General features: G+C 36.3%; 4 protein-coding genes across 12 annotated transcripts; 1 reads left to right on the forward strand and 3 right to left on the reverse strand.

Annotated features, from left to right (window-relative positions):
* Positions 1 to 3,348: 3,348 nt before the first annotated feature.
* On the forward strand, positions 3,349 to 9,755 carry LOC105032319 (uncharacterized). Of its 4 annotated transcripts, none has more exons than XM_073248209.1 (4): positions 3,370 to 3,779; positions 4,581 to 4,712; positions 6,359 to 7,877; positions 8,238 to 9,755. In XM_073248209.1, the coding sequence occupies exons 3-4, from the start codon at positions 6,420 to 6,422 to the stop codon at positions 8,262 to 8,264; spliced, it is 1,485 nt and encodes a 494-aa protein (XP_073104310.1). In that variant the 5' UTR covers positions 3,370 to 3,779; positions 4,581 to 4,712; positions 6,359 to 6,419; the 3' UTR covers positions 8,265 to 9,755. The 4 variants fall into 4 exon arrangements, with proteins under 4 accessions (XP_073104311.1, XP_073104310.1, XP_073104313.1 ...); XM_073248212.1 differs by having other exon boundaries at positions 3,376 to 3,779; positions 8,241 to 9,752; XM_073248210.1 differs by lacking the exon at positions 8,238 to 9,755 and having other exon boundaries at positions 3,349 to 3,779; positions 6,397 to 8,094.
* LOC105032318 (putative leucine-rich repeat receptor-like serine/threonine-protein kinase At2g24130) lies at positions 5,437 to 16,557 on the reverse strand. 6 transcript variants are annotated; one of them, XR_012136637.1, is made up of 4 exons: positions 13,803 to 16,557; positions 12,303 to 12,429; positions 12,015 to 12,232; positions 5,437 to 5,883 (listed from the first exon to the last, which is right to left on the reverse strand). XR_012136637.1 is itself a non-coding variant. In XM_010906731.4 (3 exons), coding segments are annotated over exons 1-3 (3,138 nt in total). In that variant the 5' UTR covers positions 16,525 to 16,557; the 3' UTR covers positions 5,440 to 5,882. The 6 variants fall into 6 exon arrangements, 5 of the variants coding, with proteins under 5 accessions (XP_010905033.4, XP_073104308.1, XP_073104307.1 ...); XM_010906731.4 differs by having other exon boundaries at positions 5,440 to 5,883; positions 12,015 to 12,429; XM_073248207.1 differs by lacking the exon at positions 5,437 to 5,883 and having other exon boundaries at positions 10,228 to 12,232.
* Positions 16,558 to 39,509: 22,952 nt separating this feature from the next.
* Positions 39,510 to 39,957, reverse strand: LOC140857179 (putative leucine-rich repeat receptor-like serine/threonine-protein kinase At2g24130). Its single transcript, XM_073255735.1, has 2 exons — positions 39,675 to 39,957; positions 39,510 to 39,532 (listed from the first exon to the last, which is right to left on the reverse strand). The coding sequence occupies exons 1-2, from the start codon at positions 39,955 to 39,957 to the stop codon at positions 39,510 to 39,512; spliced, it is 306 nt and encodes a 101-aa protein (XP_073111836.1).
* Positions 39,958 to 53,864: 13,907 nt separating this feature from the next.
* Positions 53,865 to 57,326, reverse strand: LOC105032334 (putative leucine-rich repeat receptor-like serine/threonine-protein kinase At2g24130). The gene is made up of 2 exons (XM_010906754.4): positions 54,700 to 57,326; positions 53,865 to 54,583 (listed from the first exon to the last, which is right to left on the reverse strand). The coding sequence occupies exons 1-2, from the start codon at positions 57,254 to 57,256 to the stop codon at positions 54,180 to 54,182; spliced, it is 2,961 nt and encodes a 986-aa protein (XP_010905056.3). The 5' UTR covers positions 57,257 to 57,326; the 3' UTR covers positions 53,865 to 54,179.
* Positions 57,327 to 61,555: the final 4,229 nt, after the last annotated feature.

Raw genomic sequence — 61,555 nt, forward strand, 5'->3', positions numbered from 1 at the left:
CTCATAATTAATTATGAAAAACACCATAAAGAGCAGAATGCCTTGCAAGGTGCACAGATGGTTTTCAATCTTCAATAAGTTTTACACTCTTCATTGTTTGCCCCAAAAAAAAAAAGAAGAGAGAGAGAGAGAGAGGTATTTCCCAATCAAAATGCTTCTGCTATCTCACAGATATCAGAGGCTTTAAAATCTAATACTTTCCCAGATTTTCTTTTGATATCTTACCTGCAAAATATGAAAAAGCAAAGAACCTATATAATTGTCAGCTTATACACTCTTTTTCTTACTTAAACTGGAGATTTTCCATCCTGCGTTTGTTGGATTGTTGGCATATTGGCTCTTCACAATTTTGTGTTACTTTCTGCATGTTGATGTTTATAGATTTACTCTGGTTTAAAAACTGCTTAAGTTGAAGATTATGTCTTGATACCAAGTTTTATTTATTTTTACTAGAAAGTTTTGACCCATGTCCTAGAAGAAGCAGGGCATGCAAAGAATTCCTCACTTTTCCTATCTGACTTCGTAAGTGTATTTATCTTTATCTAAAGCTCACATCTCCATCTGATTCTGTGTATGTTTGAGTTCATGAAATTCAAAATTTTGATTGAAAGATGTAATGAATGTTGCTTTGTACTAAAAGTTTTAAAAGTTCATCAGCAATATCTCTTGTTCAAATGTTGGAGTCTTTTAGTTCATCCATTTCTGTTGTTGCACTGGAGATTATATGCTATGGGTGTCTAGGAAGGATGACACTTATCAAGCTAAGATAAACTATTAATGTTTTTACATGCTGATACATGATGTTTGACGAAACCATTAGGGTTCGTTTGGTTGGGGGGAATCTGGCATGGAAAAATGAATCCTATGTTAGATTATCATATTTGGTATGAAAAATGGAAGAGGGAGATGGTAAAAAAATTAGTGGATCCCATGTTTATTTTTCAGAGAGAGAAGGTAAAACAAATACCGTGAGGGGTTTGGCATTTGGTAAATTTTTGAGTGGTGGTAATTCATACTTAACAAAAATATACTCAATAAAATTGCATATATAATCATTGAATTTGTTTTGATGTCTTTCCAAATTCATTCAGTAAAGAGCTTTTGTGTAAAAATTAAGATGAAGATGGCATTATGCAAAGGGTTATGTGATTATAGTCATTATATTAAAAATTGATGGAGATGACAATGCTATCTTGATATTAAAAAATTATTTTATATTGAAGGGCACATTTGTAAATTTTACCATATCCCCATATAGGACTATCTCCAACTAAACATGGTAATCTTTTTTCAGTATCATTTTTTGAAGTAATTTTTCCATCAACTAAATGTAGTAAAAATTATTTTTCTCTACAATTATTTTTTCAGATAAATGATTTTTAGGAATTGTTAGATTATTCTGTAATTTGACATACCCCAACCAAACGGGCCCTTAAGTTTTAAGAGATTTATGCGCAACACGACATCAATTTCCAAATGATAATATGGAGAATTGTTTAGATTTGACAATATGTTTTTGTTTTTCTATGCACTGTATCATCTCTCTTTGGGTGATTTAGGTAGACCGTAGACTACAAATCTCAACAGGAGTTAGGCAAATCAAGAGGAACCTTGTATGATTTATTGACCATATAGCATAGATTAAAATGACAAGTACCTATTTATGAGTTAAGAATATATGTTCTGTATATGTGGGCAAGAACTAGGAAATTAGGACTTGCCTATGTGTTCAGTGCTAACAGCAGTATGATCAAGAGGACATCACATGGTTGCCATTTTAAAATCCATTTATCTAAGAGAGCTGTGCTTAGGTGGTGGAGTGTTGTTTGATGCCTAAGGAGAAGACCCTTGACAACAGCACTAGGGGGTGAGGAATTTTTTCTCGCACAATTCTTAGAGGTTTGACTAAATTAACATGCCTATTGATATGTTGGGACTGATTGGTTTTGGTTGTGATTGCCTTAGTTGTGATTTCTTTCCCCCGCTTCTGGATGTTCATGCTGTTCTTTTGTTTTTCCTTTTGTTTTTTGTTTTGTTTTTAAGTTCTAAACGATCCCTTCTCTAGCCAGGGTTGCTTTAAGGAATCTTTTTTGCATACTCTCTTGTTCTTCCTGCTGTTAGTTAGAAAGAAACTTTTATGATGTTAATAGCTGAATAACTTCTCATGTTTCACACAGATCCCTGTCAACTCTGATTTGAAGATGGAGGTCGAAGTTCCCATTGATAAGCAAATGTCACTGGGATACAATTCTTTTATTCAATTATCACCTCATTTGGTTATATAATTAGGTGAGAAGGCCTACAATTGTGGAGTATCTTTTGTGTGATGACATGGAGTAGTGCTCTCTGAAACGAGTTGTCAATTCCATTATGGCTTTCTGAGGCCATTTTGATCTGTAAAGCTCATTTGAATGCTTTGTCCTATTTTACTTTGCGGTAGAATTTAAAAAATGCAGTGTACCGATGTGCAGTAACTGCTGCAACTTATATTTTCGCATGGAGCATGGCAATAGTTCAACTAATCTGATTGTGTTTAGGAGGAGAAAAATTAATTGCTGTTAGTCGTTAAATAATACTTTTTCTGTCAAACCAGATTTATGGGAGAAAATATGAACTTTAAATTGGACTTTCTCACTGCAAACAATCTGTGAAGCATATTATATGGAATGCCTGATTGGACGAGATACATAGGCATGTGCTGGGAAGCTTTTAGTGTTTCCTTCCAGAATTTATATTCTGGCGCATTTACTGTAAAACTTGATATTAGTTTTGTTTTGTGGTCCTCAAAAATTCAATAGCGCACAGGACCGAACGCTTCCTGCACTGGATTTTTGCAATGCTTTGATTCAACTTAAAAAACTGCTTGCAGCGTACTATTGCTCCAGCAATTGGAAGTAGCTCTCTTCCAACTCAGTGTCTCCAGGTCTCGGAGAGGTTTAGTGTTATATCCGGTGAATTAGGCCACTCTTTGCACGATAATTCTGTGGTGCCAGATGTCTTCCGGGCAGTCTTGGCATCTAATTCCATGGAGAGCAGATAGGTCTCACAAATGTAGCAACTCTGGGATACGCACGAACATTTGGTATCTTAAATATTCACACATAAGTTGGCATGCTCTGTTAGTGACATTTTGAAAGAAAATTTGGGATATTATTCGATTTGCAATGCTATAAAATTTTTATTTCAAGGTTAATTATTCATAAATTAATCATTTGCCAAATAATTCAGTGAATTATCTACAAAGAATTGCATCATTCACAAATAACTCTCTCAAAAACAATTCATGGATTGCTTATGAATTATTAGATAGCATTATTCTTATCATTTTTCATGCAATGATAATTGCCTGTACAGAAACATCTGGTGGTGTGGAGTTTGATTTTTCTTTAAGGAGACTAGTCCGACACACACACACCGTTAAAGCTTGTCACTTTCTTTGGCTGCAAAGTGGTTAATTAATATTATTATTATATTATTCTTATTATTTGATTATTGTTATTAATTTTTTGAGACTGATACGTAAGCACGAGCACCTTTACTAATCCAGCTAGTTGGCAACCTGAATGGGGCATTACGGCAGGTCTCGTCACGTGCGATGCATGCATGCGCCTGGCACGAACACTTGCACGCCTAAGTGATACCAAAACGAGGCGCCCTCACGTGCCGATCCCTCATCCTTGCTCCGAGCTCCTCGACGGCAATGATTCCTCACAAGTGCGGTAACCGCGTGCCGCTGGATCCAGCACGTGCGACGTCCGTCCTTCCGTTCCTCCTTCCAGGTAGTTTCTACCAGCCTTTTTTCTAGCCGTTGGTGCTTGAACCGGGCCTGAAAAAACGAAAAAACGAAAAAAAAGAAAAGAAAAAAAAAAGGGGAAAAAAGCGCGTCGAGGAACCGCAGAAAACAAGAAGCGGGGTGGGGGGTTGTAAATTAGAGATCGGGTTGTATCTTTCGCGGGAAAGAATGATTAATCTTTTCTCGCGACACCGACTGTCGGATCGCGCATTGCACGGCTCTCAAAGCGCTCTGACCTCTTCCTCTATCCGCCATCACATCTGTTGAAGCGGCCATTGCGCAATCCAACGGTTCACGTCGCGAAAGAAGGTGAATCATTCTTTCGTGCGAAGGATACAACCCAAACCCATAATTAGAAGAGAGGGAAACAAAACTCTGGCTCGAAACAAGAAGCGGGCTGGCGGGCGAGCGAGAAGAAAGCGCAAAAAGAGGACGGGAGGAATAAATATAGGGGAAGGCTCCAGGCTTGGATTCCAACCGGACGTTGGATTCCTTTCAACCCCGTTCCTGTTACCCTCCATCCGTTTGCAACTCTATTTATTGACTTGGTTCTTCTTCTTTTGTCGATTTCATTTGTTTAAAAGGAAAAAACAAGGCCATAAACAAACTCATGTTATATAGATGGGGACGCATTCTAATTCAGTGAAGGGGGTGAGTTCTCATTACTTTATTGGATGCAGATGCTCACCCTTCTTTTTTTTTTTTTTTTTTTTTTTTAAATACAGTTACAGGGTTTCTCATCTTTTGCTGCTTTATGTTCTTTTTTTTGGAAAAATGGGTAATGCAGGTGGTTGGTTTGATGGGTGCTGTGGGAATGCAAAAGAGGAAGAAGGGGTTTATGCGCTTGGCAATCTTGTGATTTGGGGGCACTGTCTAGGGTTCAATTTATAAGTTATAACATCTTGAAGCCGTTGATCAGGTGAGCTGGAGCCGTTTTTGTTTCTTTATCTTTTGATGCTGGTTGCTAGGCTTTCATTTCTTTATGATTATTTTCGGCACGTTGATCTGATTTTTGATTAGAAATCAATTTGCAGTTGCATGAACTTGGATTTTTGAGCTAAGCGTGTAAAGACAATCTTTTTTTGTTAATACATATTTTGTTTAATTCGAATAGGCTTCGATTACAATTTGGTTACCTCATTTCTGTTAAATCCAAGTCTAATCTTTCGATTTCTAGAATGATTTTTCTGATTACGCCTATCATGGTTGTCTATTAGTACTAGGTTAACTATGTTCTTTTGCATGAGAAAATTAAGAAAAAATGCCTTATATTTTTTGTTTGTACCCCATTTGTCCCGTGTATGTTAACTCCAACTGACCCCAGCATATATATATATATACATATATATATATATACATATATACATATATACATATATACATATATATATATATACATATATATATATATACATATATATATATATATACATATATATATATATATATACATATATATATATATATATATATATAGCATTTGTTATCTGCTTGGAAGATTGTTGAAGAAGATAGTGCTAACCTTGTTATTAATTTTAAAATATAGAATCTTGCTCTTGTTAGAACCGATGCATATACATGGTTAGTAAAAGTTGTTTCGAGTATACACCAGATGGTTGCACTTGTTAAATTTATCAAACTTGAATTCATCATAATCTTGAATCTACATGCCTGAATTGTAGCTATGCAAATGTCCTGTGAAATTATGACATACAACCCACAGCCAAAAATCTTTCTTTTTGTGGAGATAAGATTTCTAAATTCACTATATGTTTGCATGAAAATGACCAAATTTTATTTTTTTTCATATAAATCACATAGAATCTATTGCCTTTGGTGGTGCAAGAGACTCACATTCACTATGTGCCTCCTAACTTCAGATACATTCTCTCTGCTTGGGTACTCTGAAATTAGATTAGCAGGCCCCAAGTATATGTTGGCTTTTGATTTCCTCTTCTTCACCTTCAATTTTAGCAGATAACAATCAGCACAGATAATCTTTAGAAAAATAGGAATGTTTCTCTGCATTAGTGCTGCTTGTAGTCCAAGTGAATTACCAGATTGGCACTTGTTGCAATTACTCTACAATTCTGCATGAAAAACAAAAGGGGTCATAGAAAAAATTCATGAGGTCATCTTTCTGAATTTAAATTAGAAAATTTAAGCCTTGATAACTTGAATAAGAAATTCTTTTTAATACATATGTGTACATGACAAATATTAGAGCTAATACTGTAATTTTTCACAGAATCTTTATATGCCACCAGCTGTTATATAAATGATGTGAGGTTAATTTCTCCCACACTTTGTCTTGAACATATCAATATGCATGTGATTGTTGTTACATGGCAACTAGTTCTGCTATTCAGGGTTAATTTTAAAGATTCAACAAAGAACATGTGAATAATTAAAGAAATTCACAATATCCCATAGAATTACATATTCATAAGATGTTTAGTTGTTAAGAGACGTCAAATTGAGCTGTCGTCAATGAATAAAGTTTTGTGAGTTATAGTTTAACTATTGAAACTGAGATATATTTGCATTATATGGGTCATGATACAGGTTGAAGGACATTGTTGCTTTTGTTTGTGGGTTGGTAGGTGAATCCAAGCGAGTGCTGGCCATGGCTGATAACGAGGTTGCTGTTTTAAAAGAAGCCCTTTGCAACCAGTACATTATAATTAAAAAGCTTTACATGGAGCTAGAGGAGGAGAGAGAAGCTTCAGCAACCGCAGCAAGTGAATCTCTATCCATGATATTGAGACTTCAGAGAGAAAAGGCTGTCGAGAAGATGGAAGCACGCCAATACAAGAGAATGGCAGAGGAAAAGATGCATCATGCTGACGAGTGTTTGGCGATTCTCAAGGAAATTATGCAGCAGAAAGAAATGGAGATTTCAATCCTCAAGTACCAACTGCAGGCATATAAGCCCAAGTTGTTAACTGGTCTCAATAATGGAGAAATAGGAACTTCCGAAAGTTTATTTTCATGCGGAATTAATGACTCCTCGGACAATGCTAGCTTCCATGGTTTTTTTAGAAGGAATGTCTCTTTGCCTTGTCTACGATTGGATAAACTGTGTTCTGAGATGGACACCGTTAATGGATGCAGTCCATTGTTTCCTTCTGGGCAATCAGTCTGGAGGAAGATTGGTGAATACACTAGCCAGCTATCTGAAAGATATAAAGAAAGTGAAAGGCCAGACTTATGTGAGGTTTCTGTAAGTGAAGGTCACAATTCTGAAGAAGTAAATGTGAAGGCTAAAGCTGAGTCAAACTTGAGAAGCAATGAACATCAAAGAATCACAAGTGCTTGTCTTGCTAATTCAGGAGATGTGTCTACATCTTGTTCATGGTGTTCGATAGTAAGTGGTGAGACATCATATCATTCAACTGTAGGAGGCATAGAGTCAAATTTAGATGGTGAATGTGCTTTGTCTTCAGCTTCTCAAGCTGAAGACCTGCACAAGTTATCAGAGTGTGATGATCTTGGTAATTCATGTCTTCAAATTGAATCAAATCAAAGCACAGTCCATTCTGCCTATATCCATGACATATTTGAAATCCCAGAAAGTTGTAAGGGTTGCAATCCTAGTGAACCTCTCAAGCAAGTGTCAGACGAATTTACCCTGGAGACCAAGGACATGATTGGAATGCCCAACTTAACGCCACAAGAAGCAGCAGACTACCTTTTCAAAGATGATGATTGGTTAAGCAGGGCGTTCATGTATATGAACCATGGAAGCAGGTTATCCACACCAAAGCAAGGTGCTCCAGATTACCTTACAGACATGCCATCTATGCGAATAAAAGGGGCTTCGTTGAACTACCACAGGATGCTTGTGGATCCTCAAGTTGGTACATCTACACTCGAGACTGATTTTGAACAGATCAAAGAACGGTTACAGCATATTGACTATGATAACATTATGAAGCTGGATGATTCTGAGAAGGGCAAGGAACAGTTGAAGTTATTGAGAGAGATCTATGAGCTGCTCAACACAATAGAATCCCACATTAGAAGTTTTAAATGTCGGAAGTACCCTCCAGAGGATGACTCCCCATTAGTCTCTGTTATGGAGGTACACCGGCTAGTTTTCAAACCTTGAAATTTTCTTTAAAATCAGAAGGAAGATAATTGTAAATTTCCTGAGTCATTCTAAGTGGATGTCTCACAGCAGTTTCTTTAGTTGTTTGTTTTAAGATCACATCTTAAATGGATGCTGAGTTCATAGATTTATGTAAATGCAGGATAACGCATATCTTTACTCTTGTTACCTTATTAGATACAGAATTCAATTCCTTGTTGCCTTTTGAGTTTCCATTAATCTGCTTAAAAGATTTCTCTTTGGTTGTTTAGTATACTTTGATCACATAACTGCTCTGTTGTTTTGTCATGTCATTTCAGTTTGGTATTTTCCTAATACAGCTCATTTGATCAGCAGGCAGTACTTTCCTTCTCAATCTAGTCCTCTCAAATTCAAGCAATACCTGGCATGTTCTACTCAAAGAATGTGCTGCAATTCGTCCAGGTTGCATGGTTTTGTGGAGAGCTGGTATTGTTTCCTTATGATGGTTTGGAAGGAAGAAAATAATCATGTATTTGTTGATTGGACTACAAACTGTATATAAAGCATTTTATCGAACAGGATATGTTCAGATGCTCAGATCTGTATGTTCATGTCCTATTGGGAACTTGTCTTAATCTTATATGGTAAATCACTATTAGTTGCTTGCCTACCTTGTAAAACATGTCTGTTCATGAGAAATGCTTTTTGTGGGGAAAATATACCGATTATGCTGAACAAGCCCGCAATCAAGTTCATTCTCTTTTATTAATTTGCACAATTCTTCAATGCTTCTCTTAATTATCATGGTGTTGTTATTGAGTCATACCTTCAGGTATAACTTCTGGGCTCAGACATCTTCTAATCTTGGATTTAGCTCCACCTTGGATTCTCTATGCTAATGCTTTAGTCTTCCTGCTGGCTTCCACTTCCTAAATTTGCTCTCACTCTGCTCTGCACCATGTATGATGCTGATAACTTGGTTCCAGCTTCTGCTCCATGTGCATCAACCTTCTAACCTCTTTTGGTCTCTGGTTGGATCATAATTTCAAGATCATGCATCAAGACTCAGCCACTTCCTGTGTTTGATGTTCATATTCGTTCATCACTCATCTTCTTTCTGCACCTTGTTCCTAGGACTTAGTTCACTCTTTGTTGAGCTTCATACCACCTGGTATCTTGTCTCTGTTTATTAGTGCTGATTGGTAGATCTCTGGTAGTGTTTGCATGTGGTGTTAGATGGCATCTTCATGCATGTCTTTTTCGTTGCCAATTAACTTTAACAGGCCGCTTATTTCAGTCAGTACGTCCTGTCCCCAGTTTGGACTGTCAGCCCCTTATTATTCATTTCATGGTCGATCTATGACCATGGTGATCTAGCTTGATTTAGAGATTTTTAGGATTGCGACTTATGCTGCAAATATATTGCTAAACATATTTATTTCTATTATATTGCCTACTGATGTACGTTGATGTTTTTTTAATCATTATTATTTTTATGTCTTCAAATGACTTGGACCATTGAATCTTTGTGTACATGTTAATGTAATTGAGTGCTGTAAGTATATATAGTTAACCATGCATCACAATAAGATAGCAAATCTGCAAGATCGTTGCTCTTGAATTTGCTAACATGATTCATACTAGTCCTGGGCTCTAGATATAATGCTCTTATTCAGCTTCAGGACTCAACAATAATTTTTTCTAGAAGCTTTAAATATATTCAACATCTTTTCGTTAACCAAAATTTATTCATCCTTTAATGGTCTCTTGTTTTGCTCCCTAGATACCTGATTTCTGCACAATTTGATTATCTTGCTGATTTCACTTTGCAACCAGGTGTTCCACCATAACAAATTATCGCTGGACTTGATCAAAAGAATCTAAGTTGAGGTCAGCAATTTATTTTGAACTGGAACAAAAAAAAAAAAAAACTGTTTAGCACTTGTTTTAGGTGTAGATTGGTTGTGGATGAGCAGATGTGAACAAAAAGAAAAATAAAGAAAGAGATATGACTGCACAAAAAGGTCGAATAAGCTTGTAGTACAAAAAGAAGGATAAAACAAACCAGTTGCTCCACATCTTGGCTCCATTGACATTTCTGTGGCTCACATTACAAGATATTGGAATGAAAAATTTTTGCAGGAAAATATGATATAAACATAAAAGAGAGAAGAGAAGGGATTTTAGGAGTTGGCTAGGCCATATTGGAAGCCTATTTTAATATATTCTCACAAGATAATTGGATCTTCTTTTATTGATAGATTTCTTGGTTTACATTTTGATTCTACTGCACTCTATCGATAAACTTCCCAATAGAACTCAAACATCACCCTCAGAGTGAGGCATCTTTTTTGACTTATGAGGAATACAGGACTCTTTAAATAGACATTTTTACTTCCATAATTTGATTTAGACTGCTTACTAAGAGACATCTTGGATATCTAAATACCCAATTAATTAAAAATCATCTCTAATAGGTGGCATCTTCACATATGCTGTGATACTTTCTCAAACATTTGCTTTTCCTTTTATTTTTTCTATCTTTTCTAGCAATAGCATGTAAAGAGAAAATTAAGCTAGATTATAGTAGAAGTCCTAGTGTAAGTCATGCATGAAGCATATATTAAACTAGCATTTGGCATGTTGATGCAGTGGGTTATTAAGGAGAGGAGAGTGGATGCCCAGAATCCCACCAATCATGATTGCTTGCAATTGATTCGTTAAGTACATTCCCTTTATAAACTTATGTACTTCTTTCTCTTTGTCATTCTAGAGTTAACATGGAGGGGTTATATGAGTGCATTTCATATATAAAAAGAGTCCACATATACATGGGAAAATTTGAGGAGTTTTCAGTGTGGATGCCTGTGGAGCTAACTATGTGCAGGTGGAGACAAAAGAGTAAGGAATGGAGATGCATGATCGCCTACAGTTTCTATTATAACAGTAGCAATGGGGATAATCCTTCCATCCATCTTATGTAGCGAGTGCTATGCTAAGAAAATTACTTCTATCTTTTTATACCTTTTTTATTTCCTTCATACGAAACAACTAAAACAACTAGTCAGGTGTGACACCCCCTTAGAGCTGGAGTTGGGTGCATTACAAGAACCTAAAGCTGATTTTACCATTTGTTTCTGTGAGTAAGATTACTAGGATGCCTTGTGGGGAGCTCTTTTATGGGTGTCTAAACTATTGCTATTTCCTCATCTGGCTTCCTTTTAGGCATTAGAGCACGTAAAATTAAGAAACAAAGAAAAAACACTAACTGTGCCTGACATGAAATCTAACCTCATGCTCTGTCCATGAAACCTATTTCCATATGTGACGGAAATTTGTTTGAATGCTACTGCATGCCAGAAAAAATGATTTTTGCTTAATAGAACTTTTGTTCCAGAAAAATTATGCAGGATGATTTCTATGCTGAACCTTTATTGCCTGGCATTATTTTATGATTTAATAAATTTACAGCTACTACACTTTTTCCTTATTTCAATCCTGCTTTACGTTTTCTATGTTTTATTTATAATTGCTTAAAATACGGATAGTGAGTGCTTTCCTGAGTTTTCATTGTTAAATAGAACAAAAGTAAAATGCTAAGTAGGTATAAATAAAATTTGTGATTCACTGAAACTATTTTTGATGTGTATATGTAATAACCATGTGGCTCCCCAGTATCTATCACATTGTCATTTTGACAAATAAGGAGTTAGATGCATGCCCTTAAAAATTTGAGGCTCTCTTTTTTTTGTTGATAAATCTGAGGCTCTCTTTTGGCCAAGTTAATTTTAAAGTGAGCATAAGAAAGAAATACTTTTATGACTATCTAGGTTTTCTCTCTCCATCAAATGCTTTGCCAGCTATCTGCTTTACGATTTTCCAATCAGCAGAGTGCATTCTTAAGAATTGTTTTTCTAATTTGCTTCAGCTTTCAATACAAATTATGAATAGAACTGCTTTTTATTTGTATCACATCCATATCCTGCTTTTCCTACCTACAATTCTAGGATTTCATTGCTTTGTAAATGTTCATTATGTACAGCAGCAGCGGTGCTGATCTTGATGCAGTACCCAAGCTCATTTTCCTTAGTGCCCCTTTTGTCTAATGCATTTCATACTGACAAGTTGTGAGGACCTGGAAGAATTTACCAATAATCTCCGGTGATGGTAGATGATGATATGCCATGTGATGATGTAAAGGTTGCAGTTTTGTCGCATCCAAGATAGTGTTTTAGTCTGTCCAGATCATCAGCAACATCAAGCATGCTGGGTCTGGTTGAAGGGGTTTCTTGGGTGCAGATAAGCCCAAGCTCAAGCAGTTCCACAATGGCAACTTCCCACATGTCTCTAACGTCAGGGCTCTGGTCCTGCAGATCTTGCATTAGGAAGTAGTCAATAACATTTTCCAGTTGATCATGATAGTGGTTCTTCACCCACCTCTGCAAGCTTAGACCCTCGATAAACATGTCATCTGTGGGTCTCTTTCTGGTTACAATTTCTAACACAAGAATGCCAAAGCTGTAGACATCACCCTTTGTTGATGCACCTCTTCTGTATCCATACTCTGAATGAGAGAAGAAGAAAAGGAAGAATTGACTAAATGAGACTACTTATATTCCACAATTAGTGACTTTGAGTAGGCTAAAATTTTAGGCAGGTGAATTAGAAGGCAAGACCAGATTATGATCAAATAATGTGACATACTCTTCCGAGTTTGTATTTATTTATTCACATCATCACATGCATCCATGTGAGACTCAATGCTGGTGCCTTTATCAATTTTTTGGGATAAGGGCAGCCCTACGCATGAAGCTCCTATCCAACGTTTGTCATCTTGGTACCGAGCCCTATGTCGGTGCCAACTTGTTACTATGTCAGTATAGGGCCAATTCAGCATACCGAGTGTTGGTATGCCCCCCGTATCATGTATCGGTATTGTATGGTATGGTATGCTCCACATTGTCTGGTTCAGTATGGTATGGCATACGTTGCTCCCATCGTTGCAGGGTCGCAGGGTCTAGGGAGTTCAAATGTATGCAGTCTTACCCTACATATACAAAGGCTATTTTCATTTTTCATGCCATGATCTCTAGATTACGATGGAGCAACCTTACTGTTGTGCAAAGGTTCATCCTCTTAGTTCTGTTTATATGAGGGCAATTATATTAATTCTTTTAATATTTAGACCATATGACTTATTGAAAATATTTGCCAATTAAACCTTCCATGCATATTTCTAGTACACTTGTCACTGTTATCTCTGTTTCTATGTGTTAATAGCTAATCGATTGTGCTGATAAAAAATTAATTAAAAAAAAATTAATCTTAGTAGCTATAGGTGAACATGTTTTCATCTTGCATTTACTTCTCTCTAAATAAAAATTACAACAAATGCCAGCTAAAAGTATATTAATCCTAGAAAATTTTTGCTAAGCTAGTTGTATTAACTAAAAAGATATATATACAAATATGATTTAAAAAAAAAACTTTTTATATTTTACTTCAATCAAAATGGAAGTGTTGAAATATTAACTGTAATGACTTATCTCAAATGCTGGACAACTGGGGATGCTACAAGCTAGCTAATACTTGGGAAGCCATAGAGGGACTTGAAAGTTAAATTCTGAAATTTATGGTTTTAATACTACGAAGTAGAGTGGTAAGCATATAGATGTCAATATCTACACATCTTACACTTTGTTGTTTTGTTCCATTCAATCTAAAGTTAGTTTATTTGTCCATCATACCGTATCAAACATAAGTGGAGTATCTTCTCATTTCACTTGATATGGATAATAATTTGGTTATTTGCTTGTAGTTTACACACTCTTGTTAAATTCTTTGGCATTACCTGCCATATCACCATTTTCTGTCTAGATTCTTCTTCATGCATTCAGAATGAGTAATTACAGTTTCCTAGGAGGGAGAACATTTTACCTGGAGCAACATATCCAATTGATCCACAAAGAAGGTTAGCTGTTGAGTTGGTTGTAGTATCATATTGTATGTTTCCTTCTGCTACTTTCATGACCAGTCTAGCTATTCCAAAGTCGGATACGAGTGCAGTCATGTCATCATTAAGGAGAATGTTGCTTGGTTTCAAGTCACAGTGGATGATCTGCACTGGTGAGTGATGGTGCAAGTAAGCCAACCCCTCAGCAATGTCACTGCAAATGTTCACCCGTTCGATTAAGCTCAATTTTGAGGATGCAGATTGTTGTGCCTGCAGATAGAGATGGCTCTCCAGGCTCCCGTTTACCATGAAAGGAAGCACCAGAGCTTTGAAATCTGGAAGACTGCATGCTGTGATGATTCTCATCAGGTTCCTGTGTCGAATCCTCTTCAGAACTTGGCATTCTCTATTGAAACTTTTGGCAGAGTTGCTGCTTTGCAGCTGTAAAACTTTTATTGCAACTACACTGTCATCACTTAAGACCCCTCTGTAGACTTGTCCAAAGCTACCAGATCCAATCAATCTGCTCTGCTCAAACCCGGCTGTAGCCTCTACAATTTCTCTGTAAGTAATTCTAGGGTAACTTGTTGATAAGTCAAGAGAAAAGTTACTTGAGTCCACATCATCTCTTCGAAACATTGCATGTCTTAGATTCTTATAACCTATCACACATATTATTGTGAGAAGAAAACTTGACATGGAGACAATACTTACAAACAATATGAGGGATTTCTGAGAATGTATCATGCTTCTCTTCTTAGTTTGGCAACTTGGAAGGCCAATCTCTGATCCACAGAAATGATTTCCTTCAATCAATTTCGGTGTTAAAGAATTGAATAGACTGTTTTCTGGTAACGGTCCACTGAAGTTGTTGAATGAGAGGTCCAGTAACCTAAGGCTGGTGCACTTCTGAAGAGATGCAGGAATTTCACCCGACAGGAAATTGAAAGAGAGGTCTAAGGATTGAAGGCTTAGCAGGTTACCCAAGGACCCAGGAATTGGCCCTTGAAGATGATTGTGTGATAAGTTTACCAGCTCAACTACTTCACAACTTCCCATACTGGAAGGAATGTTGCTGCTGAAATTATTTGAGGAGAGATCGATGGACCGAACTTTGTCCATTTTGCTCAGCTCCATGGGCAGTGCTCCTCCTAACAAATTGTCTGACAGATTGAAGTATATAGCCATCGAGCTCAAGCTTGCAACTTCAGCTGGTATGGCTCCTGTGAGCCTGTTATGAGACAAATCCAGAAGCTCTAATTTTGTACTCCCCAGGCTTGAAGGTATGGATCCTGAAAGCAAGTTTCCATTAAGAATGAGTATTCTCAGCTGAGTTAGATTTGCTAATGTGGTCGGAATGGAACCAGAAAGATTGTTTTTTGATAGGTCTAAGAGTCCCAGGCTATTTAAAACGCCAGGAGGAGATGGGATTCGACCGTTGAGCACATTGTTAGCTAACCACAATCTTTCTAAATTGGGTAAAAGAATTAACTCTAAGGGAATAATTCCATTCAAAAGATTGTTTGATAGATTCAGCGACATCAATTTGGAAAGTTTTGATATATTTGATGGGATTGCTCCATGGATGAGATTATCTTGGAGATAAACCTGTGAGAGATTAACACTAAGAAGGCCTATGGTGGAAGGCAATGTACCTCCAAGATAGTTCCCTGCCAGTTCCAGCTCTTCTAGATGAGTCAAATTTGCAATTGAAATGAAGAAGGGGGCAAGATTTGAATTCTGATCATCACTTGAGAAGTTGTTATATGAAAGGTGCAGTATCTTCAAAGAAGGTAGATGCATCAAGATTTCTGATGGTAACGTACCACTCAGATAATTGTTTTCGAGATCGATCTCCACCATCTCTGTTGAATTAGAGAGAGAAGCTGGAACACTACCTGTCAATTGATTTTGATAAAGGAGGAGGTTCTCCAGAGAAGGAAGTTGATTTCCAAGCTGCGGAGGAATCAAACCAGTAAACCAATTATTAGAAAGATCTACATAGCTTAATTGAGTGCAATTGTAGAAGAGAGATGTTGGGAGCCTTCCACTAAGCTGGTTGTTGCTGAGGTCGATGTAACGAAGTTTCCTAAGCATGCCAAAGCTCTCAGGGATTTCATTCTGTATATGATTCCCTTGGATTCCAAGTAGCCCAAGGTTAGACAAAGCTCCAAGCTCGATGGGAATAGAACCTTGGAGTGAATTATCAGACAAATCAAGTAATTGAAGGTAAGAAAGATTGGAGAGAAATGGCGAGATTGTTCCTAAAAGATATTTACTCTTGAGATCGAGTTCAGTCACTCTTTCAGGATTCAGACCGCAAACAATGCCATTCCACTCGCAGACATAGGTCGTCTCACTCCAGTTACTGAGGGCATTCCCGGGATCAACCAGAATGGCTTTCTTGAATGCCAACAACGCAGATCTGTCCAAACTAATATCATTTCTCAGATAGAAAGGTTGAACAACAGAAGGGAGGAGGAGGAAGAGAAGTTGGGTTATGATCGTGGTAGAAGAGCACATTTTTGACAAATTCCTGTTACTGTAATTCTGAGGATTCTTCTTCAAACAATGATGCAATACAGCTTCTTGAGACTTCCATTGTGGATATCTATGGCAAAAGATGGGAATATGGTGAACAAACCAATCCCTGAAGAAGCCAAAAAAATATCTGCATTGCATAATTAGATATGAGAAATCTATCATGTAATGGGGGCCTTGGTCAATTGGAAAGGTGGGATGCAAATATGATGGCATTTTTCAGTTGTGGGGCAACTAATGGTACCTAAATTGAAATTGCACCTGTGAAGTGGAAGCCAAACACAGTGCGCCAATGTAGATCCCACTACTCTTTTTCTTATCTCTTGGACTTCTGATCAGAGATGGGACATGACAGAATGATATGGAGCATAAGGCAGATCTTTCTAATGTAGGCATTATTCCATTTCCTTGGATGCAAACAGCTCAGCTGATTCTATCTTTCTTGTCACCATCAGACGAAAGGTTCTACTTAAACTTTTCATGATATTCTTAGTCTAATGTTTTCATAATTCCTGTTTTGGAGATAATGGATGTGGCAAAGAGATTTTATGTTTATTAATTTCCTATAAAAGTAAGATAGTAAACTCATCTGGAAATTCTGAACTCTTTGTTTATAATATTATAGCATATAGTTCAATTGCTTCCACTTAATTTGTTTCGGATGCCAGTGTTGGTAGAAGGAAATATGAAAACTGGACTCAAATGCTCTTGTTTTCATCATTCACACTTAACACTTATCCAAAGTTAACTTTCCATGGATTTTGGGAAAAACATCGAATATTCATAATGACCTAACAGATTGTAGTAGTGTCCAAACCAGTGAACTTGGTGTTTGTATTGGTTAAGGAAACTGACTTGTCAACTCCTTATTTGTAAATAATGGTCTACCAACCTAGTATGAATCTATAAAGGTTTTACCAAACTCTTGGAGCTATTCATGGCCAACATGTCCTAAAACAGTTACTCAATTGGTTCCTTCATGCAACTCTTTCCTTTTTTTTTCGAGGAAAGGTTCATTCATGCAACTAGTGTTGGCATTTCTGATTGTTGGCTGTAAATCACCCTGTAGGCTAGTGATGATGATAGGAGATTCATCAGAACTTCAAATCACATGATTATCCAATAGAAAGCTGTTCCTAGGAAAATTTTTTTTGTTGAAATGCAACTAGAAAATACTGCAGGGCTTGTCAACCTTTATCCCCACTTTTCTCAGCACTAAACCTTAATTTTTCTCCCTGTAGTACACAGTTTGGCATGGGCCCCTCTTTGGACTAACCAATGACTCTTTTCTCTAAACTTCTTCAGAGCACTAATTTGGTTAAAAAATAGCTGAAGGTGGGTATACCCACAGGACATTCCTGCACTTCTCTCAGCATGCTCCTACTGATGTCTAATGCTTTCTTAGATGTACCTAGAAGTCTCAGAAAATAGCAAGTTGTGTCTGAACACAGATATTTATTTATTTACTGAAGGAAGAACATAGATTTTGATGAATCATCAGATGGCAACTATTAATTCCATGAGGATCCACAATTATGTGATAGCCTCCCCATATTCTCCAGTTTGTACCAGCATGAGATAGTCTATACATGTGCTCCTGCTAGAGGAGTAGATTAGCAACTAAGGGCTTGTTTGGCAATATCTTGCCTGATCAGGATACAGGGAGAAGAGTGTGCAGGGTGGGAGGATGGAGGTGGTGAAGAAGAGAGGGGGAGAGCATGGAGAGGCTGTGGGCTCAATCCTAGCAGGAAAGGAAAAGATCTCACTGGTTCCCTTTTTTTCGCTTCCTTGAGGATCGGGACCTATGGACTCCCTGTGCTCTCCCTCCCCATCCCATGCTCTCTCCCCGGCCTATCCTGCCGGATCCTGCCAGATCCAGCAAGATGTTGCCAAACAGGTTGAAGTCAAATTACATTCTGACAGTATATTTGCTAGGCTACAAAACTCCTTCCCCGGTTTGGCATCTTGGTCGTGTCATTGCAAACAATGATATATTTTTGGATGTCTTGTAGGTAGTATTTTGCCACTGGATAGACCACCAGTAGTTCATTCAAATAATGATCTTGAGTTTAATAGAGCTATAGCCAATTCACAAAATGAAACCCCAACAGAATCTAGTTATGCATACATATGGAAAGGCTTGCTATGTCATGATCATGAATGTAGATAAACATTTAGCAAATAGAATTAGGAAAAGCATTGCATTCTCTACTAGAAAATAGAATTTTTTTTTTTCCTAATCTGATAATATTCATGGAACTGATTACTCTGCCTTGTATATGGTCATTCATGTTTTTCACTTGGTTCTAGATCTGCTCCATCACATCTTTAGTCTGTGGGAACAATACGTAGGTGGAACCATACTCTCACATCAGCCTGAAGCCATAATTCGGCAGTCTGCAATATGTGATGTGCACCACATATCTTATTATTTTATGCCAATTCCTGATCAGCTTGTTACTACATACATCAAGAAACCACTTAATGTCATATATCTCAAAAGCAGGCTAAGGTGCCGCTAAACATAATATTTTCATGCAAATACAATGATTGTCACATGCAACATCTTGAAGTGGTTTTTTCTTAAGAGAAGTATTCAAGAACCGTATGGACCTCATACCCAAAGTGTAGTCTCAAACAGAGGGAAAGAATTCATGTAGCCAACTAGTTTGGGATCAAGGCTTGAGTTGGGTTGACTTGAATATTATACTAAATCTCCTTGGTCTCTTAGATTTGTTTGGGTCGACCATATGGCTCAAGTGATTGCACCTTAGTGGAAACCGACGTTATGTCCTTGTATCTGATGCCAATTGGCTAGCATTTTGGTGCGTTTCGGGCAGAGTGGCCCACCAAATGAAGACCCACTGAGTGCGCATCATTTTGTCGTGTTGGCTGGGCAAGGCATGTGTATCCCACTATGGTGTTAGACATAGTGCCCGTGACACCAGCACAAACTTTTTATCTTCTTGCACCTCCACAGAATAAATAGGTAGAATGAAAGATGAAATGTATGTGGCCGTCCTTGTTTCTTCTCCCACTAGTGCATGAGATTGCAACACTTTGGTTCCTGATCCCTCCAGGCCGTAATGGGTTAGGCAATACTGGTGACCCATCTCTTTCTTTGTTGTTGCCTTCTAGGACAATCTCATGAACTCAGTGGGATAAGGCCCATATGGTTGTTTGTCTATTAAAATGTCAGTGAATTGTTCTTCCTATCTAGTCACAACCACAATTCGGTCGGACTTCAGTTTTGCCGATGACAAAATTTGCACCAAAACGAACTCTCATTGGGAGTAGGAGGCATTTGCAGTCATTGCGAGCTTATTTAAGCATCGAGGATACTTATTCTGGTCGCTAAGCGTGAGGTTGGTGTGGGACCATGTTAGTTCATTTAGAATCGGAAAAGAACACAGGTAAAGAGATAAGCCATCATCCCAACACCCATATTATGCATGAATCTGAATGTGAACTGCAAGCTAGCTTCTGTATTGTTACGAAGACCAACATGAGAATGGTGAGCAAGGATTCTGATTGCAATGAGGATTGCTTTGAAAGAAAAGGACATGTGGCTTCTCTAAAGTAGAGTTTTAGTTTGAACTACAGACACAGGTAAGTTATCAGTCTCTTTCTTTTTTTCCTGCTGGGTTGAATTCAGAGGTTGATGTGCTTGATGGAATAAGGTTGCTCCATCTACTTACGATAAAGTGACAGCCATAATTTAATCAATAAGTCAGACTGAGATGTTCATCATGGTGAAATTTGCATTCCAATCATCTCTCATGGGAAATGCAGGGATTGGTGGTTATTGTCAAGTGTCAAAAAACAATGATATGTCTTCCTTGGTGAGTGCTGTTAGGTTTGGCTGGACCCTACTAGTCTAGTGGATCTTAGAGAACGAGATAAACAGATCAGCTAACCTTGTGTAATGCGGGTCAATTTTTTGAAAATGTCCTAGCTTAATTGCATGAAAAAATCAACTGCATCCATTAGAAAGGATATTTATTAAACGAAATAGTAATACTGGATGAGAAACCGTAAGCATAATGAAGGCAACTTTAGAAAGAAAAGGATACATGAAACAAGAATATTAGTTTTAAAATTAATTTAACAAGAATGAGTGTGGAAGTTATCATGCCAGATTTCTTTAACCTTCTGAAAATATTAATCAGTGAGTATGCATTATCCAACTACTTTTAATTTCTTGGCACCTCAAGTGGGCTTCCAAGTTGCTCCAACATCGATCTGCTGCACTATTCGGTGGCTAATAAATATGTCATGAGAAATGTCCCATATTTTGTTTCTATGTCGTGCTAAAACTTTGTCTCAAGATCGTTTGCTTGTATGTCTCATAGATTTACTATTTTTATAATAATACCTCTCTTTTTAAATTTTGATTGATGATATTAATAAATAGCTATTTTAAGACGACTATATTATCCTTTCATAATAAAATCCAAAAAGACTTTCACATTCAGTTTGTATTATAAATAGTTATACTGTTGCGTAAACTTTTCAAAAATATTGATCCAAAGTGGTAAAATAATTATCTCAGACTTGAAACATCTACTTATTAACATTGTCCAGCAAAAAGCAAGTAGAAATATTATCAGCGTAGAAACAAAACAAAACAAGAAATATAAATATACGTAATAATTTATAAAAAAGAAATATGAAATAATCTGCATTTAGATATTATACATATGCAGATTCTATTCAACGCCTAAAGTTTTTTAGTTGGCCTTCTCTCTCTTATTTCTGTCCGCATACTTCAGGAGGGGTAAATTTGAAAAAACGAAAGGTTTAACTAGTTGTATTGCTTGGAGAAGAACGTGAGGAGAATAATCGAATAGATTTTTTATGCTCTTTGAATTGAGTCTTTTTTAAAATTACAAATAATGTCATTCTAACAACGGATAATATTGAACGGTTATTCTCTTTTTATTAATTTATTATTTTTTGTATAGATAAAAAATTTTAGATATAGAGCTGGTTTTTTTCTATCTATCTATCTATCTATGTATAAAATTTTTAAGGAAAAAATATCTCCTGTAAGGCTGTAAAGGAGATAATTGAATCTCTCCATCACCGTTTGCTTTGGATGCAACGGTAAGGTTGGTTACCGCATTTTTTTTTTTTTCCCGCTCCAAGATTATCTACAATATAAAATAGATTTCGAGACTCAAGTACAAAATATGGGGGGCGCGCGCGCGCGCATGTGTTTAATTTTGTGAACACGCGCGCACACCATGGATGTTTGTCAGCGAAATAAAAATCGTGTAGTCTGGAAAAACATGAAGGCAACTTCTCAGATTTCTAATTCGTGGACCCTTCGTCTTGGCCGACCTTAGGTCTCATGAGAAATTTTTTGTGCACCATCTGTGACGCACAAAATTTAACGTAGAACGCATCATTTTATTTTAATGGATCATATAATTATCATTTTTTAATATATATTTAATTTTTATAATTTAATTTTTATTTAAAATTTTAAATAATAAAAATATTTTTTTAAAAAATTATGATGAAAATAATTTTTTTTTAATTGATGATAATTTTTTAACGATGAAAATATTTTTTTCGATATTTTGCGTAAAAAATTATAATTTTTTGAAAGAAAAAGAATGTTTTTGTTAAAATTTTTTTGAAAGAAAAGAAATTTTTTCTATTAAAATTGTAAACAAAAAAATAAAATTATAAATATTAAATATATATTAAATATATATTAAAAAATAATGATCATGTGATACGCCCATACGTAGTATGCGGGCGGCTTTGCATGCTTTTCGCGGCAAGATGCATATTTGCTTGCTGGGAGAAATAAACTAAACGCGAACTAGAGATCGACTTTTCTTTATATAGTATTTTATTAAATAAAAGTATAGGAGGAATCTTGTGAAGATACTGAAAGCCTGTATTTTTATATTTTTTATTTAAAAAAATCTTTCTTTCATGGAAAAATCTTTTCCAATTTTATATTTTAAGAAAGGCCCTCTTCTTTTCACCAGCCCACCCTAGTGCTGCCATCATGCGTCTCACCAGCCACTGAACTTTTTCCAAAACCATTTATTTAGGATGATAAAAAAGAACCGCACACTGTTTGAAATGTAGATAGCTAGCCCGGGCGCCTCCTCAATGGTCACGTTCCACCATATTTTTATAAGTATTTTGCTTATTTAAATCATGGCATGATTTCTTTTTTGTATGTGCGCGTTTAAAAGGCATAAAAATATAGAAGCATCGGGGCCAAAAGATGTTGCTACGTTCTTTGGGACATTCAGAGCTCATTTAAAAGATTATCTTTAGTATTATTGCATGGTTGATGACCTCCTCAGCACTTCTAATCACTTTTTGTCTCCACGCTTCGACCATTCTTAGGCCAAAAGTGCTCGAGTCTTATTTGTTTTCCCTTTTTGCAGCAATATGCTAAAGTCTCTAGAAAGTTCATGCGCCAAAAGGCCGGATTTTCAATAGAAATTGATCAGTTACCCTGCTTTGTCCGCTTTCTGCTAAAAGTTCGTTGATCCTAGTTTTGGCCTAAATCCCATCTATGAGTTTGTTGGGCAAGATAAAAGAGGATTTATGGAGATTTGTTTATTTTCACAGGATTTCGGCTGGAGAGGGATTAGATTGATATGAGTGTTATTTAAATAGATTGTGCAATTTATAATCCTATGTATAATTCATAATTCAATCCAATCCTACTAAATTTTGCAGATCCTATATAATGAAAAAAACTTCCGGTGATGAAAAAAATTATGGTCCGTCTGTCATCGTCTGCCACGTGTATATATTGAAATATTTATCTAAAAAGAGATGGTTATGTAGCGTTTATCTAAAACTGTTCAAATACTTTTAGGATTTATCCATTTCTCTTTGCTTAGTATTTTATGTATGCACGGTCACTTATCTTTTGATGGATGTTTTCGAAGTATATCCGACTATAATCCTTTCTCCATGGTATCTTATCTTTTCAACGAAGTCATTTGGAGACATACAACATAATTGGCCACTTGGCATGCCGTTAATACATGGTGCGCTTGGCATCTCCCTTGCATGTATCAAATGCAGTGATTATATACTCTGATTATTTTAATTTTTAATTTATTGATATTTCTTATTTAGTAAATAAATTTTCGAACCGGTGAATATCTCAGAAACTGTGCATTATTTTTATTATTTCTGTTGACTATTATCATCCTTTTCTGAGAAAACCATCTAATTGACGCGGTGTTTGGCTGACCTCTATCTGCAGGGAAAATACGCACAACAAAAATAGCTTTATTAATTATTTTCTGTAATATTCATACCTTGATCACAAGATATATATCTCCCTCAGAAACAGGTGCATGTGAAATTTAGATTGATGATGTTATTGTCACTGTATAGGAATTGCATGAGTATGTGGTAAAGTTTCTGTTAGCAATTAACTCTTGGACAAAGTTGCCAAACTATGTACAGACAAAGCCCTGCTCTCAGCTAAGTACAGCAACCTCTAGAATGATTGAGTATTAATAAACAACATTCAGAGAAGAACTGCAACATGATTACTGAACACAAAAGAAAAATTAAACTGCGTGATCCTCAACAGCTACGGCACTGAAGATGGCTGCCTCTAAAACTTTTGACATTCCCAAAGAAACGTAGAACCCATCGATCAAAATTTGATATGCCTGCACCTAGTGTCACGCCCCGAACCCAATATCCGGATCGGATACGTGATGGCCGTACACTCCTTAGAGCAAGCCCTAAAGAATATGCAAGGCCAAATTAAATCATTACAACCTTATCAACCATAATAATTTATTTCAACAACAATTCATAAAATCTTGCATAATTACAATTTAAATTTCTTCAATTCTCTGATCAGATACTATGACACTTTTATCTATCCTTCTGCTCACCCATAAATCCAGGCCATAGCCAACCATAAGCATCCTGTAACTCTGAGAAGAAAAGAAAGATGAAGGGGTGTGAGCTTTACAGCACAGTAAGAATTCCCATATCACACCAATATAATAATATAATATGAAAATAAAGATAAGCAATAATACATAAAAGTTGATGTTCACTGTCCTGAATACTGCAAACATTTATAGATTATCTGTTTTATCAAAAGAGAATATATTATCATATGTTAATAAGTGAAACAATTTTATTCAACGATTGTTTCATATCTTATCTTTCCATTTTCTTCTATTATCACATCATCTTTAATCCTTTTCTTTTTGGCTTTAGCTTTGGCTTTGGCTTTGGCTTTGGACTACCAGGATCATACGACGATCTTTTATTCGGATCGATTTCTGTGATCTTCCTCGGATCGAAATATTCATGATCTTTCTCGGATCAAAGTGGCCATGATCTTTCTCGGATCAAATCATTCATGATCTTTCTCGGATCAGATTCTTCATGATCTTTCTCGGATTATATTCTTCCACATATAAGCCTGTGGGGGCTGTCCTAGGCATAAGCTCCTGGCAGGCTATTCCACATGACAAGACCAGTCCAAACCATATTTCTCTTTCTTTTCATTTTCATGAAATTATGATATTTAACTTCATTAATCAATTCATCTTTTGCAGTGAAATAAATATGTCATACACATAATCATGCCATCAATCACAGATACATATGTATTGATATAGCATACTCATGCTCAAAATCACATAAATAAATAACAATATCTCAGATATAACAAATTCATCGATCTCAAATCCAACGATGCAAAATCAAGGAGATAAAATCAACGGTAAAATAACATATATAATGATGATCATGTACAGAGATTCTTACCTTTATCGGTGACTGATCCAAGCACAGAAATCAATGTTCTTCTTTGATTTATAAATTTTTCTAATAAGATATTCCACTCGATATCTTATGCAGATAATCGTATCTCTTCATGATCCTGATCAAATATAAAAATCATATATAGAGAAAATTACCGATAATCGATCCTAATAACACAGATCGAGGATCTCTTTTAGGATTAATCAAAATTAAGATTTATCTAAGTATCTAGATCCTCCACTGATCCATAAGACTTCTAGAGAGAGAAAATCCATGAAGAGAGAGAAAATTTTAGAGAGAGAAAGTAGAGAGAGAAAGTGGAGAGAGAATCTTCGTATCCTTTCGATGAGGCAATCATGGTCAAGATCATCAGAGGTCCTATCAGGGTGACTCAATATGAACCAAGTGTTACAAATTTTGAATAGGATCGGACTGGGATCAGATCTACCGTATGAATTTCGGAGCAACCTCAGATCATCTTATTTTCATCTCAATTTTATCCTAGGATCCGTGATGAAATCAAAGAGAGAAAGACACTAGAGAAATAAAATTCATAAAGAGAGGGAAAAAAGTCTAGAGAGAGAATCTAGAGAGAGAAACTAGAGAGAGAAATTATAGAGAGAGAAGGTAGAGAGAGGAGAGAGGAAAGAGAGAGAAAGGAGGGAGAAAAAAATTCTCTCTCTTCTTCTTCTTCTTCTTCTTATTTTTTATTTTCTCTTTTTCCTTTTCTTTTTTCTTTTCTTTTCCTTCTTCTTCTTTTCTTTTTCTTTTTCTTTTCCTTCTTCTTCTTCCTTCTTCTTTTCTTTTCTTCCCGCAGGCTTGTTTTTGACCGTAACAGGGGATCTTTGATCCCCTCATTGGTTGGCCGGCCGGTGGCGCAGCCGGTGCGGGGATGGTCGGTGGCCAAAGGAGAGGTGATTCGGCGGCAAGAGGCCGCCAAACCGGTGGTCGGCGGTGACCACCGACGATGGAAAACGGCAAAAAGAAGGATTTCTTTCGCAACAAAATCCAGCGACTCCGGTCGCCGGCGAGCGTGCACATCGGCATGAAAAGGAAGGGGAAGGAGAGAGGAAGGGGAGGAGGCTTACCTCCATCGCCGGCGAAGCTTTTCCGGTGAGAAATTGGACGGCACAGGGACGGTCTTCCGCGGTGGATTTTCCGATGATTGCCACCGATTGAGCTTAGGATTTTCGATGGAAAGGAGAGAGGAGGGATCTCCTCCTTAAATAGAGCCGGAGGAAGTTTATCTCCGACTCCGATTGGGAGCCATTGAACGGAGGAAGAAGACTCCCTTCGGGAGTCTTCTCCCCTGCTTCTTTCCTTTTTTTTTTGGTTTGGGCTGTGGCTGATTTTGGGCCGGGGTGTTACATTCTCCTCTCCTTCAAATAATTTCATCCTCGAAATTAAGTTATATTGTTTGAGATATATTTCAAAGTATACATTCTTCATGTTATTCTCAAGCTTATAATAATATCTTATATATTATTTATTTCTCATGATCTTGTTATAACAAAATTATTTGAAATCTCAAACTCATCCCTTCTTATTGATTTCTCAACTTTTTGAAGAATTGTAATATTTTGGACTTGTATTAATATACCACCATTATTTGTCTAATACATTCCACTCAAAATTCATAATTATCTCAGACTACCCTTGATAGAAAAATAAAGAAAGGTCGAACATTAGACACTCTTCACGATTATCGATTTCTTTCTTCTCTTGACCTTCCAACAAATTTTATATGTAGACTCTCATCTTAAGAAAACCTCAATCTTCTATATCAGTCCAAGTAACAATATTAAATTTTAAAAAATATGAGATCTATGTCAGGACATTCTAAGTTTGAACTAATATCAGAACTATCAAGCTATTAATAAACTTGAGATATCTAAAATTTCTTGGCATTATCTATAATGAAACAACCTACTGACAAAAATTATCCGGCTATGATCAGATTAGATCAAAATTTATAGCATCCTTTCATTATCAATAAAATCCTTCCTTATTTGCAACTAATGTATTCCATCATAATATCTTTTGATTTTAAAAGATTAGTATTTCTAATCAATTCAGACCATCACGCTTTTGCTGCGCACTCTGATCTCAACTTACCAAATTATATAAGTCTATCAAAGATAAAATATCCTTATATGTTAGATCAATCCAGAATAGATCTAACTTTCAAATTTCATATAAGACTTAGGGCAAAATTTTAAGTTTCTTTATCTTTACTACCTTCGGGTATAGCATATTAAATCTTGATCCACTTTCTATGTTTGAAATTATTGTATAAGTTTCATCACTCTTCAAGAATCCAACATATCTAGAATTAATTGGAGTTAACCTTAGATTTACCTTATAATCATTTAGATAATTCTTAAATTAATCTTCTTTTTTTTAAAAGAATTAATTCTAACTTGACAAACTAGCAGAATTCAAGCCAACATCTTTGAGTAGGGTCAACTTGATTATTTCTTATAAAGCTCTCTTCATCACAACCCTTAATATTAATCGATAAATCCATACAAAATCTTGTCCCTTGTATAAGTCATTCAAAATTTAACACTAACAAGATATCTTAGTTTAATTTAAAAAAAAATCCAAGCTTTGACTTGAATAATTAATACACTTCACCATCATCAACAATCACAAGAAAAATTAAAAAAAATCTAATCCAAAGATAGTAATACGAATTTTTAAGGATTTCATCATAACCTGTATATCATACTCTGATAAAATAAATTTTCTTCTTTAATTTAACAACAATATCAAAATACTTTTGATCCACTTAGAAAAATAAACTATTAACTTGAAATTCAATGCAACTTGAAAGATCAAGGAATCATATTCAGAATATGATATTTTGAGTAACCAAAGATTTCACCAAGATGTGTATCTCATATTCTCATAATAAAAATTCAAGTATATTTTTCATCTAAGATTAAGTTTCATATATGATCCTCTTATAGGTTCAATGCTCAAAAATATTTCTCTCTCATATGATGAAATTTCTTCTTAGACCATACCCTAATTAATTTTTCTTTTGATAAGTCTAAAAATTTATAATGCTCAAATAATTAACATCAAAGTCAGAAAAGTTATCATGATCTTCAATCATATAAGTTTTACATTCCAAAATCCTCTAGTATACTCAACATAACTTATCAATAACTCCCACTTTATTCCAAGGTCAACTCTTTTCATACTTAGGTCAACCTTACTAATTAAAATCTAAGATATAACTCATCAATTCTATTATAGATATCATATGCCACTTATACATAAATTTCATCTTAATATCTATTGATTCGAAATCTAAATATTGAATCTTCTCTTATATATCTATCATGTTCCTCATGATCATAACCTAAGTTTAAATATCACTAAAGTCATAATTTCAAATAATTATAATCTTAAGCTTAAATACCACTTAAATCATATTTTCTAGTGATCATAACCTAAACTCTAATATCATTCTATCATACCTTTAATGATCATAATCTTAAACTCGGATATTATCAATCATACTCTATTGATTATAATCTCAAAGTTTTGATATCACTTATATGACAATCCCTAGTGACTTAAACTTAAGCTCTAATATCATTTTATCAAATCCTAATCACTTATATCATAATCTCCAATGATCATAACCTAAGCTCTGATACCATTCTGTCACGCCCCGAACCCAATATCCGGATCGAATACGTGATGGCCGCACACTCCTTAGAGCAAGCCCTAAAGAATATGCAAGGCCAAATTAAATCATTACAACCTTGTCAACCATAATAATTTATTTCAATAATAATTCATAAAATCTTGCATAATTATAATTTAAATTTCTTCAATTCTCTGATCAGATACTATGATACTTTTATCTATCCTTCTGCTCACCCATAAATCCAGGCCATAGCCAACCATAAGCATCCTGTAACTTTGAGAAGAAAAGAAAGATGAAGGGGTGTGAGCTTTACAGCCCAGTAAGAATTCCCATATCACACCAATATAATAATATAATCTGAAAATAAAGATAAGCAATAACACATAAAAGTCGATGTTCACTGTCCTGAATACTGCAAATATTTATAGATTATCTGTTTTATCAAAAGAGAATGTATTATCATATGTTAATAAGTGAAACAATTTTATTCAACGATTGTTTCATATCTTATCTTTTTATTTTCTTCTATTATCACATCATCTTTAATCCTTTTCTTTTTGGCTTTAGCTTTAGCTTTGGCTTTAGCTTTGGCTTTGGACTACCAGGATCATGCGACGATCTTTTATTCGGATCGATTTCTGTGATCTTCCTCGGATCGAAATATTCATGATCTTTCTCGGATCAAAGTGGCCATGATCTTTTCCGGATCAAATCATTCATGATCTTTCTCTGATCAGATTCTTCATGATCTTTCTCGGATCATATTCTTCCACATATAAGCCTGTGGGGGCTGTCCAGACATAAGCTCCTGACAGGCTATTCCACATGACAAGGTCAGTCCAAACCATATTTCTCTTTCTTTTTTTTTTCATGAAATTATGATATTTAACTTCATTAATCAATTCATCTTTTGCAGTAAAATAAATATGTCATACACATAATCATGCCATCAATCGCAGATACATATGTATTGATATAGCATACTCATGCTCAAAATCACATAAATAAATAACAATGTCTCAGATATAACAAATTCATCGATCTCAAATCCAACGATGCAAAATCAAGAAGATAAAATCAACGGTAAAATAACATATATAATGATGATCATATACAGAGATTCTTACCTTTACCGATAACTGATCCAAGCACAGAAATCAATGTTCTTCTTTGATTTATAAATTTTTCTAATAAGATATTCCACTCGATATCTTATGCAGACAATCGTATCTCTTCATGACCCTGATCAAATATAAAAATCATATATAGAAAAAATTACCGATAATCGATCCTAATAACACAGATCGAGGATCTCTCTTAGGATTAATCAAAATTAGGATTTATCTAAGTATCTAGATCCTCCACTGATCCATAAGACTTCTAGAGAGAGAAAATCCATGAAGAGAGAGAAAATTCTAGAGAGAGAAAGTAGAGAGAGAAAGTGGAGAGAGAATCTTCGTATCCTTTCGATGAGGCAATCATGGTCAAGATCATCAGAGGTCCTATCAGGGTGACTCAATATGAACCAAGTGTTACAAATTTCGAATAGAATTGGACTGGGATCAGATCTACCGCACGAATTTCGGAGCAACCTTAGATCATCTTATTTTCATCTCAATTTTATCTTAAGATCCGTGATGAAATCAAAGAGAGAAAGACACTAGAGAAATAAAATTCATAAAGAGAGAGAAAAAAGTCTAGAGAGAGAATCTAGAGAGAGAAACTAGAGAGAGAAATTATAGAGAGAGAAGGTAGAGAGAGGAGAGTAGAAAGAGAGAGAAAGGAGGGAGAGAAAAATTCTCTCTCTTCTTCTTCTTCTTCTTCTTTTTATTTTTTATTTTCTCTTTTTCCTTTTCTTTTTTCTTTTCTTTTCCTTCTTCTTTTCTTTTTCTTTTTCTTTTCCTTCTTCTTCTTCTTCCTTCTTCTTTTCTTTTCTTCCTGCAGGCTTGTTTTTGACTGTAACAGGGGATCTTTGATCCTCTCATTGGTTGGCCGGCCGGCGGCGCAGCCGATGCGGGGATGGTCGGCGGCCAAAGGAGAGGTGATTCGGCGGCAAGAGGCGGCCAAACCGGTGGTCGGCGGTGACCACCGGCGATGGAAAACGGCAAAAAGAAGGATTTCTTTCGCAACAAAATCCGGCGACTCCGGTCGCCGGCGAGCGTGCACATCGGCACGGGAAGGAAGGGGAAGGAGAGAGGAAGGGGAGGAGGCTTACCTCCATCGCCGGCGAAGCTTTTCCGGCGAGAAATTGGACGGCACAGGGACAGTCTTCCGCGGTGGATTTTCCGGCGATTGCCGCCGATTGAGCTTAGAATTTTCGATGGAAAGGAGAGAGGAGGGATCTCCTCCTTAAATAGAGCCGGAGGGAGCTTGTCTCCGACTCCGATTGGGAGCCATTGAACGGAGGAAGAAGACTCCCAAAGGGAGTCTTCTCCCCTGCTTCTTTCCTTTTTTTTTTTTTTTTTTTTGTTTTTGGTTTGGGCTGTGGCTGATTTTGGGCCGGGGTGTTACACCTAGATACTCCCCAATGGTGAAAGGTGACATTTCCAAAGATACCAAGTCTTCAAGCGACCCAAGTCATCAGCAGCATCCAGTACTGTCGGTGACGGGCTCTCCCGGGTGCAGACTAGCTAGACCTAAATCTAGCAACTCCAATTGCCACCTCCCTCATTCTATTCACTTCGTAAATGATTGTTTACAGCAGTCACCAAGGAGGCATGGATGGCCATCTCCACCCCCCCCCATTGTAAGGTCTCTTCATGCAGTCGTGCAAGCTTAAACCACCTTCGAACATTTTGTCTGTGGGTCTCTTCCTGTAAACATTTCCTTTGGTTGATGCCTTCGAGCCAAATCCATTCCCTGAAAAAAATTCACATAGATTTGTTAGTGGAAGCATCGATCCATTGATATTTTTCTATTCATCCTCTGTATATGTGTCAGTAGTTTCTGTAAGGCTCAAAATTTATATATTTTAAGTGGTCATACTATGGCACCGCTATTCTCAACTAGAATAAATTACTCATGATCCAGCTGGCCAATTGCCTTGCAAGATATATTAAAGAACTTCATTTGGTTCACTCCAAACTGTAATAACCCAGATTTAAAAAAAAAAAAAAATAGGAGAGGCAGCGAAGAAGAGTCCCGCTGGGAGTCTTCTTCTGCTCAAATACATCGGAAGAGAAGCTGAATCCGAGCGGGATTCGACCTCCCCTCCACCCTATAAAAACCCCCTCTCCTTTCCTCTAAGGTTGGCCACGATGAGCACCGGATTTCTCCTTTTATTTTTTTTGAAATATTTCGTTGAAGCCGCGGATGTCATCATCGTGTTCATCTCAAATACTCGCCGGAGACCTCACCGGAGTTGGAGGTAAGTCCTTCTCCTCTTTCCTCTCTCCTTCCCCTTCCTTCCCGTGCCGATGTGCACGCTCGCCGACGACCGGAGTCGCCAGATTTTGTTGCGAAAGAATTTTCTTTTTTTGCCGCTTTTCCGTCGCCGGTGGTCACCGCCGACCACCGGTTTCGCCGCCTCTTGCCGCCGGACCACCTCTCCTTCGACCGCCGACCATCCCCGTGCCGGCTGCGCCGCCGGCCGGCCAACCAACGAGGGGACCTCACGGTCCCTGTTTCGGCCCAAATAAACCCACGGGAAAAGAAAAGAAGAAGAAAGAAGAAGAAGAAGAAAAGAAAAGAAAAGAAAAAGGAAAAAGAAAAAGAAAAGAAAAAGAAAAGAAAAAAAAGGAAAAAGAGAAAGAGAAAAATAAAAATAAAAATAAAAATAAAATAAAATAAAATAAAAAGAAGAAGAAGAGAGAAAAATTTTCTCTCTCCTCTCTCTACTTTCTCTCTCCAATTTCTCTCTCTAGATTCTCTCCCTATTTTCTCTCTCTAGACTTTTTCTCTTTTTATGGATTTTATCTCTCTAGAGTCTTCCTCTCTCTCTGATTTCATCACGAACCTTAGGATAAAATTGAGATGAAAATAAGATGATCTGAGGTTGCTCCAAAATTCGTGCGGTAGATCTGATCCCAGTTTGATCCTATTCGAAATTTATAACACTTGATTCATATTGAGTCACCCTAATAGGACCTCTGATGATCTCGATCATGAGTGCCTCATCGGAAGGATACGAAGGTTTCTCTCTCCACTTTCTCTCTCTATTTTCTCTCTCTAAAATTTTCTCTCTTCATGAATTTTCTCTCTTTAGAAGTCTTATGGATCAGTGGAGGATCCAGATACATAGACAAGTCATAATTTTGGTTAATCCTAAGAGAGGTCCTCGATCTGTGTTATTAGGATCGATTATCGATAATTTTCTTCATATATGATCTTTATATTTGATCAGGGTTATGAAGAGATGATTGTCTGCAAATGATATCGAGTGGAATATTTTGTTAAAAAAATTCATAAATCAAAGAAGAACATTGATTTCTGTGCTTGGATCAGTCATCGATAAAGGTAAGAATCCCTGTACATGATCACTATTGTATATATATATGCTATTTTACTGTTGGTCTTGCATCATTGGTTTTGCATTGTCGGATTTGAGATCGATGAATTTATTATACCTGAGATACTGTTATTTGATTTTGAACATGAGTATGTTATGTCAATATATATGTATCAGAGATTGATGGCATGATTATATGGATATGACATATCTGAATTGATCATAATGCAAGTCGGAATTGATTTGATGAAATCAACACATAATGATTAAATGAAAAGAAAGAGATATATGGTATGGACTAAGTCTTGTCATGTGGAACAGCCCGCCAGGAGCTTATGCCTGGGATAGCCCCCACTGGCTTACAGGTGGATCAGCCGGTCAGGAGCTTATGCCTGGGATAGCTCGCCAGGAGCTTATGCCTGGGACAGCCCGTCAGGAGCTTATGCCTGGGACAGCCTCTCACAGGCTTTGGTACGTGGGACAGCCGGCCAGGAGCTCATCCTGGGACAGTCTTGAAAGGCTTTTAAGTGGATTCGATCCGGATGATGACTGAGGTATAGAATTGGATAGTCCAGAACCAGAAAGAAAAGGTTAAAAATCATGTGATTATGAAAGGAAAAATGAAAGATAAGACATGAAATAATTGTTGAACAAAAGTGTTTTACCTGTTAACATATGATGATGCATCTATTTTAACAAGACAGAAAATTTATGGATGTTTGCATTATTCTGGACATTGAACATGAGATTTTATATTTTATTGCTTATTCTTATTTTCTGATTATATTATTATATTGATGTGATATGGGAATTCTTACTGGGCTATAAAGCTCACACTCCTTCATCTTTCTTTTCTTCTCAGAGATACAGGACGTTCATGATTGGCTATGACTTAGATTTATGGGTGAGCAGATGGATAGATAGAGTGTCATAGTACCTGATCAGAGGATTGAAGAAATTTAATTTATAATTATGCATGATTTTACAAATTATTATTGAAATTAATTGTTATGGTTGATAAGGTTGTAATGCTTTAATTTGGCCTTGCATATTCTTTAGGGCTTGCTCTAAGGAGTGTGCAGCCATCACGTATCCGACCCGGGTGTTGGGTTCGGGTCGTGACAGAATGGTATCAGAGCATAGGTTATGATTATTAGGGATTATGATATAAGTGATTAGAATATTACAGAGTGATATTAGAGCTTAGGTTATGATCATTGGAGATTACGATATAAATGATTAGGATGTGATAGAATAATATCAAAGCTTAGGTTTAAGATCACTAGAGATTATAAAGAGATATTAAAACTTTATGTAAGATCAGTAGGATGTGATAGAGTGGCATCTGAGCTTAGAACTTAGGTTACGTTCATTTGGAGACAATGATACAAGTGATTAATATATGACAGCATAGTACTAGAGCCCAAGTTTAAGGTCACTAGGGATTGTCATATAAATGATATCAAAACTTGAGATTATAATCGATAGAGTATGATAGATAATATCAGAGTCTGAGGTTATAATCATTAAGGATGTAATAGAATGATATTACAATTTAGGTTATGATCATTAAAAAATATGATTTAAGTGGTATTTAAGCTTAAGATTATAATTATTTGAAATTATGACTTTAGTGATATTTAAACTTAGGTTATGATCACGAGGAACATGATAGATATAAAAAAGAAGATTCAATATTTAGATTTCGAATCAATAGATATTAAGATGAAATTTATGTATAAGTGGCATATGATATCTATAATAGAATTGATGAGTTATATCTTAGATTTCAATTAGTAAGGTTGACCTAAGTATGAAAAGAGTTGACCTTAGAATAAAGTGGGAGGTATTGATAAGTTATGTTGAGTATACTAGAGGATTTTAGAATGTAAAACTTATATGATTGAAGATCATGATTTTTTTTTTAATTTCAATGATAATTGTCTGAACATTATAAATTTTGGACTTATCAAAGAAAGTTAGTTAGGGTTTGGTCTAAAAAGAAATTACATCATATGAGAGAGAAATATTTTTTGAACATTGAACCTATAAGATGATTATATATGAAACTCAATCTTAGATATATATATATATATATATATATATATATATATATATATATATATATATATATATATATATATATATATATATATATATATATATATATATATAAAGATATACTTGAATTTTATTATGAGAATATGAGATACACATCTTGGTAAAATTTTTGGTTACTCAAAATATCATATTCTGAATATGATTCCTTGATCTTCCAAATTGTATTGAATTTCAAATCAAAAGCTTACTTTTCTAAGTGGATCAAAAGTATTTTGATATTGTTGTTAAATTAAAGAAGAAAATTTATTTTGTCAAAGTATGATATACAGGTTATGATGAAATCCTTAATAATTCATATTACTATCTTTGGATTAGATTTTTTTTTTAATTTTTTTCTTGTGATTGTTGAAGATGGTGAAGTGTATTAATTATTCAAATCAAAGTTTGGATTTTTTTTAAAATTGAACTAAGACATCTTGCTAGTGTTAAATTTTGAATGACTTATACAAGGGACAAAATTTTGTATGGATTTATTGATTAATATTAAGGGTTGTGATGAAGAGAGCTCTATAAGAAATAATCAAGTTGATTCTACTTAAGGATGTTGACTTGAGTTCTTCTAGTTTGTCAAGTTAGAATTAATTCTTTAAAAAAAAAAGATTGATTTAAAAATTATCTAAATGATTGTAAGGTAAATCTAAGGTTAACTCCAATTGATTCTAGACATGTTGGATTCTTGAAGAGTGATAAAACTTATGCAATGATTTCAAACATAGGAAGTGGATCAAGATTTAATTTTTATATGCTATACCCGAAGGTAGTAAAGATAAAGAAACTTAAAATTTTGCCTTAAATCTTATATAAAATTTGAAGGTTGGATCTATCCTGGATTGATCTAACATGTAAGGATATTTTTATCTTTGATAGACTTATATAATTTGATAAATTAAGATCAGAGTGCGCAGCAAAGCATGGTGGATTAAATTGATTAGAAATACTAATCTTTTAAATCAAAAGATATTATGATGAAATACATTAGTTGCAAATAAGGAAGGATTTTATTGATAAGGAAAAGATGCTACAGATTTTGATCTAATCTGATCATAGCCAGATAATTGTAGATAATACCAAAAAATTCTAGATGTCTCAAGTTTATTAACAGCTTGATAGTTCTGATATTAGTTCAAACTTAGAATATCCTGACATAGATCTTATTTTTTTGAAATTTAATATTGTTACTTGGACTGATATAGAAGATTGAGATTTTCTTAAGATGAGAGATTACATATAAAATTTGTTGAAAGGTCAAGAGAAGAAAGAAATTGATGATTGTGAAGAGTGCCCGATGTTTGACCTTTATTTATTTTTCTATCAAAGGTAGTCTGAGACAATTATGAATTTCGAGTGAAATGTATTAGATAAATAACGGTGGTATATTAATACAAGTTCAAAATATTACAGTTCTTCAAAAAGTTGAGAAATCAATAAAAAGGAATGAGTTTGAAATTTTAAATAATTTTTGTTATAACAAGATCATGAGAAATAAATAATATATATGAGATATTATCGTAAGTTTGTGAATGACATGAAGAATGTATACTTTGAAAATAGGTATCTCGAACGACATAACTTAATTTCGAGGACGAAATTATTTTAAGGAGGAAAGAATGTAATAACCCAGATTTAAAAAAAAAAACAGGGGAGGCAGCGAAGAAGAGTCCCGCTGGGAGTCTTCTTCCGCTCAAATACATCAGAAGAGAAGCTGAATCCGAGCGGGATTCGACCTCCTCTCCACCCTATAAAAACCCCCTCTCCTTTCCTCTAAGGTTGGCCACAACGAGCATCGGATTTCTCCTTTTATTTTTTTCGAAATATTTCGTTGAAGCCGCGGATGTCATCATCGTGTTCATCTCAAATACTCGTCGGAGACCTCACCAGAGTCAGAGGTAAGCCCTTCTCCTCTTTCCTCTCTCCTTCCCCTTCCTTTCCGTGCCAATGTGCACGCTCATCGGCGACCGGAGTCGTCGAATTTTGTTGCGAAAGAATTTTCTTTTTTTGCTGCTTTTTCATCGCCGGTGGTCACCGCCGACCACCGGTTTCGCCGCTTCTTGCCGTCGGACCACCTCTCCTTCGACCGCCGACCATCCCCGTGCCGGCTGCGCCGCCGGCTGGCCAACCAATGAGGGGACCTCACGGTCCCTGTTTCGGCCCAAACAAACCCACGGGAAAAGAAAAGAAGAAGAAAGAAGAAGAAGAAAAGAAAAGAAAAGAAAAAGGAAAAAGAAAAAGAAAAGAAAAAAGAAAAAGAAAAAGAAAAGAAAAAAAAAAGGAAAAAGAAAAAGAGAAAAATAAAAATAAAAATAAAAATAAAATAAAATAAAATAAAAAGAAGAAGAAGAGAGAAAAATTTTCTCTCTCTCCTCTCTCTACCTTCTCTCTCCAGTTTCTCTCTCTAGATTCTCTCCCTATTTTCTCTCTCTAGACTTTTTCTCTTTTTATGGATTTTGTCTCTCTAGAGTCTTCTTCTCTCTCTGATTTCATCACGGACCTTAGGATAAAATTGAGATGAAAATAAGATGATCTGAGATTGCTCCAAAATTCGTGCGGTAGATCTGATCCCAATTTGATCCTATTCGAAATTTGTAACACTTGATTCATATTGAGTCACCCTGATAGGACCTCTGATGATCTCGATCATGAGTGCCTCATCGGAAGGATACGAAGGTTTCTCTCTCCACTTTCTCTCTCTATTTTCTCTCTCTAAAATTTTCTCTCTCTTCATGAATTTTCTCTCTCTAGAAGTCTTGTGGATCAGTGGCGGATCCAGATACATAGACAAGTCCTAATTTTGGTTAATCCTAAAAGAGGTCCTCGATCTGTGTTATTAGGATCGATTATCGATAATTTTCTCCATATATGATCTTTATATTTGATCAGGGTTACGAAGAGATGATTGTCTGCAAATGATATCGAGTGGAATATTTTGTTAAAAAAATTCATAAATCAAAGAAGAACATTGATTTCTGTGCTTGGATCAGTCATCGATAAAGGTAAGAATCCCTGTACATGATCACTATTGTATATATATGCTATTTTACTGTTGGTTTTGCATCATTGGTTTTGCATTGTCGGATTTGAGATCGATGAATTTATTATACCTGAGATACTGTTATTTGATTTTGAGCATAAGTATGTTATGTCAATATATATGTATCAGAGATTGATGGTATGATTATATGGATATGACATATCTGAATTGATCATAATGCAAGTCGGAATTGATTTGATGAAATCAACACATAATGATTAAATAAAAAGAAAGAGATATATGGTATGGACTAAGTCTTGTCATGTGGAACAGTCCGTCAGGAGCTTATGCCTGGGATAGCCCCCACTGGCTTACAGGTGGATCAGCCGGCCAGGAGCTCATGCCTGGGACAGCCCGCCAGGAGCTTATGCCTGGGACAGCCTCTTACGGGCTTTGGTACGTGGGACAGCCGGCCAGGAGCTCATCGTGGGACAGTCTTGAAAGGCTTTTAAGTGGATTCGATCCGGATGATGACTGAGGTATAGAATTGGATAGTTCAGAACCAGAAAGAAAAGGTTAAAAATCATGTGATTATGAAAGGAGAAATGAAAGATAAGACATGAAATAATTGTTGAACAAAAGTGTTTTACCTGTTAACATATGATGATGCATCTATTTTAACAAGACAGAAAATTTATGGATGTTTGCATTATTCTGGACATTGAACATGAGATTTTATATTTTATTGCTTATTCTTATTTTCTGATTATATTATTATATTGGTGTGATATGGGAATTCTTACTGGGCTATAAAGCTCACACTCCTTCATCTTTCTTTTCTTCTCAGAGATACAGGACGTTCATGATTGGCTATGGCTTAGATTTATGGGTGAGCAGATGGATAGATAGAGTGTCATAGTACCTGATCAGAGGATTGAAGAAATTTAATTTGTAATTATGCATGATTTTACGAATTATTATTGAAATTAATTGTTATGGTTGATAAGGTTGTAATGCTTTAATTTGGCCTGGCATATTCTTTAGGGCTTGCTCTAAAGAGTGTGCGGCCATCACGTATCCGACTTGGGTGTTGGGTTCGGGTCGTGACACAAACCATGCATAAAGTTCATTTAGTTTTCTCAGGAAAGAAGACTTCATTTAGTTCACTTCAAACCATGCACAAATTCTGAAAGTTAAATGTATATAAAAAGAAGAATCAGGAAAAGACCGAGTATCTAATCCATACCAAAGACTCTACTTCTGGGCATGAACATAATATACACATATCACTCACCTCATTTAGAAAACAAAAATTGAAACTAATGTACCTGAAGCTATGTATCCAATAGCTCCCTTTGTTGTCAGCCCCAGTTGTATTCCCCACTCCAACATTATCACCAGCCTTGCAATCCCAAAATCAGAGATCAAAGCAGTCATGTGATCATTAAGAAGCACATTGCTGGGCTTCAGATCACAGTGAATGACCTTCACAGGGGAGTGCTGGTGCAAGCAGGTTATTCCTTCAGCTATATTGCTGCAAAATTTTGCCCTCTGGATCAAGCTTAGCTCGGAAGATCCTGAATAGAGGCTACATGCTGTAATGATTCTCATAAGGTTTCGACGTCTAATGCAACACTTTCACTGCAACAGTGGTCCCATCTCTTAATATATACCTCTCTGTAGACCCAACCTCATCAAATTCTCTTAATAAGCAGTGAGGTTATTCCATGACAAATCAGTCTCTTGAACTTGATTCATCTTGCTAAGCTCTACTGGCAAAGGACCTTGAAGCTGATTGTATGAAAGGTTAAAGTAAATCATTATGATGCCTGACATTTCCTGGTGCATCCTTCCTGTTATTCTATTGTTATATGACAGATATAGTTTATCTAATCTCATACACCTTCCAAGACAAGCAGGTATTTCTCCATAAAGCCGGTTCTTCCAAAGATAAATCTCACTCATTCGATTTAGTTTCCGAGACTGGGATTTCACCAAATATTCTTTCGTTGGGTTCCAATCTCTGGAGGAATTGCATCACTCAAGAAGTTACTGGACAAGATTAGTCACCCTAATGCCATAATATTGAAGATTGATTGATCTGAGTTGGAATAGTTCCACTTAGGTTGCTGGCAGATTCAATAGTGTGACATTATAAAGACAGCCAATGTCAAGGGGATTGGTCTAAAGATCATGTTATCATCCAATTTGATCATCGGCAAACTTCTGGCGACTCTATCACAATATGAGGTAAAGATCCACCAAGCCCCAGTCCTACCATTTCAAGTTCCAAAAGCTTTGAACAGTTGGAAAGAGCTAAGAGAAATGGTCTCAAGTCAGTGTTATTGTGGCCTGAAAATTTAACGTAAGACAAATGAAGAAATTGAAGGCATGTCATGTTTCAGACCACTTCCAAAGACGGTTACACTTGAAAGTAAGTTATTTTCAACATCCAATTCATGTAGGAATGATGAATGTGAAAGCCATGAAGGTAATTTTCCAATCAAAATATTCAAGATTGACGATGAGCAACATTGGCAGATAAATTTCGGCTTTGAATGGAATCTCACTAGAGAGAGCATTGGATGAGAAGTCCATGACACAATTTGCTGCAGTTGCAAAAGATTGAGGCTGGAATCTGACCTGTCCAATTATTGTTGCCAAGGTTGAGAGAGCCAAGTTTTGCTGATTGTGTTCAGAGATCGTGGAATTGCGCCATCCTGACAGTATTAAGATCATGAGGTGCTGTGGATTGGAGGACTCGAGTGGAATGTGCCTATGAGAAGTTTACTGGAGAGGTCTGGCTCACGAAGGTCAGTGAGATTGGCAAAAGATGGTGGAATTAGGACATCCAGAAGGTTTGCTGACAGTTCTATGTATGATGATGAGGTGCAGTAGATTGAAAGACTCCAGTGGAATATGACCAGTGAGATTATTATTCGACAGGTCCAACCTACGAAGGCCAGTGAGGTTGGCATGGATGGAACAGGGGGTCAGAGATAAGCCTGCCACTAAGTTGGAGATGCACAACATGGAGTCACCATTGGTCACAAATGACATTAATGAAGTCACAGACCTTGGCGGACTCGTTCCAATTTGGAGTGGCCTTCTCTTGGAGAACCGCTCGATCGAAGAGTGGGTGAGCATGTGTAGAGACAATGTGTTGTAGTAGGAGAAAGATGTTTTGCTTCAATCCCAGGAAAGCTATCATTTTTGTGTGGAAGCTTGGAAAGTAGAACCAGATATCACGTTGGCCATGATATGCCACTTTACATGGTTTCTTCATATTCCTTCATTACCAATTCTAGGTGAAAGCTCTTCTGAATGAAGGGATTTTAGGAGTACTCTGAATTCAAGAGGAGGGGGTGTTGGTTGGTGGCTCTTGGGGAAGATAAAACAAATTGGATGGAGGGAGGGTACAGAAATGAAGGTAAAATGAGAGCCAGGGAGAGTGAATGATGGTGGGAAGAGAGATTTATTACCATTTCATCAAGATGGTTATCATTATGTTATCTAAATTGTTCTGCTTCCATGGATGTATCTAAAGTGACCAATGAGTGCAGCTACAGAAGAAGAAATGAACATGGTGCCATTTAACATGTGTTACAGCAAGTACAAAAATAAGACATACACAGATTCATACAATTACATAAAATAGAGAAGAGAAAAAAAATAAACACAGGATTTACGTAGTTCAGCTGAAAAACCTACGTCCACGAACAAGACACGAGAGAAAAATTCCACTATGATGAAAAGAGAGATACAATCACTCAAAACTCTTCAAATCCTAACCGTAATTTGATTTTCCAAATCTATCTTACAAAACTGTCAAGATTGACAGAAAGTACAATATTTATACTGATCCAACCCATGCCCTCCGCTACCATCACAGACCTCCTAAAAAGTTTCATTCAGATCGCAATGCGGACTTTTTAAATCGGATCATAGTTCGAGCCCATAAAAAATATCCAAAATTTAAGCCACATTAACAATATGTTTTTTTTTTTTTCTGTCAATTGGTGCCTACGGCGGTTATCAACATGGAAGATTTCATAGGTTTATTTAATGGTAACTAAAAATTGATGTGAACCAAATGATCTGATGACTTCTTCATCGTAGAATGGTTTAAAAAATACAATGTTCATGATTGCTCACCAAGTATGATGTCTATGCATCATGAATTGTAACTGTGATCGAGGTTTATGCATTGAAAGTTACTGGATTTCCTAATAGTTGTTTACAGAATAAAAAGGGTTTCTTGATATTTGAAGCACAATTTCCATCGTCAAGCAGGAGAAAATGGTTATGGATGTTAAATGTCTGACAGTGGTTACGTTCCATTGGGAGAAAGGTAGGGAGAAAAATATAAAATTTATGTGATGTTGTAAGGTTGCATCATTCCAAGAGAACAAGAATTAGAGAGAGAGAGAGAGAGAGAGTTATAATGATGCCTCTGATCATATCATCTCCTTATAACTAAAATCGAATAAAAGATTTTTCTATTGGATGCCGACATCACATGACAATAGATATACATACAGAAATTTTAAAAATTTTTATCTATACAGAGATTGTAGTAGAATAAAAATTTTAGATCTGAATCCTCAGCATCGTTCTAGGACAATCATTCAGCATAACGTTTAACCGTTATGCCAGGACAACTTTATGTCAAAACGATTTTAAGATTCAGATCAATTATTAGATCTAATCTAGCAAGCATGCATAAGGAGATCATATCTCAAAATAAATCGGACATCATCATTAATTACAAGATTAAAAATTTAAAAGAGAATCTGAATTTAATATCTTTGCACGGGTAGATCTTCACCACAATTCGATAGTCCGTGGATGTCTTCGAGGTTCTGTCATAGATGCACAAGTATCCGGTCTCTACAGATATTCATCGAGACTGATCTAATTAGGAGATCATGATCTCACAGAGGTGCTAGCTCCATTGTAGAGATTGCTCTCTGGATTGTCGAATCGATTTGATCTTTTGATTCTCTTCTGAAGAGAATTAAATAGATCTGTAGGAAGAATTCGAAATCAGATTAAATCTGATTTTTTTTTTCACTTTTCTCTTCTCAAAAGAAAAATCAAAATCTATAGAAAAAGATAAAAGATCAGATCTCTTTCTTTTTCCTATTTATCCAACCCTTGACTAGATCATGAGGAGAGGAAGAGGAGAACCGTTCATCTCATGGACTAAGAAAAATAAATTAGATCAAATCTGATTTTAATATCCAACTCTTGGACATCTTTGAGAGAGAGAAAAAGAGAGACATGTCCAACTCTTGGATAAGGGAGAGAGAGAGAGGGAGTTACCCAACAACTAACAATTGGTTGTTAGAAAGAAGGATGAAGGGAGAAGGCGCCCCATTTTTTCTTTTACATAGAAAAGCCTCACGCCAACCATGGTCTTCACGCCCTCCTTATCTCACACCCCCTTTGAATTTTGATCTCATCTAATCACAAAGGGAGGTGCCCCTCTTATCCCTATTTAAACCAAGAAGTGGTTAAGGTTTGTTAGGAATAGAGTTGGGATAGATTAGGACACCTTTTAAATGAATGCCGCCCTATATCTCTCCCTTGTTTTTTCTCCACGCCATAATATACCATGGCAAGAAGCTTTTCTCCATGAAAACATTATGGGGCGTGGATAGTTCATGGGTGTGGACTCCTTTTAGGACATGGTCAAAGTTGGTTCAAATTCAAACAAAGGTTGGAGTCCAAATAGGTTTAGGTTTCAACATAAATCAAACATTTATTAACTCCAATCCTATTAGATTTATGAAACCCAATCTAAGTTAAACTCAAACTAAGACTAATCAAATTAGATTTGATTTAATTTGATTAGGATCCATTCATAATATTTGATCAAATCAAATAATATGCAATAATTATAATTTGATAGAGTCCTAGTCTAGTAAGACTTTAGAGTTTCAGTCTAGTGGGACTCTTTTCGATCCTCCTATAATTTATTAACTCTCAATAAATCCCAATCTTTTTATGATTCGAAATTATGATTTATCAATCCGATCAGTCATAATCTCTTTTATGTGTGATCCCGTAGGCTCTATTTTATCCAATAGTGAGAAATATTTTGATTTCCATCAAAATATCATTGAAACTCCTTTCAATGGATTGAAAAAATTTCAACTTATTATCAAGAATTATTAACCATCAAAATAATTCTCATTGATCTCGCAATCCACCAATGATATCTAGCAGCATGTAGTGGCAATCCAACAGAACAGAAGGATGAATTTCTAGGTGTAGTTACCATATGATTCAGTTCTTCTATCGCGAGTCCCGATAAGATGGAGGTTATAGAAATCTCGTCAAATCCCATCATCTATTTTATATAAGATTTATTCGACTTGAGTTCATTTGTGAAACTTGATGAAAACTCTTTTCCATCATTCACACTGCTCTGGTCAAAGTCTTTCGAACTTAATCTCATAAATCACATAGGACTACCTCTTAACTCTTAAGATCGATAGATCCCATTTGGATGCATATCCTATTCCTACAATAAACTTACTGCAGTCAATATATACCTCAAGGCTTCGTATGGCTAGGAGATCTAGTTATAGTGCCGTCAAACTACAGCAACTTCATTGTGAACAGCCGAGGCATCGCAGGTCTAAAAACTAATCACACCACTATAGCATCGAAAATATCATCGAGTAAATAGATATCCAAGTGACTTCTCGTATTGGTCATGCTCGATACTATTATTCTCTAACAACCATCTGCACTCTCACTCCAGTGTTCCTATATTGTAGCCTCGAGACTCTCTATCCTAAGAAAAGTGATCTGTATACCAATCTTATCGGATCAATCATCATCCCTATGATGATCCTTTGATTGAGAGCAATTTGAGAATTAACCATCAATGATACATACCTCAAATTCTCAACTCTTGAGAATATGTGTCATATTCTTATTAATTCTCTGGATGATTCATGGACACATATACTACATGAATAAAATTAACTGTCCTAATTAATTTGATCAAATACAAAATTATGTCCTAAAAAGAATTAATGTGTCGGCCTGATTGACTTCTCGGACATACATTTAACAATCTCTCACTTGCACTAAAGCTAATCTGCCATAAACTTAAGTCCCATCTTCTCAGGATGTGCTTTAATCTTAGCTGGCTAAGTCATTTAGTTAGTGGGCCCACCATATTTTCATAGGGTCTACTCTGATCTTCAAAGTCTTATTTCTTGAAATAGTCGTGAATCATCGCTCTTATATACTAAGAACTCTAGTAAGACCTTGGCTCCTTAGTTAGAACTATGACGCCATTATTATCGAAGAACAGTGTTGTATCATCTTATAACATTACATATAGTTCTGCAACAAACAAGAATGCTTTCTTAGCTACCTCATAAACAGCAACATACTTAGCTTTTAAAATCTGCAATGATCGATTGTTTGAAACTCTTCCAATTTACTGAATTCTATTGTATAAAAAAATACATTCTGATGTAGACTCTCTACCATCAACATCAAATTTAAAGTCTGAATTGTGAATCCTTTTATCCTCAATTTTTTTTCTCCTCCTAAAGACCATGAACATATCCTAAGTACTTCTCAAGTACTTAAAAATATTTTTCATAGCTATCTAATACTCTCAATCTGGATTTAATCGATATCTGCTCGTGACACTCATAGAAAGGTCTATATCGGATTGTATGCATAGTAAGATATACATGAGGCTCTCTTTAGTCGAAGTATAAGGGATCTAGCTTATATGTTGAATCTTCTCAAATGTGTCAGAACACATCCTCTTGAAGAGATCAGTCTTATGCCTAAAGGGTAGAAACCATTCTAGGAGTTATCTATGCTGAACCCTTTCAGCACCTCCTTTATGTATATTTTCTATGAGTGATTTATCATCCTCTTTGGTCTATCTCATAGATCTAGATCTATCTCATAAATCTTTATTGGATGCTTCTTGAGGTCCTTCATGAAGAATTTATTTAGACAATCAAATTTTAAATCAATATTAGCATAGGAATAACTTTTTTAATTAGGAGGATGTCATCCACGTACAATATGAGGATCGTGACAATACTCTCACTGACCTTTATAAATACATATTTTTCTCAAAGAACATTTGATCACATCAAATTCATGTTCTTTATCTCCTTCGAGAAATTATTTCTTTACATCATCTATTAAAATACCTAAGTATCTTTGAGTAGGATAGGAGATTATAAGATGAAGGAGGGACAACATGTACTGGCTTAACATGAATAGGTTCTATGACTCGTTACTCTTAAGAAACTTTCTTTTTGAGCTCAGATTTTTTCTCACTATTTTTCTCTTGGACAAACTATTTCTCCAAGAATATTGTATGTCGGATCACAATCACATTATGATCCTCTGGAAAGAAAGTATTTCTAAAACCCTTAGGATACTCTGAAACGAGTCTCGTAGACCTAACTTCTAACTTGTTCTTTATCAACACTTGATATGGGTCGGACATCCTTACCATGCCATATCTCATACGGCATGATAGGAAAGACTTAGAGAAAACTCTCATTTATTAAGTAAAGCTTATGCTTAAAGAAAATAAGAGAAGATCAATGAAGCTTATCATGGATCGGACTATATCGAATAGAGTTCAATTTCTCCTCACGACATTCTGTCAAGTTGAGGTAGACCAGAAAGAGTCTATTATGAGACTATATCATTTTTTTGAGATAGGTTAGATATTTCTACTAAGGCATACATCTCTTCAATCTCATCGAAGAACCTTAAGAAAATTTTAATTTATTTCTTTACTTCATATCTGAATTCTTTAAACTTTTTAAGATTTCAAATTTATGTCCTACATAAATACCCATATTGTGGACAGTCACCAATATAAGTAATGAAGTAAAGAGAACACCCCTTGTCCAGCTTATCAAATGGGCTGCATACATCAAAATATATTAGGACAAGTATATTAGTGATCCTTTCTTCATGTCCCACCATGGGTGGTTTGGCTATCTTTTCTTGAAGGCAGAATCCATAAATCATAAATGACTCAAGAGTCGATGAACCTAGGAGCTCATGCTTTTTCAATTTATTTATTCTGTCATCTTCAATATGATCAAACTTGACATACCATTTATACTAGTTTTATCTCATCACAGGATCTCTCAGATCCTACGGTACTCACTATTTGCTCAGATACTAATATCCAGCAGATCCAACATACCTTCTGAAGGTATGACTCTTATCTTTTTTTTCTAGGTTCTCAGTTATACAGGAACCCTTCCCCTTGAACTCTTCAAAGTTGCATCGGTAGTCACCAACTCAACTAAGGTGCAATCAATTTTATTCATGTAGTACTTTACTATATACTTTCATATGATTGATAAGGGATTGCAGGATCAAATCTATTCATAATTCTTTATGCTTGGACATATTGAGCTTCTCAAGCTCATCCTAGTCCTTAATCATTGTCAAATAATGACTATGAACTGATTCTCCTTTGGTCAATCATCGAATGGTTTGGTAACATAGAGAAACCTTGGTTAGTTCAACTTCTTGAAACTTAAAATCAATTTAGGTTCCTGAGCCAATCTTTATAACTAGATTAGTTAATCAATTGGTTCTAAGTTTGTGAGGATGGAAAGTTGATTTTTAATTCTATCAGAAAATAGAGATTCTAATTAGATGTTCGTACTTGATTTTAAATTTATTCTAGAAATTTTTAAAATAAATATGCTCTCACTATTTTTTTGAATCTCTTACACTTCTCAAGTAGAGAGACAAAAATTTTTCATGAAAAAAATTTCTAATGGATACTGCGATCCCACCAATTGGCATGCTACATCACCTGACAGTTATTGGTAAACATGTCAACCAATAGATAGACAACTCTTGTCCAATACTTCTCAAGTAAATTACAGTAGAACTGGTCTCTAGATTGTGAAACCTCACCTGACAGTTATTGATCTCATCCTCTAATTAAGTTGGACCCACCATTGAGCGTGAGTGAAGCCATCATGAGATCCTCATCTGATAGTTATTGAGCCCAATCCCATCTCCACCCCACAGCATCTTATGCCACTAGAGTAGTTGCTTCTCTCCTCATGCAATTGAACCACTATGTTCGGCTAAGAATAGTTAATATCGGAGAGGGCATGGCACTCTACAATGGTAGAAGAACCTATGACTTAATATTATGCGAGGAGATTTAATTTAGGTCTCTTTAATTTTAATTACATATTTACATCCGATGTAAATCCATAATTAACATGGATCTACTAGAAAGATTCTTACTTGGTTCATCAAGATCGAATCAAGATGCAATTACAACATACGTGGTGAACTCAAACCTAAGCATCCAATAAGAGACTTAATCAACCCAATTGGCCAAGTAAGTTCAAAATTAGTGGGAGGCTTTCCGTACACATACAACGGTCCTAATTAAATAACCACCATTCTATCTCTTGCCTTAGACACCAATCGATCAATCAATTCAAATTGGTTCAGTCCTTTTGATTTATATCATCAAAGATTACAAATTTCTAACCAAATAATCGTATATTCATGATACAATCTTACTCCAAAGATTTGTAGTGATTCAAAGTGATCATTAAAAATATCCATGAAAACACATGCATGACTACATATAGTCTTTATAATTATCTCATAATCCTTATGATTATCATGTAATCTTTTATATTTATGCTACAATTTTTTATGATATTTGATCAATCTCTTTTCATCTTAGGACAACCTTACTATATAACGACACTCATTATGTCAGGACAACCTTATATCAGGATGAACTTAGATTAACTCCGCTAATTTTATCTTATATTCTATTAAATTACTCTAATTTGAATACATCTATACTATCATTGATCACATCAAGATAGGTCTCTATCTATGAACAACATCTCATGTATGAACATATAATAAAGATAAATTTAGCTCTAATAAAATTTACATCATATGAAAATTAGATTCAAAATTTTAGATGCATGAACATTAAGATAAAATACATATCTAAAAATTTTGATTAAGCAAGACATCACATGACTTTTATTAATCATTAATTTTAGATTAACAATAATAAAAAATTAAATTTTTATATCTAAAAATAATTTTTAGATCTCGAAAGCAATCGCATGAATATAAATCAATCAAAATTTCAGATCTAAAAATGATTTCAGATCTTGAAATTCATCATATGAATTTTAGTCATTCAGATTTTAGATCTAAACATAGATTTTCAGATCATGAATTTCATCTTCTCGATCATGAATATTCTTAATTTCAGATCAAGAAATCAGATTTTCAGATCTGAAATCATTTTTATGATCAAATAAAATTTAGATTTTTAATTTTGAAAATAGTTTTTAGATCTGAAATCTTGATCTCAATCATGTATTAATGAGATGGCTCTGATACCATTATTGGATATCGACATCACATGACGACAGGTATACATATAAAAATTTCAAAAATTTTAATCAACACAGAGATTACAGTGGAATAAGAATTTCATATTTCAATCCTCAACATCATTCTAGGACAACCATTCAGCATAACATTTAACCATTATGTCAGGACAACCTTATGTCAGAACTATTTTAAAATTTAGATCAATTATTCGATCTAATCTAACTAGCATGCATAAGGAGATCATATCTCAAAATAAATCAAGCATCATCATTAATTATAAGATTAAAGATCTAAAAGAGAATATGAATTTCATACTTTTGTGCGGGTAGATCTTCATCGTGATCTGATGGTCCGTGAATATCTTCGAAGTTCCATCATATCCGCATAAGTGTTCTATCTCTACAGATATCCATCAAGACTAATCTGATTAGGAGGTCTTGATCTCATCAAGATGCTATTTTTCTTATAGAGATCGTTCTCTGGATTATCGAATCGGTTTGATCTTTTGATTTTCTTCTCAAGAGAATCAAATAGATCTGTAGAAAGAATTTGAAATTAGATCAAATCTGATTTTAAATTTTACTTTTCTTTTCTCAAGAAAAAAATCAAGATCTACAGAAGAAGATAAGAGATCAGATCTCTTTCTTCTTCCTACTTATTCAATCTTTGGACTAGATCATGAGGGGTGAGAGAGGAGAACCATCCATCTTATGGACTAAGAAAAATAAATCAGATCAAATTTGATTTGAATGTCTAACTTTTGGACATATTTGGGAGAGAGGAAGAGGAAGACATATCCAACTCTTGGATAAGGGAGAGAGAGAGCGAGCTACCCAACAGCCAACAATTGGTTGTTGGAAAGAAGGATGAAGGGAGAAGGTGCCCCACTTTTTCTCTCACATAGAAAAGCCTCACGCCAACCATGGTCTTCATGCCCTCCTTCTCTCACGCCCCCTTTGAATTTTGATCTCGTCTAATCACATAGGGTGGCACCCCTCTTATCCCTATTTAAACCAAAAAGTGGTTAGGGTTTGTTAGGAATAGAGTTGGGATAGATTAGGACTCCTTTTAAATGAATGCCGCCCCATATCTCTCCTTTATTTTTTTCTCCACACCATAATATACCACGCCAAGAAGCTTTTCTCTATGAAAACATTATGGGGTATGGAGAGTTCATGGGCATGGACTCCTTTTAGGACTTGGTCAAAGTTGGTTCAAATTCAAACAAAGGTTGAAGTCCAAATAGATTTAGATTTCAACATAAATCAAACATTTATTAAGTCCAATCCCATTATACTTATGAAATCCAATCTAAGTCAAACTCAAATCAAAACTAATCAAAATTAAATCTGATTTAATTTGATTAGGATTCAATCCTAATATTTGATCAAATTAAATAATATGCAACAATTATAATTTGATAGAGTCTTTGTCCAGTGAGACTCTTTTCGATCTTCCTATAACTTAGTAACTCTTAGTAAGTCTTGGTCCTTTTGTAATTCAAAATTATGATTCATCAATCCAATCAGTCAAGACCTCTTTTATGTATGATCCCGTAAGTTCTATTTTGTCTGGTAATGAGAAATATTTTGATTTTCATCAAAATATCATTGAAACTCTTTTCAATGAATTGAAATAATTTCAACTCATCAATCGAGAATTAATGACCATCAAAATAATTCTCATTAGTCCTATAATCCATCAGTGACGTCTAGCAGCATATAGTAGCAATCCAGCAGAATAGAAGGATGAACCTCTAGGTGTAGTTACCATGTGATTCAGTTCTTCTATTGTGAGTTCTGACAAAATGGAGGTTATGAAAAACTCATCAAATCCCATCATCTGTTACATGTAAGATTTATTCGACTTGAGTTCATTTGTGAAATCTGATGGAAATATTTTTTTCATCATTCACACTGCCCTGGTCAAGATCTTCCGAACTTAATCTCATAAATCACATAGGATTACTTCTTAACTACTAAGATCGATAGATTCTATTTAGGTGCACAGCTTATTCATATAATGAACTTGCTGTAGCCAACATATATCTTAAGACTCTGTATGGCTAGGAGATCGAGCTATGGTATAGTTAAACTACAGCAACCTCATTATGAATAGTCGAAGCATTGCAGGTCTAAGAACTAGTCACACCACTACAATATTGAGAATATCACTATGAGTGAGTAGATATCTAAATGATTTCTCATATTGGTCACACTTAGTATCGTTATTCTCTAATAATCATTTGCACTCTCACTCTAATATCTCCATATTATAGACTTGAGACTCATCTATCCTAAGAGAAGCGATTCGTGCACTAATCTTATCGAATTAATCACCATCCCCATGATGATCCTTCAATCAGGAGTAATTTGAGAATTAATCATCAATGACACATACCTCAAATTTTTAACTCTTGAGAATATGTATCATTATCTTATTAATTCTTTGGACGATTCATGGACATATACACTACATGAATAGAATTAACTGTCTTAATTAATTTGATCAAGTTATATCATAGAAAGAATTAATATGTCGGCCTGATTGGCTTCTAGGGCATACATTTAATACCCCCATCTTTTTCACTAAATAAAAGTTTGAACTGTCAAAAAACTACAAAAAGGGAATGGGACTAGATCCTAAAGAGTTGGAGATAATGGCGGACGTGAGATGCTCATTTCCTTTACTGAAATCTACAACTTTGAGGTGAATATGTCTACTATAATTCATCAAGGTTATCCTCCCTTCAATAACCTGTATCATTGCACCATCCATAAGGGGATCTCTTCACAATCATATATGTAATGGATGCTAGGATACATGGCTAGTAAAGTATAGCATTTTAAGGAATTGAGCCAACTAAAAGGTGCTAAATAGAGGATCAACTCTAAGTTTCAGATATTGCTTATATTATCTTTGTATCGTTAAATTATTCAAAAAAAAAAGTATAATAGAAACTTTCTAGGAGAAAATATTGAGAAGAACAAACAAAAGGATGTTACTCTAAAGCCATTAAGTTGCTTGAAATTCAAGACGTTTACTATAAGTCATTTTAGCTGACCATGCAAGTACTTAGTCACATTTCTGAGTTCACTCACATTTCTGAGTTCACTCCTTGATAGACGAGTCTTGAGAGAATCTTCCAAGTTTGAAGCAAGAAACAAAATTGCTTCACTAGATTTCTTCAATATGATCAAGTTATTCCTGCAGGCAAATAACTGATTTCATTCTTGAGCTTCTATCATGATAACAAAATATGAAGCCACAACACATTCAATTCTAGCTTTTATTCAGTTTCATTCTTTCACTTGTTTTTTGTTTAAAAAAAAAATGAAAGTCATTGCCACCAGGTTCCCTGTCCTTGGAATTTAAGGTCTCAACTTTTTGCATCACTGCTCTAATGTATGCTGGTTGATGATGATGAGACATCGGAAGATGTCTCACAAAAATACATGTGATGGCATTGGCTACACTACAATCTGAAATTCAAATTGGAAACACTCTATCTAGAACCCTTGAGTGTTTAAATATAATGCACTCTTATCAGTCAGCTATTCATCAAAACTAGGCAAACAAGGCTTTTATCCAATATACAACCTAACCTTGGAACTGAATCATTTGATCTTGCAGTAGAGTAAGAGTACGTGTTGTCCTCTTGCAGAAGAGGTAAATACCAGGTATGATCTAGGCTTACCAGGTTTGTCAACTTAAATTTTCACTCCTTTGGATCTATATAAGTTACTTAGATTATTAAATGCAGAGGTTCCTTGTTAGAATTTGTCACTGGAATTGTATGGTTCTCATCTTCCAAATGAGGACCATGTGTAACTCTAAACAAAAAAGGGTAGAGTAATATGTTCTGTGGACTGGTTTCTGGACTGATACTACTTGCAAGAATATGAAGATATAAAGAAAACCGAAGGCCGCCTAATTCAGACCCTGAAACATGAACAATAGACCTTCCATGAGTGTTATAATGAAGTGTTGCTCCTAAAGTATCATACCAATTCAATTGGGAAAACAACCAACTTATTTTATCCATCCTTTTGCTTTAAACGCACCCTCCTGTCGACGCATGCGCACACACAGAGCCCATTAACTGAAAGATATAAACTATGGAGCTGATAAAATGGGTGATGTGCTAATGTACAATGACTGGTCATGATTGGTTGTTTTGTTTTTCCGAAAAATTGAGTGCTCACCGAACTCTCTAATCCTTCTATGTGTACTTCATGTTTGAATGGATTCACTAACATACTTTATTGAACATTTCTAAGTGGTCTTTCCATATATGAATTGAAAACTAAAAGAATTACTTGACAAGGGTGACAAATCAACTATCTAATATAATGAGGATCCAGATCAGATCTCCCCTGATCAATTGCTTCCTGCCCTTAGTTTATTTAATCTCAGAAAGACGAATCGGGTGTAGAACTGTGCTCAACGGCCTCAATGCCATGCCTGACGAGATCTTGTTTCAAAAGAGCAATCTCATGGGCGACGTTGATCATGGTGGGCCTCAATGCAGGGGAGAAACTCGCGCACACTAAGCCAAGCTCAATCAATTCAACCATCAGCTCTCTTCTTAGCTTCTTGTAATATAGCGAGTCAACTAAAGATGAGTCTCTCAGTGGTGCCTGCGAAGTTATGACCTCGATGTCATGCGGGTAATGACTCTTCACCCATTCTTGCAAGCTGAGTCCTTCATGAAAAAGAGCATCTGTTGGTCTCTTCCCAGTGATCATCTCTAAGACCAGAACCCCAAAACTATATACATCACCTTGTGCCGAAGGGCGGCCTCCCAAGCCATATTCTGCATCAATGAATACAATCTCAGTTTATGCACAGCTAGAAGAAGATAAATCACAAGATAGGTAAATTTTAGTATTATAAATGTAACAAAAAGGAAAGAAGGGGAAGCCTACTTACCAGGCGCTATATAACCCACAGATCCTTGTAGCAGTCCTGTTATTGAATTATATGGAGATGAATTGGTGATGTCGTTGTTCTCATCCTGCTTCACCAACCTTGCTATCCCAAAATCTGATACTATTGCTGTCATATCTTCATCAAGAAGAACGTTGCTGGGCTTCAGATCACAATGTACAACCCTAACAGGGGCAAAATGATGCAAATAGGCAACCCCTTCAGCTACATCACTGAGGATGCATATGAGCTGACTTAAGTCTAGGCCATGGCTCGGTCCGACCGGAGGATATAGATAACTGTCAAGGCTCCCATTAAGTATCAGTGGGAGAACAAGAGCCTTGAAGTCTGGCTTGCTGCAAGCTGTTATCACTCTAATTAAATTTCTGTGCCTAGTTCTCTTGAGCACCTGGCATTCTCTTTCGAAGCACCCTGAGATCCCACCACCGCACTTTGGATCCAATACTTTCACGGCTATGTTTGTTTCATCCCGTAGAACTCCCTTGTACACATGCCCGAAGCTCCCTGCCCCAATTAGGTTCGACTCTGCAAAGCCGCTGGTGGCTTCCATGAGTTGCCGGTAAGAGATCCTTGGATAGTCTTGCTTCTGCTGTTCTTCTTTATCAAGTTTCTCTGGCTGATGGAAGCTTTGCAAACAAGTGCTTGCTCTTGATTTCATGAACATTGGACACCCAAAGAGGCATAATAAGCAAGGAGTGCCAACTAGTGTGAGAATTAGAGGCAAGATCATGAACCGGTGAGCTCGTTTCGTGCCACATCGTGATATGCCAATGATTGACCCACATAGGCCTGAATTGCCAAGAAAAGAGTCCTTCGAAAGATGAGCAAACACTCCTTCAGTTGGCACTGTCCCTGAGAAGTTGTTGAATGAGATGTTTAATTGTTTTAGCGATGAAGATGCTTGCAGAGACTCTGGCATGGTTCCTGCCAGCTGATTGAAAGACAAGTCAAGAACCTCAAGGTATGGCAAGGCTCCAATAGAACCTGGGAGAGGACCTCGCAAGGCATTACTGGAAAGGTTGAGGTACTCGAGGGCGACGCAGCTTCCTAGCTGAGGAGGTATCGTGCCTGAGAGATTATTTGAAGACAAATCCAAAGCCAATATCATATCCATCTTGCTCAGCTCTAATGGCAAAGGTCCCTCTAAGTGATTGCTTGACAAATTCAGATACAATTTCAAGCTGCTCAGTGCTGCGACATTGTTAGGAATCCTCCCTGTCAATTGGTTATAAGAAAGATCCAACACTTCCAAGTTTATACAATTTCCAAGGCTTGGCGGTATCGAGCCTGAAAGCTGGTTCTTATGGAGCATTAGTCTTCTTAACTGCGAGAGGTTGGATAAGGTATCCGGAATCGAACCAGAGAGTCTATTTCCAGATATGTCTAGCAGACCTAGGTGAGGAATTTCTCCAAGAGAAGGTGGAATCTCACCAGAGAGCAAGTTATTTGATAAGTAAACTCTCTCTAGCTTCATCAACCTAGATAAGTCTGGAGGGATCGATCCATTCAAGTTGTTGTTGGACAGGTTCAAGTAGGTAAGATTGACAAGGTTTGATATGTTTGGAGGGATTGGACCGAAGATGATGTTCTCCTCGAGGTGGAGTTGCAGAAGATTAGAGGAAAGATTGCCGATCAATGATGGTATCTCACCTCCAAGTTTGTTTCCAGCTAGTTCCAGCTCTTGTAAATGGGAGCAATTCCTCAAAGAAGCGAAAAATGGATCGAGGTTAGTGTTGCTGTCATGGCTTGAAAGGTTATTATAGGACAAGTAAAGGAATTGGAGGAATGGCATCTTATCAAAAATATCAGATGGCAACTCTCCGCTCAGACGATTCGATTCAAAGTCGATCCACTCGAGCATCGAGGAGTTCGATAAGGAGGGGGGGATAGGACCCTCCAAATTGTTGGACCACAGGAGGAGAAATCTCAGGTCGGCTAGTCTGCATTCGTTGGCTGAAGGGATTTCGCCGGCAAGAGAATTGTTGGAAAGATCGGCATACTGCAACGAAGTGCAATTGCAGAACAGAGTCTTCGGAATGTGACCAGAGATGCGGTTGCTCCCCAGGTCGAGATAAACCAATTCTCGAAGGAAACCGAGCTCGGCCGGGATGGAGCCCTCGAGGAGGTTCCTCGACAAACTCAACTGCTGCAATCGAGCAAGACCTCCAATCTCTCCAGGAATGATTCCGCTAAAGAAGTTCTCAGAGAGGTCGAGCACTGCAAGGAAAGAAAGGCTGAAGACCGCCGGCGAGATCAGGCCATGGAGGTCCCTCCCGCTGAGGACCAGTTGCACGACACGCTGCTTGACCCGGTGGCAGGTGATGCCGGTCCAATTGCACATGTGCGTGTCGGGGTCGCCCCAGTTGGCGAGGGCGTGCTGGGGGTCGGCGGTGATGCCGGACATGAAGGAGAGGAGGGCAGCGCGGTCCCTCGGGGCCCCTCTGAGGGTGGCGCCGGAGGCAGCGATCGCAGCGGCGATTGTGACAAGGCCGAGTTGGGCGAAGATGAGCATTAGCACCACCAAGAATGTGGTAGCCATGGTGGATGGGTGGGAGGGAAAGTGGGAAAGGAGAGATAGGGGGTGAGGGCTAAGTTGCTACACCGCCTTGGTTTTAAGGAGAGGGAGGAAAGCCGGGAGGACTAGATGGATGGGCTGCCTAACTGCCGTTGAAAACTGCCGTTATACTTGGCGCCAGATATTTGATTTGCGTGGAGGGGAGGGAAGGGAGAACGGAGGCACGTGGGAAAAAGGATATGGTGCCACGTCATGACCTTTGTCCTAGGAGGTGGCATGCACGCACCTGGGGTTGGGAGCTGGATCTAGTTGGGTGGCGGGGCTGCCTAATTGGGATTTGGGTGGACTATGGCGTGGATTAGAAAGGTTAATAACAATAATATAGTACTAGCAATTGGGGATTAACGATTCTTATCTGGTTGGTAAGGGGCCCTTTTTTTAATGGCGCGTGGGTTGGGATGACGTGGGAACTTTGGAGACTGGGTTGGGATCTTCGTGGATATGATGGTGAGAGGGTGACGTGATGTCACGTGAGAAGGATGATGTCACGTGACCTCGCAGGTTGCATGCCGAGTGCGGTGTGGGCGCCGGGCAATAAAGAGGCTAGGCAACCTAGATTTGGCGCGTTTTAGACTTTGTGGGCAGCACACTTGTCGCCGCATACAGACATAATAGTGGGTTAGGTACGGAAACAGCTAGATTGTGTGCTCTAAATACATTAATCAAGTTCCCATCTCGGACCGTGGTTTAGAATAACAACTATTGAGGCTTTGTTGGGGTTGGTGAATTAATTTTACATTAGTGCTTTATTCAGTCAAATGTCAAAAAGTTATTGCTATTTAACTCATCCCAATTTTATTTTGATCTATGAGTGTACAAGCATTCTAAACCCAATAAGACTACTTGCAAAGAGAGTGCTGAATGAATGATAGAACTGGCAATTGTAGCCTATTCATCTATAAGGCTGCAAATGGGTCGGATTGACTATTGACTCAACCTGATCCAACCCATAAAGATTCGAACCATTTAAAAGGACCCATGAATCTGAATCGGATTTTAAAATTAGACTCGTTCTATTTTTCAGATCGGATCTGAATTTATTGAATTTTGACCCAATCTGACTTGATCCACATGAATTTTTGAATTTATATGGATTTTATGCTCAATAACCCGATTTGACTCGAACTCATTATATGATCCAAACTTATTATATATTAACATAGGCTAGGCACAAATTACAGTAGGCCCCACCTACACAACAGTATTTTCTTCCCTTTGCACTCTCATAATTGAGTGGCACTTACTAGTTCAAGCTGATGGAGTCTCTGATAAACATTATCTTTTTTTCTTTCCATCTCCACAAGAAATCCTCGGCATCAAATCTACATTACTTTTCCAACTCAAAACAATTAGAAGATTACTAGAAAATAGATATTTTCACTTCTAGTTGTATCTTATGATCGGCTTTCATATGTACATGAGATACAACTTAGCAGTTTCCTGAGATGTAATTGTCGTATATTGATGAACACTTCAAAAATCATTATATTAGGAATGTCATTGGATGGTAAACTTGTAAGATTAATTTTAACTCCACTCATGAGAATCGATTGAATAGCTCTAGCTGATGCCTATTGGTTAATTTGACCTACGATCCAATCCAGACCCAATTCGGATCTGAATGAAATTCGTATTTTATGGATTAAGAGCGGATTATATATGGATCCGATCCGAATGACCCATTGGATCAAAAAATTTGATCATGAATCCGATCCGACTCGATCTTCTATGGGATTGGGTTTGGATCCAATATTAAGATCCAATCAAAAAATTAGATCAGATCGGGATCACTTATGATCTGATCCAACCCGATCCATTTACACCCCTACCCACTAGTATCTAATCTGACCTATCTGAATGGGATAGATTTTATCTGATTTGATTAAAATTTAGGATGGACATAAATTTTAGATAAAATATCTGAAGATATGGATAATAGCATATCTTGTTTTAAATCCGATCTAATACAACCTCAATTTAAGTCTTCCCTTTCAAAGTTATAATTATTTTAGAGTGTTTGTATGATGAGGCTTTTTATCTAATTCGGTCTAATCCATCTTATCTACCCTACATGACCATCTATTTTATTTGATCCAACCTGACTCGAGACTGGTACGAGTATAAAATTTTTACTTGTGGGGTGAATAATTTTATTCTGACTATACAAGAGATTTTATTCCTCCTAATTTTCAAATAAGTCAGTATTTACTTATTTATTTTGCTTATCCAACTCAGCATTATAAGCAACCATCCCAATTGATTTTTGCCTTTTAACCAAACAAATTTTCATATTTATTTATCAAAAAATAATAAAACAAAATAAATTAGAGTGAAGAAGAATAAAAGAGCATATTTAAACTTTGCTCCTTTTTTTTTAGTACAAATAGGTGGTTATACCACCTGGACATGAAAATAGCCCATAAAATTAAGATACAAAATATCCCAAAAATCCAATGGATAAAAATCATCCTGTCTCCAAATCGATCTCTGAAATATTCATCCATAAAAGATGTAACCCAATTTGCTGTGCTGTTTGCCTTCTGATAAATATGCAGCATCAATACCATAGCAGAATGATGAAAAGTAGTTCAGGTGTCATGAAGGAGTGAATGTACATCCAAGTGCATCATGTTGTTTTTGATCCAACCAATAACGATAGAGAGTCACCCTCAATGAAGATCTTCTCCGCCTGTAGCTCCAACATGGCCTATTGTTGTCGCAAGCACTAAAGAATAATAATTTAATCTAACTCAACTATTATATAGAATAGGGTGAAATTAGATGTTGAATTCTTAGGAATCAAAGAACTGAATTGTGTTCAAACTAAAAAAGTTATAGTGAAGAAATAAGGATTTTAGGATTCAGAAAATATAAAAGAAATAAGTTGATAGAGATAAAATTTTTGAAAAATCAAGTAAAAGAAGGTACCTTAGGATTTTTGAATCCATCCTTAATCATAGATTAATATTTTAATCAAAATAATCTAAATTACTACAAACTACAAATCGTAGTAATAATAAAAAAACTAAATCTATAATTTTGTTCTCAATATAGCTTATCTCGCTAAGCACGAATCGTATCCTTAGATCACGACTCGTCTCTATATAGTCATAAACTATTCAAGATTAAATATCATAAAATAAAAAAAACTACTACTTAAACATATGAATAAAAATACAGAAACTATTTATATTTATCAAATTTTTAATATTATTCAAAAAAAATAGCCTTACAATGTCTAAGTAGTTGATTGCATAATAAAAAAAATACACAATAAGAACAAAAAATAAAAATATAAATTTGATCTTAAGAAATTTATCTACTCCTCCGAGGATGAAGGATTTAGCTGTTCATAGATTGGATCTCACTCGTCACTAAAAGCTCCATCTTCTTTGATTGTTGGAGAAGAATTTGAAAAAGAAGAAGATGCAAAACCTCCTTATACCATCAAAGAGACTCTTTCAAAACTCCAACACCTGACAACCTTCCTCTTTTCTTTTCTATAAAATTTCTCTATAATTTTTTTCTTTCTCAATCTCTTATTTCTTTGGTGTCTCTACATCCCTTTTTATAGTCTTCAAGGTCTTCTTGAGTCCTAGTCATTCCAAACTCACACAAATCCTCACGCCTCCCTCTTTCCTTTTAAGTTTTAGTGCTCAAAATCCTTTTTCATGTCTCAAAACCCTGGCCGCCAAGGACTCCGCATGCCTCCCTGTATATCTATTTTCGTTTAAAACTGTGTCACATCCCAGGCATTTTGAACCACGCCTGCATGAAGCTTTCACGCGCGTCAGCCGCACCCGCATGCTCACTCACGTCCACCCGCATGCACGCCCGCACGCCCATGACCACATCCGCACGTCAGGACCGCGCCTGAACGTCCCCCGCCTGCGCTTGGACCCGCACCCGTGCACTGTGCACCGCATGATAAACCGAGCGGCCCTATTCCTCTACACCATGCGTGGACCGTGTGGTGCGTCCCAGTGAGCTGAGACATGGTCTGCGCTCCTTTCCTCCATGCACCATGCGTAGACCTCCTCGTGTGAGCCGCACGTGGCCCGCGGCCTTGTGCGCTTGTGGGCCGACTTGCTTTCCATTGCATTGTGGCCCGTGTTATTACTAAATTTCTGGACTATGTGCTCCTTCCTGTGACTAAAAATTTAGACTCTAACTTAGGCACTACTACAAAATAGGACTACAATAGTAATTAAAAATCACTGCCATAACCTAAAAATTCACTGCTATAACCTACAACAGTGGTTA

Source organism: Elaeis guineensis, chromosome 1 (assembly GCF_000442705.2).
Source record: "Elaeis guineensis isolate ETL-2024a chromosome 1, EG11, whole genome shotgun sequence".
NCBI classification, from domain to species: domain Eukaryota; kingdom Viridiplantae; phylum Streptophyta; class Magnoliopsida; order Arecales; family Arecaceae; genus Elaeis; species Elaeis guineensis.

Excerpts from the sequence above, each read along its gene's own strand:
- LOC105032319 (XM_073248210.1), top strand. The coding sequence starts at position 6,420 with ATGGCTGATAACGAGGTTGCTGTTTTAAAAGAAGCCCTTTGCAACCAG.
- LOC105032318 (XM_029260986.2), bottom strand. The coding sequence starts at position 16,524 with ATGATAGATTTCTCATATCTAATTATGCAATGCAGATATTTTTTTGGC. Across the intron at positions 12,430-13,802 it reads AATTGGATATGTTGCTCCAG|AGTATGGATACAGAAGAGGT; the intron begins GTAAAATGTTCT and ends TCTCTCATTCAG.
- LOC140857179 (XM_073255735.1), bottom strand. The coding sequence starts at position 39,957 with ATGAGAATCATTACAGCATGTAGCCTCTATTCAGGATCTTCCGAGCTA. Across the intron at positions 39,533-39,674 it reads TATTGGATACATAGCTTCAG|AATTTGTGCATGGTTTGAAG; the intron begins GTACATTAGTTT and ends TTTAACTTTCAG.
- LOC105032334 (XM_010906754.4), bottom strand. The coding sequence starts at position 57,256 with ATGGCTACCACATTCTTGGTGGTGCTAATGCTCATCTTCGCCCAACTC. Across the intron at positions 54,584-54,699 it reads TGTGGGTTATATAGCGCCTG|AATATGGCTTGGGAGGCCGC; the intron begins GTAAGTAGGCTT and ends TCATTGATGCAG.